The sequence below is a fragment of the Eptesicus fuscus genome, unplaced genomic scaffold (assembly GCF_027574615.1).
Source record: "Eptesicus fuscus isolate TK198812 unplaced genomic scaffold, DD_ASM_mEF_20220401 scaffold_52, whole genome shotgun sequence".
NCBI classification, from domain to species: Eukaryota; Metazoa; Chordata; class Mammalia; order Chiroptera; family Vespertilionidae; genus Eptesicus; species Eptesicus fuscus.
Genome location: NW_026557626.1, coordinates 1 through 71,555, shown reverse-complemented (window position 1 = coordinate 71,555; position 71,555 = coordinate 1). Strand labels below are relative to the sequence as shown.

General features: G+C 44.4%; 3 protein-coding genes and 1 long non-coding RNA gene across 4 annotated transcripts; 3 read left to right on the top strand and 1 right to left on the bottom strand.

Moving 5' to 3' along the window:
- Positions 1-12,587: 12,587 nt before the first annotated feature.
- On the top strand, positions 12,588-14,815 carry LOC129148491 (uncharacterized). Its single transcript, XR_008555474.1, has 2 exons — positions 12,588-12,707; positions 14,216-14,815. It is a non-coding gene; the product is annotated as an uncharacterized LOC129148491 (long non-coding RNA).
- Positions 14,816-14,827: 12 nt separating this feature from the next.
- Positions 14,828-17,220, top strand: LOC129148468 (zinc finger protein ZFP2-like). The gene is made up of 2 exons (XM_054713449.1): positions 14,828-14,844; positions 14,919-17,220. Exons 1-2 carry the CDS (start codon positions 14,828-14,830, stop codon positions 15,781-15,783), a joined length of 882 nt encoding a protein of 293 aa, XP_054569424.1. The 3' UTR covers positions 15,784-17,220.
- Positions 17,221-24,725: 7,505 nt separating this feature from the next.
- On the top strand, positions 24,726-32,457 carry LOC129148489 (zinc finger protein 850-like). Its single transcript, XM_054713472.1, has 5 exons — positions 24,726-24,999; positions 27,683-27,806; positions 28,741-28,769; positions 29,409-30,036; positions 30,121-32,457. The coding sequence occupies exons 1-5, from the start codon at positions 24,997-24,999 to the stop codon at positions 31,836-31,838; spliced, it is 2,502 nt and encodes an 833-aa protein (XP_054569447.1). The 5' UTR covers positions 24,726-24,996; the 3' UTR covers positions 31,839-32,457.
- Positions 32,458-54,334: 21,877 nt separating this feature from the next.
- On the bottom strand, positions 54,335-71,537 carry LOC129148490 (ankyrin repeat domain-containing protein 26-like). Its single transcript, XM_054713474.1, has 3 exons — positions 70,884-71,537; positions 55,384-55,518; positions 54,335-54,684 (listed from the first exon to the last, which is right to left on the bottom strand). The coding sequence occupies exons 1-3, from the start codon at positions 71,535-71,537 to the stop codon at positions 54,511-54,513; spliced, it is 963 nt and encodes a 320-aa protein (XP_054569449.1). The 3' UTR covers positions 54,335-54,510.
- Between the last annotated feature and the right edge of the window lie 18 nt (positions 71,538-71,555).

The window sequence follows — 71,555 nt, the reverse complement described above, 5'->3', positions numbered from 1 at the left end:
AAAATTCAATAAATAATATATACATATAGGGCCCAATTATGACAGAAAATATAAGACAAAAAGACAAAACAAACAGTCCTGATACCAACATGACAAAACACAAAACAAACACCTGTTGGGAGGGAGAGCCTCCAGCCCCTTCCGGGGGGTCCCTCTCTCCTCTCGCAGGAGGGAGAGCCTCCAGCCCCTTCTGGGGGGTCCCTCTCTCCTCTCGCAGAAGATTTCTTGTGAGCTTAAAGCCTGGGTGGCCTCCTGAAAGAAAAGATTTTTAATCCAGTTACAGGTGCTGTTAGAATCAGGATGAGAGAGGAAGGGAAAGTCCAGGTTATGTCCTCTCTGAGGATCCTAATAACTGAAAACAGTAAGTTAAACAAACGGTTAACGGGGTCTATAAAGAGTTAATAGTAACTTCAGCCTTAGTTCCATGTTGGACTATGATGTCACAGGCCTGTAAATCTTTCCGCCCTGTGAAGTTGTTAGCTGGGAGTCTCCGAGCACCAAAAGAGATAAGGAAGCTGTAAATAAAAGTTCCTTTGTTCTTTGAAATGTTATAAATGGATACTTTTAAATCAACCTTAGAACTTTAAAATTCAATTTAATACAGTAAATTCACAAATCAGAGCAAACTGAAACCTTCATTTATACAAACAGAGGAATTTTTATCATCTAAGTGGGCTGATTCCCTCTCTGACGGAGAACAAAGACTCTGAAAAAGGTGTCTCAGCAGCTGCTAAAGACCTTTGTATTCCGCCACAGCAGGTCCGCCCTATCTTTAAATAAATTAAACAGCAGAAAGAGATAACAAATATTTTCACATTTATATTTATATACCAAACAGTCCGAGTTTTTGACTCCTACTAGATATTTACCAGAGTTTAAACAGACACCTGATTAATTTGCCTGAGGAAGCTTTATGGCCTTTCGGGGGCGGGGTGGGGGGGGAGATTAAGCTCCCCTTTCCACTCACTTGGAGTGGACTGAGTCTGTCCCATAATGTCCGTCAAGAGAGTCCACAAAACAAAACAAAAACAAATCAACACACACAAACAGAGGATCCTTAAGAAAATCTTTCCAACGCGAGTCCGTTGGAGCAGAACCAGAAGCGTGGACGACGGCCTCACGCCGACCGGCGGGAGCGACCCACCTCGTCCCAGAAACTGAGGGGCATACACATCCCTCCTGAAAGAGGATCGAGACGTCTCCCGATGCCTCTAGCCCGTGGTCCTCCAGCACGTCTGCCTAGACCGCTTCGGGCACTGCCAGAAATTCAGATTTGAGCTCACACAAGGGACAAAAGACAGACACCTACCGTGGCCAGTCAGGTTCTCCGGGTTTGGGGGTCCCTCGGAGGGCTTGGGGATCCCGGACGAGCCCCCAAATGTAATGCCCAGTGTTCAGAATCCCCAAAAACCCCCCAGGAAGGAGCCAAGACCCGCTGTAACTGCAAGAGAACCTTTATTCGTGCTAGCACGAGCTCTCATCTCCAGCGCTCACCGGGGACCAAGAGAGATTCTCTCGCCAACACAAAGGCTTTAAGGGGGTCTCAAGCAGTGGGCAGGGAGAGTGTTTATGATTGGTCAGGGGTAGGGTGAGGGGTCCAGTTACACAAAGGCACACTGGGTAGCTTGCTTAAGGTGGACTGAGTCCATCTCTCTACATTCCTATTGGCAGATTCATGCAATTGTTACATTCTCGCGGTTTTCTAAGAAAAAGGAGTTATATACATAGTTACACAGGGTGGAGGGTACAGTACATTTTGTGCTGTCCTGCTCTGCCCTTTCAACTCCAGGCTGCATCTGTGAGTGTGGACTGTCAGAGTCTGGGCCGTACTTGATCCTGTTGGAATTTGGCAAGCGTTCTCTGGACCACACATGCTGAGTAATGAGTAAGAGGGTGAGGAGAGGATCACAGGGGGCGGGACTGTCGCAGTGCAGGTGTGAGAGAGGTGCGGCAGGAAGAGTGATGAGCACTTGGAGAGGGAGTGTGACTTCATGGCCAGAGCACAGTGACAGTGACATAAGAGTGAAAGTATGGAGAGTCCATTTCTGGTGGAGTCTGGGCGATAAAATAAGGGTGATTTTTGGATAATGCCTGGAAAGGGTGATGTTTTGGTGCCACCTGCCATGTTCAGGGCTTGGATGACATTTATGTACCCACCTGCCTTTTGTAGTTGGGGGTGACACAGTGATGGTTAAGAATGAGATATTATACATCAGTGTTCCCCAGGCTTGAAATTCTCCATGGGCATGGGTAAGGGAGAAGGGTAAGACAGAAATGGATTATGGAGAAGGTAATCTATGAATTTGGAAAATAAGGTGATTAAGAAACAACCTGTCCTCGCCAATGCAAATTTGTGTTGCCTTTGAAGTTGTGCCTCTGGGAAAGAAGCAGTGTGAGAGAAGTGTTGTTCAAAGAACTCTGTGCAGCAGGTAACACAAAGCTATGGACTCAGCACTCTGGGATTGTGGTTGTAAGGGTGAAGTTTGATGCAATGTACTTGGTGTCTTTGAGGAACAATCTGAGGGACTGCACGGGTATTGCCTGATAAGACCCGTATCAAATCACTCACCCTCCCTGTATGGCCAACATCTCTTCCTACCCTATGTTCTTGACACCCACTCTACTGTCAAGAGGAAGTGTGGCATACATGTGAATTCCAGAGCTCAGTTATCTTCTATCTGCTCAACTGCCTTTATTGTGGGAAGACAAAATATCAGTAGAAATATAACATGACCGTGACCTTCATGGGATGAAGCCCTGTTATCTTCTCTGGTGTGTGGAGTGGAGAGAGCAGATTGATGTGGAGGGTGGCAATATGACAGAGTTGGACCCTTAGGAGTGAATCTGATCATGGGCTGTACTGTCCCCATTATGACGGTATATGAACGTTGAGGATGTGGCCATTTTCTTCTCTCAGGAGGAATGGAGACTTCTTGGTGAGCCTCAGAGACTTCTGTACTGCATTGTGATGCTGGAAGTGTTTGCACTTGTATCATCTGTCGGTAAGACCTTCACATTCTCCCAGTGTCCTGGGGTGATGTTCTCTCTTCCTTTATTCCTCTGATGTAGCTTTCATTCTTCTACAGCCAGACCCTGGGCTCTGCTCATTTCCCCCACTGTCCTGTCAGATGTGCTGTGGCTGCCATGGGTGAGGTCTGTGGAGAGCCCTGAGCGAAGGACTCCACAAACATTGCCTCAGACAGTGCAGGATGTGTCTTACAGACAGCTTAATGGGTCCCACCTGCTATTCCTCTCCCTGTCAGGGTGACTATGTCCAGATCCATGGCTTCTATTTCTACCTGCTTCCTCCAGGCAAAGGTCTTTGGTGACTGCCTGTGCCAGGTTATGGTCTTTACGTCCATGAAGCTTGAGTTGTTCTTAAAAGATCACACTTCCGTTGTTTGTAATATTATCTTCCTTAAATACGACTGCAAGCCGAATGGCTCTAGGCCAGTGCTGGCTGCCCATCCCTGTCATCTTTCATTAACACTTGGAATATTTCTGTTGTACATACTTGTAGAGGGGAATATGCAGGATGAACCCTGATTTATTTTACAGGGTGAACATGCAGGATGGTCTCAGAAGAGGCCTGGGCCTTTTGCGTTACAAATGTGGGCTAAATATGGTATCAGGGTGGTGTTTAGATCATACCAAGCACCTGCTCATTTCCAACGGTGTTTAGGTGCAAGTACCATGGGGAATAGCACATTTCTACCTTTTCTGTGCCATACTTGACACTGTGCTGACTTGTTATTTCACCTGTGACCTCCTGGCCTTTGACTACCTTCACCTGTGTGGCCTTTTTGCATCACCAGTTCCACTGCATTGCTCCGTCTTCGGTATTCTCTAACATTGACCTGTACATGTGTTATGAGATGTACATACGAGCTTAAATAGTTCTTTAACACCAGCTACTAATTTATTGAATACTAGAGGCCTGGCGCATGAAATTTGTTCATGGGGTCCCTAGGCCTGGCCTGTGATCAGAGTCAATCAGATTCCTTGCCTCCCCACCTCTTCCATTCCTCACTGCATGCATACTGCCAGGGCATGGTTCCCCCCACCTGCCCGCCTCCTCCTTCCCTCCCTCCCTCAGCGCCCTGCTGTTGCCATTAGTCACCCTTCATGTTCCGCACCGTCCCCTGGTGGTCAGCGCACGTCATTGCGAGCGAGTGTTCTCCTGGTTGAACCCCCGAGGGGACACTTTGTATATTATCCTTTGTACGTATATATAGATATAAATATAGATATAGAGATAGAGATAGATATACATAGAGAGAGAGAGAGATTACTTGCAATGACAATAATCATATTTCAGCACAGCTTTCCATGTCACCAGCAGACAAACCATGCTGAACACTGTTAGCAGAAGAATGAGCTGACAATCCTGCTTCTCTTCCATGTGGGGCTTGCCATGTGTGTGTCATTTCGTTTGAGGTCTTCCTTGTTTTGTGATCTTCAGTAGCCTGACCTTTATGAAGTGAATTATAAGTGTAACGAATATGGGAAATCTTTCAGAGAAATCTTTAACCTCATTCATCATAGAAGAGTTTACACTGTAGGAAAGCCATAGGAGTGTAGTGATCATGGGATGTCCGTCATCCTGAGGTCCAAACTCATTCCACAACCACGTCCACACTGGAGAAAAGCTGTATGAGTGTCGTGATTGCAGGATGTCCTTCAATCAAAGCAGTACCATCACTCCACACCGGAGAGTTCACACCGGTGAAAACCTTAGGAGTGTAGTGAATGTGGGAAAGCTTTTACCCACAATAATCACCTCCTTATCCACAGGAGAGTTCACACTGGAGAAAAGTCATGAGCATAATGACTGCGGGAAGTCATTTATACACAGGTTTACGCTCATTCAACACCACAGAGTTCACAGTGGAGAGAAGCCCTAAGAGTGTAGTGACTGTGGGAAGTTCTTTAGGCAACACAGTAACTTCACTCAATACCAGAGAGTTCACAGTGGAGAAAAGCCCTGAGAGTGTAGTGACTGTAGGAAGTTCTTTAGGCAATGGAACGCAGTAACTTCACTCATTAGCAGAGAGCTCACAGTGGTGCAAAACCTTATGAGAGTAGTGAATGTGGGAAATCTGTTACCTGCAATAATCACCTCCTTATCCACAAGAGAGTTAACCCTGGAGAAAAGCTATATGCGTGTACTGATTATGGGACGTTTGTAAACTTTATTAATATCCGTGGTGTTAATACTCGCATCCTTGTGAGGTTCAAACAGCCAAAATGGTGATTTTGAATATTTCAATAGTACATCATTATATTTTATTTTCAATATGCTGATTCAGTAGCACCAAATATGTTCAAAACTTTTCACAATAAAACAGTAAAATTATTGGGAAGCATCAAGATTAAACCTTTTCTAAAGATGGATTTAAGTAGAATTTATTTAAAATGGACATTTAAAAAAATACACTTTTGGTGTTTCCCTGCAGCCTGCATTGCTGATAGCAAGTTCCTACTGACCTTATCAGAGCTTCATTCTCGGCCTATAAAATAATAGATGCAGTAATACAGTCTGACAGTGATATAGCTTACTTTAAATATTTCCCTGTAAAAAAGACACTTTTGAAATCCCATGAATGCTATTCTAGCCTTCCACCACTATCTAAGTCATCATGATGGTTTTGGTATCTATCTGTTCTCAGGTACATTATTGGGTTGTTACTTAAAATGTCACATATGTCTGACCGAGGCCAAACAGCTAAGTGGGTCAGCGAATAATTTCAATAATGGAAGGTTGCAAGCTCCAACCCTGGTCACATCAATTACAAGAGTTAATCAAACAATGTACACAAGTAATGGAACAAAAAATAAATTTCTCTCTCTCTCTCTCTCTCTCTCTCTCTCTCTCTCTCTGTCTCCAGACAGTCCTCGGGTTACTTCGGACTCGACATACGTTGTTTTGTGATTACGTCGCCATCTGAAATTTATTTATATAAAAAAGTATTTCTGTCATTCGATGTAAGGCGTTTGCACGCTGTTCGCCCGGGAACCAGTTGTCCAGCGGAGTGGATGAATAAGTCATCACGCGGTGCTATACAAGGAAGACGCTGTCATTCAGTCTCCGTTTATAAGCCATTTGGATTGTGCTTCATTCTCTCTCTTTTGTTTGTATTGTTATTTTGAACACGTTTTGCCCGTCCTTATGGCTCCTAAGCATAAGGCAGATTCTTCTGATGGCAGTGCTACAAAAAGAAGGAAAGTCCTCACAATGGAAGTGAAAGGAGACATAATAAGACGCTCAGAAGAGCGGGAAACACCTACACACATTGGCCGGTTGCTTGGCTTAAGTCATATGACTGTCTCGAAGATCATCAGCGATCAAAAGCGTGTACTTGAACATGTGAAAGGATCTGCTCCTATGAAATCAACTGTGGTTACAGAGCAGCGGAGTGGTCTCATCATTGAGATGGAAAGATTATTAGTGCTTTGGCTGGATGAGCAGCATCAAGGGCGTATCCCAGTTAGCCAGATCGTGATTCAGGAGAAGGCTGAAAGATTTTTTGAGGCCTTGAAAAAAGAAAAGGGGGAAGGGAGTGAAAGTGAAGAGTTTGTGGCTAGCAAAGGTTGGTTTATGCGTTTTATGGCTCGTGCTAATTTGCATAATCTTAAGATGCCAGGGGAAGCTGCTAGTGGTGATGCTAAAGCAGCAGGTGATTTTCCTAGTGCGTTGGCTGAGATCATTAGGGAGGGGGGTTACTGTGATAAACAAGTGTTTCATGTGCATGAGACAGGCTTGTTCTGGAAGCCAATGCCTACACGTACGTACATTGCCAAGGAGGAGAAGACAGAATCAGGCCATAAAGCCAGCAAGGAGAGAGTGAGTGTGCTACTTGGGGCTAATGCTGCTGGTGACTTCAAGCTGAAGCCCTTAGTGTGTCTGGCCGAGAATCCAAAGTCACTCAAGGGCATCTGGAAGGGTCTACTACCTGTCATCTGGAAGTCTAACAAGAAGGCATGGGTGACACTCAGCGTATTTGAGGACTGGTTCGCCAACCATTTTGTGCCAGAAGTCAAGGGACTACTGTGCTTCCAGGGGGCTGCCCTTTAAGGTGTTGCTAGTGCTGGACAGTGCCCCTTGTCACCCTGCCGATTTGAATGACTTTCACCCCAATGTCAAGGTGGTTTACCTTCCACCTAACACCACCTCCCTTTTACAGCCTATGGGCCAAGGTGTCATTGCCTCTTTCAAGGCCTACTACCTCCCAAGGACATTTGCTATGGCTTTTAGGGCAACGCAGAAGGATAAAGAGTTGACTCTCAAGGACTTTTGGAAATCTTACAATGTTCTTGCTGCTGTAAAAAACATTTCTGATTCTTGGGATGAAGTTAAGCAGACGAACTTGAATGGTGTTTGGAAAAAATTGTGTCCCCAGTTTGTGAACGATTTCCATGGCTTTGAGGATTCAGTGGAGGTTGAAATCAAGAATGTTGTTGAGTTGAGTAAGCAGCTTGGTTTGGAGGTGGAGGCTGAGGATGTCACAGAGCTGCTGGCATCTCATGGAGAGGAGCTGTCTGCCGAGGACCTCACTCACCTGAAACAGCAGTTCATTGAAGAGGAAGACACACCAACCCCAGAGCCCAGGAGATTTACAAGCAAGGAATTAGCTGGGGCCTTTGCCATGATAGAGGATGCTTTGGCAAGGTTTGAGGCTCAGGACCCCAACATTGACAGGTACACTAACGTTGCCAGAGGGGTGATGGATAGCCTGCGGTGTTATAAGGAGATTTGGGAGGACAAGAAGAAGGTATCCTTTCAGACTAGCCTCGAACATTATTAAAGATGGTGGAGAGGCCCGCAACAGATCCCGTACCTTCCACCTCATATGCTTCTCCAGACTCACCTGACCCAGTATCTCCAGCACCTTCTGGAGGTTCTACCTCTCCAGACTCACCTGAGCCAGGATCTCCAGCCCCTTCTGCAGGTTCTGCTTCTCCAGACTCACCTGACCTAGGATCTCCAGCACCTTCTGCAGCTTCTGCCTTTCCAGACTCACCTGACCCAGGATCTCCAGCCCCTTCTGCAGTTCCTGCATCTCCGGACTCACCTGACCCAGGATCTCCAGCACCTTCTGTAGGTCCTGCCTCTCCGGACTCCCCTAACCCAGTATCACATGCATCTTCTGCAGGTTCTGCCTCTCAAACCTCCTCCCCGCAGCAGCCTAGTGTAAGCCTGTCTGTCCCCACTTTGCAACATCCAGTGTGCAAGCCAACAACCCTAGTAAAGGTAAGGAAAATCCAGTATTTACCCTTATATGTACGTGTGTGCTTTATGCTTTTTATTATTTATTTACCACAAGTAAGGGTCAGCAATTATTATTTTTCTTTTAAATTTTTTTTACTGTTTCACTTCATTTCTGCTGTGTATGTGTGCCATGTGAGTGACGTAGTTGCCTATGTAAGTGGGTTTTGACTTACAGCGAAAATTACATTATGTCGTGCCATAGGAACAGAGCTCCAACGTAATACAAACTCCAACTATATATATATATGTCAATTACAACAATGTATAAAATTAATGGAACAAAAAATAGATCTCTCTCTCTATAAATATATATATATATATATATATATATATATATATATCCTACCTAATAATAGACAAATATGCAAATTGACCATACCTCTGCTACACCAAGCCCTGCCCACCAGCCCAAGCCACACCCACCAGCCAATCAGGGTGAGTATGCAAATAAACCGAACCAAGATGGCTACAGCCACCGAGAGCAAGGTTTCCCAGGCAACAGAGGGAAACAAGCTTTCCAACTGCCCTTGACAGGCCTAAGCCTCCACTCAAGCTACAAAGTTTCAATTATAGAAGGTAAACAAATTCAAACAGAATGGCGGTAGCCATGGAGCTGGAGAGACCAGGCCAGGGTTGCCCACAGTAACGGAGAAAGCAAAGCTTTCCACACACCCTGGCCGGGCTCAGGCCTCTGTTTAAGGCTACAAAGTTTCAATTGTAGAAGGTAAATTCCAGATACCAGTGCCTCCGATTGGGTTGCCAAGGGACGTGGCTGGCCTGCAAACCACCACAGGCCCCTTGCTCAGGCTGCCCCATGCCCCAAGGGAACCCCCACCCTTATCTGGGACACCTTTCAGGGCAAACCAGCTGGCCCCCACTCCTGCATCAGGCCTCTATCCTATCTAATAAAAGAGTAATATGCAGCTTGACCACCACTCCAACACACAATATGTCTGCCCCCATGTGGTCAAAGATCCTGCCCCCATGTGGACACAATATGGCCACCACAAGATGGCCAGCAGGGGAGGGCAGTTGGGAGGCACCCGGCCTGCAAGGGAGGGAAGTTGGAGGTGATCAACCCTGCAGGGGAGGGCAGTTAGGGGTGACCGGGCTGGCAGAGGAGGGAAGTTGGGGGCAAACAGGCTGGCAGGGGAGCAATTAGGCATCAATCAGGCTGGCAGCGGAGTGCTTAGGGGGTGATCAGGCTGGCAGGCAGAAGCGGTTAGGGGCAATCAGGAAGGCAGGCAGGCAAGCAGTTGGGAGCCAGCAGTCCTGGATTGTGAGAGGGATAACCAACTGCCCATTTAGGCCCGATCCCACTGGGATCGGGCCTAAATGGGCAGTCAGACATCTCTCGAGGGGTCCCAGATTGGAGAGGGTACAGGCTGGGCTGAGGGACACCCCTGCCTCCGTGCACGAATTTCGTGCACCGGGCCTCCAGTATATATATATATATACACACACACACACAAACACACACACATACACACAGTGGACAGATTATCATGATCTCTCTGAACGCATAATAATCTGGCCACTCAGTGTGTGTGTGTGTGTGTATATATATATATATATATATATATATATATATGACCCCTGATGCATGAATTTGTTCATGGCTGGGGTCTGGAAAGCCAGACCAGGGGGAGGGGACATGGGCAGTTGGCCAGCCTGCCTGCTGGTTGAACTCCTGAGATGACAAATTGCATAGTAACCTTTTATTATATAGGATATATACTCAGTGGCAAGATTATCATGCATTCAGAGATCTTAATTACCTGGCCACTCAGTGGATATATATACTAGAGGCCCAGTGCATGAATTTTGTGCATGGGCATGGGGTCAGGGTGGGAATGTCCCTCAGCATGGCCTGCACCCTCTCCAATGTGGGATCCCCTGTGGGATCAGGCCTAAACCCGCAGGAAGATGTCCCTCTTGCTATCCAGGACCGCTGGCTCCTAACCGCTCACCTGCCTTCCTGCCTGATCGCCCCTAAGCACTCTGCTTGCTGACCTGCTCTCTCCCAACTATCCCGCCCCGCTGGCCTTCTGGCCCTCAACTGGCCCTGCCTGCCGATCTGTTCACCCCCAACTGCCCGCCCCCACCAGCTTGCTCACCCCTAACTTCCCCCCTGCTGGCCTCCTTGTCCCCAACTGTCCTCCTGCCAACCTGATTGCCCCCAACTGTCCCCCTGCCGACCTGATTGCCCCCAAATGTCCCCCTGCCAGCCTGCTTGCGCCCAACTGCTCCCAGCCACTGGCCTACTCACCCCCAACTGGCCCCACCTGCTGGCCTGATCACCTGCAAATGCCCTCCCCTCCTGGCCTGATCTCCCCTAACCGCCTCTGCCTTAGCCCCACCACCATGGCTTTGTCTGGAAGGATGTCCGAAATGTCTCCTGGTCTAATTAGCATACTACCTTTTTATTAGTATAGACTAAGGGCCGGCGCATGAAATTCCTGCACTGGGGGTGGGGGGTCCCTCAGCCTAACCTGCCCTCTCTCACATGCTGGGAGCCCTCAGGGGATGTCCTACTGACGGGATAATCCCGCTGCCCACGGGTAGCGGGCCTAAGCTGCAGTCTGGCCTCCGTTTTTGGGAGGAAACCGGGCTGGTCAGGAGAAGGCACCAGCCCCATCACCCCGCTGCTGCAGCCACTGCCAGTCACCACAGCCACCAAGGTGTTTTCATCAACACGACTCCAGTCACTTCACCAAGAAAAAATGACAATTTTCTTTAGGGATTTTCAAGATGTGTCTTTTATAGGATATGCATTTTTTTTTATCCTCGCCTAAGGATATGTTTCCATTGATTTTAGAGAATGTAGAAGAGAAAGGGAAGAAAGAGAGAACGATCAAAGTGAGAGGAACACTTTGATTAGTTGCCTCCTGCATGAGCCCTGATCTGGGCCCAGATCTGGGGGCGTTGCCAGCCTGAGCGAGGGGCTGAGGGCTATTTACAGGCTGGCCACGCCACCATCAGGGTGAGGGGACCTGCTGGGGTGTGTGGCTGGCCTGGGCAAAGGGCTGAGGGTCGTTTGGGGATGGTTACAGGACAGCCAAGCCCGGGGCTTTATCCAGAAGGATATCCGGAAGGTCTCCCAGTTGAATTGGCATATTACTTTTTTATTAGTGTGCACATATATATATATATAAAATATCCCTATTTCTCTCTCTTTGAAATCAGTATATATGTTTTACTCACCTAGTCAATCCACACACATCTGACACCAGCACGGCCTAGGGACCTGTGAGGACAAGCAGCCAAGGTTCTCCTGAGGGCAGAGCATGCAGTGACCCAGAGGACAGGATGGGAGGTGCCCTCTGTCAGTGTGGCAGGTGGGGAACCCGGGCTGAGCGGCACAGTCACACACAGGGGATGATGACATCAGTGTGGTCCCTGGGACTAAAAGCAAAGCGACCGGACACTAACAATGACAAACAAATGAATGAAAAGGGCGTCCATCTCTGATGGTGTCTTTATGGCATGATATGGGGAATTTTAGGATAATTTCTAACAGGATGGGTTGCTGTGGTGCTACATGACAAGTGTAGAGCTTAGAGGCCATATATGTGCCCACCTGCCATTTGTTGTTGAGGGCTGACCCAGTGAACACTAGGAATGAGAGAGCATACATCAGTGTCACCTGCACTTGAAAATCCCCACCGGCATGGGGAAAGGAGAAGAGAGAAGGGTGAGATAGAAATGTATTACAGAGGTGGTGAACTAGAATTTGGGGAAAGAAGCTGATTAGAAAACACCCTGTCCTCGTCATGGCTCATTTGTGTTACCAGTGAAGTTGTGCCTTTGGGAATGAAGCTGTGTGAGACAAGTGTGGATCAAAGAACCATGGGCAGCAGGTAATAAAGAGTGATGGCCTCAGCCAACTGGGATTGGGGTCAGAAGTGCAATCGGCATTACTATGTTGTTTGGTGTCTTGGAGGGACAATTTGGAGGACAACATGGGTATTGCCTGACAAGACCAGAGTCAAATCCATCACATTCCCATTATGTGCAACATCTCCTCCTACCCTATGTTCCTGACACCAACTATTATTGAAAGGGAGCAGTGTGACTCCTATTTGAGGATGAGAGCACAGGGAACTTGTATCTGTTCCTCTGCCTTTATTGTTGTGGGAAGACACAGCATCAGTAAGAATATAAGGAGAGATTGACTTTAATGGGACCAAGGGCTGCTTTCTTCTCTGATGTGGGGAGGAGGGGAGCATATGCATGTGCAGGGTGGGTAGAATGGCAAACTTGGAATCTCAAGAAAGAATCTTATCATGGGATGTGCTGTGCCCATTATGACAGGATATGAACTTTGAGGACGTGGCCATTGCCTTCTCTCAGGAGGAGTGGGAGATCCTTGATGAGGCTCAGAGACGTCTGTACTGTGATGTGATGCTGGAAGTGTTTGCACTTGTATCATTCTTAGGTAAGACCTTCACATCTCTCCTAGTGTCTTGAGGTGATGCCCACTATTTTTTAAAAAAATATATTTTATTGATTTTTTACAGAACGGAAGAGAGAGAGATAGAGTTAGAAACATCGATGAGAAAGATACATCGATCAGGTGCCTCTTGCACACACCCTACTGGTGATGTGCCTGCAACCAAGGTACATGCCTTTGACGGGAATCGAACCTAGGATCTTTTAGTCTGCAGGCCAACACTCTATTCGCTGAGCCAAACCGGTTTCGGCGCCAACACTTTATTTATTCTCCAGACTTTGCACTCTCTCTCTCTCAAAGCCAGACCATGGGCTCAGCTCATTTCCCCCACTGTCTTGTCAAATGAGCTGTGGCTGCCAGTGCTGAGCTGTGCAGAGAGCCCTGAGCAATAGACTCCATGAACCTCCCTGACACCAGTTGCCTCAGAAACTGCAGGAAGTGTCTGGATGTCAGCATTCTTACAGACCGCTTAATGTGTCCCTCCTGCTCTTCCACTCCAGGGAGGGTGACTCTATCCACATCCACGGCTTCCCATTCTGAACCTTTCCTGTAGATAAATACCCTGTGTCAGTTATCTTCTTTACATACATGAATCAGGGGCTGTTCTTGTAAGACCCTCCAATTATTGTTTGTAATATTACCTTCCCTGGATACTATTGCAAGCTGAATGCTATGGGCAAGTGATGGCTGCTCACCACTGTTGTCTTTTCATTGATACTCAGAATATTTAGTTTGTACATACTTCTACTAAAGGAGGTACAGGGAGAACCCTGGGTTTCTCCAGGGTGAACATACAGGATGGTCCTAGAGGATGCTTAGCCCAACTGAGTGGCAACTGAGTGGAAGTATAACATAAGGATGGTGTTCAGATTATACCGGGATCCTGCTCCTGTACTACAGTGTTTGGTGCAGGTTCCAATGGCCACACCTCATTTATTCCTTTCTTTTCCACACTGGACACTGTGCTGATTTGTGATTTCATCGGTGACTTCCTAGCATTGTCTACTTTCGCCTTTGTGTCCTTTTTACATCACCTATTCCTCTGCACATCTCCTTCTGCAGTATACTACAACATGGACCTATGCAAGTGTTATAAGGAGCACATTCATGCTTAAACACCCCTCAAACACCAGCTACTTGTTTATTGAATTTTGCTTGGAATGAGATGTAACCAACCTTCTGCACAGCTTGCCCATGTCACCAGCAGAGAAGATCTACTGAATGCTGTTAGCAGCAGAATGAGCTGGACAGTCCGCTTCTCTTCCATGTGGTGCTTGCCATGATTTTGCTCTATTTCTGTTGAAGTCTCTCTTGTTTTGTGATCTTCAGTGGTCAAGAACTTCACAGTTGCATCTTATTAGTTCATCTTTCAGGTCTTCTATTTTCAGCCAGTTGCATGAGACCAATGTATTATGTGCAACACAGTTTTATAATGGGACTTCCCTCTGTCACCACATTAACCATTAATTTCCACATCATTCCTCTGTTTTCAGGTCCTTGGCATAAAATGGATGATGGGGAGGCCTATTCTGAGCACAGTGTGTCTGTAGGAGACTCTCAGGTCAGGGCTTCCAAGACAGCTGCAGCCACCCAGAGGACCCATCTGTGTAAGCCGTGCTTCTCAGTGTTAAAAGGTATTTTGCACCTGACTGAGTTACAAGTGGCATACTTTGAGAAGAATGTGTTGTTAAGTGATGCATGTGTGAGAGACTTGTGTTTCAGTGCAAACCCTCACCAGCAGCAGAAGGATGCCTGTGGAGAGAATCCCTGGAAAGAAGATATGGAGAGAGCTTCGCTTGTGACAACCTGCTGGTTCTACTTCTCTGGGGTGCCTGAAGCTAGTACTGAGGTTGGGGTAGACTCCCCAGACATCTCAGGGCTTCTCCAGCACCAGGCCACTCTGAACACTGAGGAGCCACACAGTAACAATGAGAGTTCACAGGAATGTCTCAGTGGAAAAAGACATCACCAGTGGGTTGAATGTGAAACAGCTGCCAGCCAGAAACAGAAAGTTGCTTATCAGAAAGGTCTCTGCTCCGGAGATATGATTAATGAGTCTAATAAATGTGGGAAAGTCTTCAGACAAAACTTTACCCACCTACAACATGGGAGAGTTCACACTGTAGAAAAGCCCTGTGAGTGTACTGATTGTGGGAAGGTCTTCAGTGAAAGCCCTGCTCTCATTAAACACAACAGAGTTCACATTAGAGAAAAGCGGTATAAGTGCCGTGACTGTGGGAAGTCCTTCAGTAGAAGGTGTGAGTTCACTAGACACCACAGAGTTCACACTGGAGAAAAGCCATATGAGTGTAGTGAATGTGGGAAGTCCTTCAGTCAAAGGTGTAACCTCACTATACACCACAGAGTTCACACTGGAGAAAAGCCATATGAGTGCAGTGAATGTGGGAAGCATTTCAGTTCATGCTCTACCCTCACTGTACACCACAGAGTTCACACTGAAGAAAAGCCATATGAGTGTAGTGAATGTGGGAAGCATTTCAGTTCAAGCTCTACCCTCACTATACACCACAGAGTTCACACTGGAGAAAAGCCGTATGAGTGCAGTGAATGTGGGAAGCATTTCATGGTAAGGGCTTCCCTCACTATACACCATAGAGATCACACTGGAGAAAAGCCATATGAGTGCAGTGAATGTGGGAAGCATTTCAGGGAAAGGGCTGCCCTCACTAAACACCACAGAGTTCACACTGGAGAAAAACCATATGAGTGCCGTGAATGTGGGAAGTTCTTCAGTCGAAGGTCTCACCTCACTATACACCACAAAGATCACACTGGAGAAAAGCCATATGAGTGCAGTGAATGTGGGAAGTATTTCAGGGAAAGGGCTGCCCTCACTAAACACCACAGAGTTCACACTGGAGAAAAGCCTTATGAGTGTAGTGACTGTGGGAAGTCCTTCAGTCAAAGGTCTCACCTCACTGTACACCACAGAGTTCACACTGGAGAAAAGCCATATGAGTGCAGTGAATGTGGGATGCATTTCAGTCAAAGGGCTCACCTCATTAAACACTGCAGAGTTCACACTGGAGAAAAGCCATAAATGTGCAGGGAATGGTTTATTTTTCTCACTTATTATAAGAACAGTTAAGGGGGTCTATGAGACACTTTTCATGAATGTAAACCCGTTTTATGGGAACATACACTCTGCTAGATGCCTCATAAATCTGAGGTACAGGTGAGACTTGAAGGAGCTGCATTGCACTAGCTAACATGGCCGGACTTACCACCCAAATGAGGTCACTGTCTCTTTGTCGCTGAGGAGATTTCACCTCTAACACCTGACTCACCTGAGGAGTGTGCATCGGTCACCGCCCCTGGGTGCTCAGGGGAATGTATTCTGTGTTCTCACTTCTGCTGGAAGTCATTATGGTTCCTCCACGCTCTTGGCAGTATCTTCATTCATTTCTCTGTGACGAGAAAATGGACCTGACCCAGGATTCATCCTGAGCACCCCTTCTCAGCTAAGAAGTGCCACCTCTTTCAGGGACATAGTGGTACTCACATTATGCTTTGATAAATTTGGGGGGATTCTTATTCACCAACCTGCAAACCTCTTATTCTCCTGTGCTCTAGTTTAGAATCTTTTTAAAGGTATTTTTACATTTGTACCTTTCATTTTGGTTTTATTCATTGCCACAGATGATTTGCAAACACAAATGTGATCTTTCACATTGTAGAGATGAATAGCTATTGTGTTTATCCAAAAGTGTATGTGGTTTGAAAAGACAACATAATGTCCGGAAATCACTTTCTGTCCAATGTTGGCTTATTACTTATTGCGGCCCGTGCCCTGAGAAGAAAGGCCACGTGACTTTGTGCATTTAATTTTCAGTCTAGTGCCTCGATTATTGGTGAGGGCAAAGGTCAGTCTGAAGAGGAGACCTTTGCTCTGCTTCTGTGACTAATATGATCCATGTTCTCTGTTCACAGTATGTACTACATAAGCCTCAGCAATGGTTAGGGAGCCTGCTATCCATGTCCTGCCAAGGAGACATGTGCCAGGAAGTTTGACATTTCATAGGCTGGTGTCATTTGTTGTCAGTCTCTGAGGTGGAACCACAATGAGGACAGAAACACTGTTTCAATAGTGAGTGGGAAAACCTGCAGGAAATTAGGTGATAAGTGCCTCTTCTGAACAGAAGGCCACAGATGTTCTGGGGCCCCTGGCTTGTGTGGCCTTCATGTGCAGACATTCTCAGGACCTCCAAAACTGTTCCGTGTGGCTGATGTCATTGGCAGAATAATCTAATGGTGTTGTGTATTCCCTGGCCCCTGTAGGGTGTTCACATAATGTAGTTGCTCAACAGGCAAGAAGGCAAAGGTAGAAGAAGGATAACCCTGCCATCTGTCCCAGGATGTCTTTTGTATGTAGTCAGCATTCCTATTGAACTTGATGGCAATACTTTGTTGTTTTTTTACATACTTTTATGATTTCAGACAGAGAGAGAGAGAGAGAGAGAGAGAGAGAGAGAGAGAGAGAGAGAGAAAGGAGAAAGGGAGAGAGATCAATGAGAGAGAATCATTGATCAGCTGCCTCCTGCATGCCCAATTCTGGGGATCCAGTCCACAACCTGCGCATGAGCCCTGACCTGGAATCAAACCAGTGGCTTTCCGTTAATGTGATCACACCCAAGAAAATGAGGCACCGTGGCCATGCAGAGTTTATATTTTGTGTTCTTCTCTATTAATTATTGTATTATTTTCAGTAGCAACAACGTTAAACCTACTTTGCCACACCCTGTATTTACCTCCAGTCCTTTAGTAATCTTTCTGCCTCCCAGCCCTCCATGCAGGCATTGATTGACCTTCCTGTACAATAGAGTCATTCATATTTTTCATAATTTTATTGGTACTAAAAGGTGTATTCTCTTTAAGAAACACTGGCTTCCTTCATGCTACGCAGATATTTTGAGATTCGACACTAATGTTTATGTAAATATTTATTTCCAGGAAATATTGTATTCTATGGGTAACCACTTTAACTATTGAGCTGCCTATGGTTTCAGTGATTTCTATGTTTGGGGTTTTATAAATAAAACAGTTGGGAATATTGTGTTGAGTTCTTTCTACAGGTGTATGTGTCACTTACCAAACTGTTCCAGTGTCAGTGAATGTGTTATATTTTAACATCTGGGGAACTGTGATCTAAAATGGTCAATCACTTTGCCTCCCGACCCACCCCCAGTAATGAAAATTCCATTTTTCTGAAACCCTGCCAGCACATGGGAAGGTTAATCTTCTAAATACGAGCCTTATCATCGAGTATTGTTAACTTGCTTCCCTGACAAGAGGCCTCTGCCTGCACACCCCACCCCTCCTTATGCTCTTCTGCCTGTTCCTGGGATGTTCCCACTTCATCTTGGACACGCTCTGTTTTTCCCAGGAGTTGGTAGAGGGGAGCCCCAAGAAAGGTCCTGGGAGGGACTGGGGTTCTGTGTCTGCCTGAGAGGAGCTGGCCAGGGCTCTTCTGTCTCCATCCAGAGGTCTCTCCAGCCTGCTCCTCCCCATCCCCCAGGCACCTGGCCCACTGCAACTTCACCTGCTTCTGTATCTGGGAGAAGCCCCATGATGCTTTGGGCCCACCACCCAGTTCACCTTGGCCAAGTCCTGCCTCTGGCCAGCACACTCACACCCCTGAAGTTCTGGTATTGTGTGAGTCTCTGTTTTTGCATTTTGGGGGTAATTTTCCACTTTGATTTTATTAAAAATAAGTCTGTCTCTCCCTCCCCTCCCCCACCCACACACACAAAGCCAGTCCCAGAGGTAGCATGGATTCTCCAGGAAATGGTGCTGTGTTTTCAGTTATGAGAACATCCTGCTATACATTGGCAGAGAATATAACCCAATGGTTTTGTGGATTGTACTGGCCCCTCTAAGGTGTTCACCTCAAGGTTGATGCTCAACAGGCAAGAACTCAACGGTAGAGGAAGGATAACCCTCTAATCAACCCCAGGTTGTGTCTTTTGTAACCAGTCAGCACTCCTGTTGGTTCTGATGGCAATAGCCTGCACAGCTTGCCAAGATTTTCTGCCAATGAGGCAAGGCTGTTCCTCCCAGGAGATGAGAACTGACATGCAACAAACTGCGCTTTCTAATGTGCACTATTTGTTGAGCGTTGATGTACAGTAACATCTGTGAAACCATCACACATGAAACAGACTTATTCTCCAATACACACAGTGGAGCAGAAATAAATGTACAATATTGAGTCCCCAAAACCCAGAGTTTATACTTTTTAAAATGTATTTTAAACGTTACTTTTATGGATTCTTTTTAGCTCCAATGGAAGGAGAGGGAGAGAAAGAAACGTCTATATTAGAGAAATGTATTAATCTGGTGCCTCCTTCTCTCCCCTACGGAGGTGTGAGAAGGGCATGTGCCCTGACCTGTTCTAGTGACCTTCACATGTGGGAGATGATGCCCAACCGACTAAGTGACACTGTCCAGGGCAGAGTAAATTTTTGTATTATTATTTGTTAACTATTATGTTAATTTCCATACCATCAACTCTAAACCTTCTTTTGGCATCCCCTATATTTACGTCCTGCCCTTTCATAATCTCTCTCTCTCTCTCTCTCTCTCTCTCTCTCTCTCTCTCTCTCCCCCCCGCCTTCCCCAGTCCACCTTGCAGGCATCGATTTTTTTTCCATTACAACACATTAGTTCATATTTTTAAAAAATTTATAGGCACTATCATGTGTGTGCTCTTTAACAAATATTGGTTTTCTCCACGCTGCACAGTGATTTTGAGATTCAACACAAACGCTTAGGTGAATAGTTAATTTTTATTGCTGAGTAGTATTGTGATCTGTGAATTACCACTTTAACTATTGTTCTGTTTATGATTTTGGTCATTTGCAGGTTTCAGATATTATAAATAAACTAGAGGCCCGGTGCATGAAATTCGTGCATGGGGGAGGGTGGGGGGGTGTCCCTCAGGACAGCCTACACCCTCTCCAATCTGGGACCCCTCGAGGGATGTCCGACTGCCTGTTTAGGCCTGATCCCACTGCCTGTTTAGGCCCGATCCTGGTGGGATCGGTCCTAAACAGGCAGTCGGACATCCCTCTCACAATCCAGGACTGCTGGCTCACAACTGCTCACCTGCCTGCCTTCCTCATTGCCCCTAACCGCTTCTGCCTGCCAGCCTGATCATCCCCTAACCACTCCCCTGCCAGCCTGATTGATGCCTACCTTCTTCCCTGCCAGTGTGTTTGCCCCTAACTGCCCTCCCTTTTAGGCCTGGTCTCCCCTAACTGCCCTCCCCTGCAGGCCTGGGTCCCACCCAACTACCCTTCCCTGCAGGCCCAGTCACCCCCAAGTCCCTCCTCTGCTGACCTGGTCACCCCTAACTCCAGTCCCCTGCGGGCTTGATTCCCCCAGCTGCCCTCCCTTGCAGGCCTGGTCCCTCCCAAATGCCCTCCCCTGCTGGCCATCTTGTGTCCACATGGGGGCAGGATCTTTGACCACATGGGGGCAGCCATCTTGTGTGTTGGAGTGCTGGTCAATCTACATATTACTCTTTTATTAGATAGGATAGAGGCCTGGTGCATGGGTGGGGGCCAGCTGGTTTTCCCTAAAGGGTATCCTGGATCAGGGTGCGGGTTCCCTTGGGGTGTGGGGCAGCCTGGGTGAAGGGCCTGTGGTGGTTTGCAGGCCGATCACGCCCTCTGGCAACCCAAGCAGAGGCCCTGGTATCTGGGATTTATGTATCTTCTACAATTGAAACTTAGTTGCCTGGAGCGGAGCCAAGCCTCCTGCTCGCTCCGTGGCCAGCAGCCATTTCTTTTGGGGTTTGTGTATATCTTCTATAATTGAAACTTTGTAGCCTGGAGCGGAGGCTTAGGCCAGCCAAGGCTGCAGACGCTTTGCTTCCTCCATTGCCAGGGGCAACGCTTGCCTCCTGCTCTTTCCAGTCAGAGAAAGATAAGTATCACATGATCTCACTCATGTGTGGAATGTAATGAACAACATAAACTGATGAATAAAAATAGATCAGGAGACAGAGAAGATGCAGGCAGACCTTCAAACCTCAGAGTGAAAGTAAGAGAGGGTGGCTGGGGGGGTGGGAGGTGTAAGAGATCAACCAAAGAAGTTATATGCATATAAGCATAGCCATTGAACACAGACTAGGGGAGTGAAGGCCTGGGCTGGAGGGTGGGGGCAGGTTGGAGAGAAAAAAAAATGGGAATATGCAATGCTTTCCACAATAAAGAATTTTAAAAAATAAAATGAATTTATCAGTTTAAACAACAGGAGGACAGTGTGCAATGTAAGACATGTTTGAAGTTCACTCATTTCTCAGTGACTGCAATGACTTCCTTGCTATATGGAACCAGAGTTTTAAATATTGAAACAGAAGTCCTTTCTCAATTTTTAACCCATGTAGAATTTAAACGCACTTGTACCATACACTTAAAAGTTTTAATCTCCATTGTTAACATTCTCCACAAAAGTTAATAAGTCTGAGCATTCAATAATGCATTCCGTGCGTCTACACTTGTCATCTTTGTCAATATCCCTGGTGTAAATACTCTCATCATCATGAGGTCCAAACTGGCAAAATGATGGCACTGAACATGGACGGACATGATAAGATATTTCAGTAGCACATCATTACATTTTATTTCCAACATGCCGATACAGCAGCACCAAATATGATCAAGAACTTTCATAATAAAACAGTAAAATTACTGGGCTGCATCAAGTTTAAACCTTTCTTAAAGTTTGATTGAAGTAGAATTGATATAAAATGCCAAGTCCCGCCGGCCCTGATCAGAGTCCCCAGACAATGACGCCCTAAGGTGAAGCCAGTGGTGGTCAGTGGGGGCCTCCATGAGAACATCCAGGAAGGGGTGGCAGAGTCCAGTTGGAAGGCCTGCTGGGAGCATGCCTCCCCCCATTTGGGAGATGAAGGGAGGTCACTGTGGCTGCTTTGCACAACTGAAATTAGAAGGGGGGTCCTGGCTGACATGTGGGCGCTGTGGCAGGACTTGACCTTCTCCTCAGGAGGCCTCACAGTTTCCCTCCTGCCCAGGCTGCCTTCAGAAGGGCTGATGGGCAGCCCCTTCAGAAAAATCATTGCCAGCGGGAAATTCACAGCCCTGAATGCACACGAAGAATCCACGGGCTTAAACACGTTTGCTTATTTAGGAGTAAAAGTGCATCTGGAAGGTGCTTTAGTTTACTCACCACAAGGATAGCTCTCCAGAGGAAAAGGACAAACACAGAAATGTACAAGGAGACAGTGATGATGGTCAGCTTCCACAGAATTTGACAAAACTGGCTGGAGGACACAGTAATGGGCAGGATATGCAATAGATGGAATACTGTGTGAGATCCTGAGGAGCCTGAGGCACTTACAATACATCTGTCTCAGGAAGTCATCTTTCCAATCCCAGCACCAGCCTCCATGTAATCCCCGGAGGATTCTCTGCTTTAAGACAGACTGCAAGTTGGCGACCTCCTGCCTCCTGTGTCACTGGCAGTATTTATAGACATTAAAACATGGGTCTCACTGGGGAAAGCACAGTTTCTAGTTCACCATGGGCTCTGCTCACTCCTGTGTCTAAAGTTATGTTGGAATCCCTCAGTAACAGCTTCTCCCGTGGGAAAGTTAATTTTTATCATTCAAAGACTAACCGGTTAAAAACATAAAGAGATGGCTTTAATCAGAAACCATCAGATTTAAGGGCTTAAATAAAAACAAGGTGGGAATCATGACTATGACACTAATAGTGTGTGTTGTGTGTGTGTTTTTTTGTTTGTTTGTTTGTTTTTCTTTTCTTTTCAGAAATCCGTGATATTTATTCTTTTAGCCTCTTACATGAAAGGAGACAGACTTCCACTGAGTTCAGATGATTCTGACAACTGTTCTAGAGATAGAGGTTTAGATTTAACCATACGTACTTAAAACATAAACAGCTTATTTTTTTAAAATTCTGTCCCAGGAAATTGTTTATTAATTTAAGGGATAGAGAGAGAGAGAGAGAGAGAGAGAGAGAGAGAGAGAGAGAGAAAAGAAAAAAGAAGAAGCATCGATAAAAAAGGAAACATGGATCAATTGCCTCCTCCTTGTTTTTGTGAACAGGAATTTAATTTACAAACTAGTTAGTTAAGTTCCCTTAGCATGAATCAAACAAGCCATCAGTTTTTGGGGGTGTGCTTTACGGGAGGATGCTCCAACACACTGAGCCCCCTGAGCAGGGCAGCATCTTAATTCTTAATGTTTCCTTTAAGAGATTAAAGCATCCAGGTAGGCGTGTGCCCTGACCAGGACTGGAACCAGTGAGCTTTCAGGGCAAGCGATGCTGCCCAACCAACTGCAGTGCAATGGCCAATGTAGAGATTATTCTTGGTGTTATTATTTACTAACTATTGTATTAATTTTCATACCTACAACTCGAAACCTACTTTAGTACACCCTAAATTTACCTCCTGCCCTTTTGTAATCTCTCTTTCTGCCTTCCCAGCTCTAAATACAGTCACTCATTTTCCTTTTGTGAAAAGATTAGTTTATATTTTTCATAATATTATAAACACTATAATATGTGTAAACCTTAACAAATATTGAACTCTTTCATGCTACACAGTTATTTTGTGATTGAACACTCATTCTTATATGAAAGGTTTTTATTTTTTATTGCTGAGTAGTACTGTGTTCTCTCAATAACCACTTTGTCTATTGACCTGCCTATGGTTTTTGTTATTTCCAGGTTTGGGGTATTAGAAATAAATTTTCAGGGAATATTGGGTTCAGTTCTTTTTTTTTTTTTTTTAAATATGTATTTTATTGACTTTTTACAGAGAGGAAGGGAGAGGGATAGAGAGTCAGAAACAGCGATGAGAGAGAAACATCGATCAGCTGCCTCCTGCACACCCCCTACTGGGGATGTGCCCGCAACCAAGGTACGTGCCCTTGACCGGAATCGAACCCGGGACCCTTGAGTCCACAGGCCGACGCTCTATCCACTGAGCCACACCGGTCAGGGCGGGTTCAGTTCTTTATGTAAATGTATGTTTTACTTACTAACTTTAGTAGTGTAGGTGAGGGTTTTACTTTTTAAGACATGCATAACTTTTCACTAAAATGGTTATTCCCTTTGCCTTTCCAGACACCCACAATGATGAAAATTCTAGTTTTTCTTTATACCTGTGAGCTCATGCAATACTTAATATTTTTAAATTGCAGGCCTGAAAATCAGTATAGTGTTAACTTGTTTTGTTTTAAACCCATTCCCCTAAGACATTTTTATGGTGAGCATTTCTTGATGCATTTATTTACACTGTCTTTATCTCTTTGATTGTTGCCAATTTTAAAAATGAATCAATGATTTAAACACGAGGCAGATAGTTCAGCAGCTAAGAAATCTACTTTCTTTCATCACCCCCAGCTTTAACAAGCGTACCCCCAAAAGCTTTTGAACTCATGGTGTGAAATCTTTCCTGCATGAAGCCAAGACCTCACACACCTTAGGCGACCCTGAGGCAGAGCTGTTCTAGGCTGGTTATGTCTGGGCACGGTCCTGTTTTCCGATGGTCTTAGGCGACCCTGCTGGCGGTTCTCAACCTACAGGTTGAGCCTAAGACCATCGGAAAACACAGATATTTACATTACGATTCATTAACAGTAGCAAAATGACAGTTACAAAGTAGCAATGAAAATAATTTCACGGTTGGGGGCCACCACAACATGAGGAGCTGTATTAAAGGGTCGCGGCATTAGGAAGGTTGGGAACCACTGCCCTGGGAGATCTGTCCGTCTTTTGCAGTTAGCCAAGCCTGTGGACGCATCTTGTCCCTCCCCAGCCATCACTCTCTCTGCCACAACACTTTTATTCACCTAACTCCATGGCTGGGTTTCTAGCCCCGCTCGGCTGCTGAGAAAACTACATTACCCAGAAAGCACTGCACCAGTGTGGCCGGAGCTAAAGGGACTTTGGTGTCTGCGCATCCGGTTAGGGCGGGACTTCCGCCTTCCTCCTCGCGGTGGCCATTTTAAAGTTTTAGGTCTGTTGTTCACAGAGTCACAGGCTTCAGGGCCCTGGACGTGAGTAGGAGGAGGCCTGGGAGGCCGCTGCCTGCGGTGCAGGGTGTGTCTGAGGCCCCTGCAGCCCCAACAGACCGAGATCGGGGTCCCCCTGCCTCCCGGACGCCTCTCCGCTCACAGCGTTCCCGCAGCCTGACCCCCTGAACCCTCCAGCCTGGGGGCCGGCGCCGCTCAGGTCCCGCCGCCCAGGTCCCAGCGTCCAGAATGGTGAGTCCCTGGTGGTGACACGTGGGTGATGGGGAAGAGGGTGGAAGGCTGCAGTGCCACCTTGTGAGGACGTGATGGTGACACTGAGCTGGGAGGATTCGGGAACCCGGGCCTGTTTGGGATCTAAAGGTAACAAAGAGGTGAGGTGTGGTTTTGCGTGAGGAGTTTTACTTTCATTCTCAGAACGCTGGGACCATAGATGGTTGTGAAAAAAAAAGAGGGACATTTTCTGAGGCAGGATTCTAACTTTTCCTGACATTGCTGAGAGGAAGAACAGACTAGAAGACAGGACAGCATTGTGGACAGGAAGGGGAAGTCCTGTAAATGACAAGGGAACTGGCAGGAGTGAGCACTGAGGGCTGAGCCCGGAGATCACACAGGCATCTGGAGGGCACCTGGCCTCCGGGCTGGGCAAGGGCACTGAGCAGCCTGAGCCCAGAGAGCCTGGTGGTTGCCAGGCTCCCAACAGACCATTATCTTTCCACAAATTCCTGCAAATGCAGAATCGATCAGGTGTACGGGTTTGTGGAGCTTATTTCAGGGCCTCACCCCCTTGTGGCCTCTGAGATAGTAGAGTCCTGGGACTGTCAGCCGCTCTTGTATCCCGGGGACCTGGGGACTTTGAACAGACACTGAGCCCAGACTCCAAAGGCCAGGAGGAGGGCTTCATGGAGTGGGCCTTGTTTTTGGCGACCAGTGTAGTGAGTGTGTGGTCCTCCAGACACAGGTTCCAGAATGTGCAAAGGCTTGGAGTAAAGAGGGAGCTGAATCAGGAACCTGCAGGTATGTTTTTTAAAGTACATCTATATTTTTATTGATTTTAGATGTAGAAAGGATGGGGTGGGGGATGTGAGAGAGACAGAGCAACAGGGATGAGAAAAATAGGGATTGGTTGCCACCTGCACAATCTCTACTCTGGATCCAGCCCACAACCCAGGCATGTGACCTCACACCAGTGCATGGGTCTGTGCTCAACAAAATGAGACACATCATCTAGGACAGTGTATCACTTTAATACAGGGGATCACGGTCACATTGTTAATGGTAGTAGTAGTCAGAAGGGACAGTGTGAGCCTGAGGAATGGCTTTCTTCCTGGGGCCACAGTTTGTGAGAAGGGGGTGTCACAACACAGCTTAGGGACAGAAGTTGTCTTGTAGAGTGTGGGGGAGAGATAATCGTTTAGCATTGGCCAAAGCCTTTAAAAGGTGAGTGGACCTGAGATTAATTGGAGACCAAAGAGTAATTCAAACAAGATGAGACTTGAGTCTGGTACATATCAACTTTTCTAAACTCTCACCAGGATTTTCTTGTGACTCTTGGTGTGGCCTGGCTGTGGGGAGCTGCAGTCAGTCTTGTGGATTATCCAAGAGGCTTGAGTGTTCATCTATTAGACTCACTGGGGATGGTGCAGAGTGTCATTGGGGCTGGGACTTGAGTGAAGGTTAAGTGAGAGTTGTTGGCTGTGACTAGTGAAGGGACACCAAGTGCAGCATCACAGGAGGTGGGCTATGGATATCTGAGATCTGATTGTTGTTCTTGATAGTTGAGGTTGAAGGAAATAAACAGTCATGGAGAGAGGCCTACGTAGCAGGAATCAAGGCTGCCTCTCTGAATGTGGACTATCAGAGTGTGGGTAGTGCTTGATCCTGATTCAATATAGCAACCATCCTCTGACCACACATGCTGAGTAATAAGTAAAAGGCCTGAAGATGAGTATGGGGGCTGGGCCTGTGGCATTGCAGGTGTGAGAGAGGTGTGGTAGAAAGAGTGATGTGCACTCGGAGAGGGAAGGTGAATTAATGGTCACAGCACCATGACATTGACATAGAGTGAATGAAGGAAGAGTCTGTTTCTGGTGGTCCCTGGATGTAGCAATAAGGTGAACTTTAGGGTAATTGCCTGTAAAGAGAGGAGTTTGAGTCCTACATTCTAGGTTAAGAGCTTAGGTGCTATTTAAGTAACCACCTGTCTTTTGTTGTTGGTTGTGACACACTGGTTGAAAAGAATGACATAGCATTAATCAGTGTTATCCAGGCTTGTAAAGCTCCACTGGCATGGGTAAGGAAGAAGGGTAAGAGGTAAATAGATTATGGAGGTGGTGAACTATAATTTTGGAAAAGAGGGTGATTAGGAAATAATTTATCCACACTACGGCATATTTGCATTTCATTTGAAGTTGTACCTCCAGGAATGAAGCTGTGTGAGAGAAGTGTTGTTCAAGGAACTATGTACAGTGGATAGTACAAAGCAATGGCCTCAGCACATTGGGATTGGGATCAAGAGGGTGAAGTGTGATGCCATGTGTTTGGTGTCTTAGAGGAACAATCTGAGGGACTACAATGCTATTTCCTGAGAAAACAGTATCAAATCACTCACACTCTCTTTATGGCCAACATATATCTAAGCTATATATGGACACCCACTGTATTGATAAGAGGCAGTGTGGCGTACATGGGAGGTCCAGAGCTCAGCTATCTTCTATCTGCACAACTGCCTTAATTGTTGTTGGAAGAAAAATATCAGCAGGAAAATAAGAAGACAGTGGGTTTCATGGGATGAAGGGCTGGTATTTTCTCTGATGTGTAGAGTGGAAAGAGCAGATGTGTGGAGGGTGGGTAGTAGGATAGACTTATAATGTTAGGAGTGAATCTGATCATGGTTGTACTGTCCCCATTATGACAGGATGTGAACTTTGAGGACGTGGCCATTGCCTTCTCTCAGGAGGAATGGGGGATCCTTGATGAGGCTCACAGACTTCTCTACTGTGAGGTGATGCTGGAAGTGTTTGCACTTGTGTCATCTGTAGGTAAGACCTTCACATTCTCCCAGTGTCCTGAGGTGATGACCTCTTTTCCTTTATGGCTCAGCCGTAGCTTTCTCTCTCCCACAGGCAGAACATGGTGTCTGCTAATGTCCCTCACTGTACTGTCAAAAGTTCTGTGGCTTCCAGGGATGAGCTGGATGGGGAGCCCTGAGCAAAGGACTCTACAAACAACCCTAACACCTGTAACCTCAAAAAGTACAGGAAGTGTCAGGGAGTCAGGCGTCTTGCAGTGAGCTTAATGGGTCCCAGCTTTCCCTTCCTTTTCATGGGAGGCTGACAGTGTCCACATGCGTGGCTTCAACTTCTGCCCTCTTTCTCTAGGTAAGGGTTCTTTGTGGCAGTCTGTGCCGTGTTATGGTCTGTACCTACATGAACCATGTGCTGTTTTTGTAAGACCCTCATTCAGATGTTTCTAATATTTTCTTCCCTGAATACTATAGCAAGCTGTGTTTCTCTCTTCACCTGTTCCTCTGCACTGGTGCCTACGCAGTATTCTGCAACTTGACTTGCACATATGTTAAGGGAAGCACATATGTGCTAATATTCTTTGAAACCAGCTACTCCTTTATTGAATTTTACTTGGAGTAAGATGCAAGTAACCTCTTGCACAGCTCACACTCATCTTCAGCAGGCAAGTCCTGCTGAATGCTGTTAGTTGAAGGATTAGCTGGAGATTCATATTCTAATCCTTGTGGTGCTTGCCTTGTTTATGTCATATTTCTGGTGACGCCTCTCTGTGTTGTAATCTTCATTAGCCCAAAAAGTCACAAGAGCCTCTTATTAATCCTTGCTGCACATCTCTTATTTTCAGATATTTTCCTGGAACCAATGTGTGATGTGTAATGCACTTTTGCAATGGGATTTCCCACTGTCACCACATTCAACATTCATTTTCTCACCCTTTCTCACTTTTCAGGTTGTTGGCATAAAATGGATGATGAGGTGGTCTGTTCTGATCCAAGTGTATCTATACAAGGAGAGTCACAGGACAGGGCTTCTCAGACAGCTCTAGCCACCCAGAAGACCGTTCTGTGTAAGTGGTGTTTCTCCTTGTTAAAAGATATTTTGCACTTGACTGAGTCACATTCAGCATGCTTTGAGCAGAAAGCCTTCTGTAGTGATGCATGTGTTATAGACTTCTGTTTCAGTGCAAACCCTCACCAGCAACATAAGAATGAATGTGGAGCGGAGCCCTGGAAACAAGCTATGGACAGGGCATCCTATGTGAGCAAGTGCAGCTTCTACTTATCGATGGTGCCTTCAACCCACAGGGAGGTTGGGGAAGATTGGCGATACAACTCAGAGCTTCCACAGCATCAGGCCACTCTAAACACCGAGGAGCTACATTTTGGCAGCGGGATTTCACAGGAATTTCTTGATTGTAAAAGTCATCACCAGTGGCGTGACTGTGAAAATGCTACGAGCCACATCCTGAAAGTTGTTCAGTGTCAGGGTGAATTTTCTGGAGAAGTGATTTATGAGTGTAAGAAATGTAGGAAAGTGTTTAGACGATTCCTTAACCTCAGTGGACATAAGAGAGTTCACCCTGGAGAAGAGATGTATGAGTGTAGTGAATGTGGGAAGCCGTTCAGTGAAAGAAGTACATTAGTTAAACACCAGAGAGTTCACACTGGAGAGAAGCCATATGAGTGTACTGAATGTGGGAAGTCCTTCAGTGAAAGAAGTACATTCATTAAACATCTGAAAGTCCACACTGGAGAGAAGCCATATGAGTGTAGTGAATATGGGAAGTCTTTCAGTGCAAGAAGTACACTCATTAATCACCATAGACTTCACACTGGAGAGAAGCCATATGAGTGTACTGAATGTGGGAAGTCCTTCAGTCAAAGAGGTACATTAATTAAACACCGGAGAGGTCACAGTGGAGAGAAACCCTATGAGTGTACTGAATGTAGGAAATCTTTTAGCCAAAAATCTAACCTTATTATGCATCGCAAAGTACACACTGGAGAGAAGCCATTTGCGTGTAGTGAATGTGGGAAGTTCTTCAGTGAAAGAAGTGCTTTAGTTAAACACCACAGAGTTCACACTGGAGAGAAGCCATATGAGTGTAATGAATGTGGGAAGTCCTTCAGTGCAAGAAGTACATTCACTAATCACCAGAGAGTTCACACTGGAGAGAAGCCATTTGAATGTACTGAATGTGGGAAGTCCTTCAATCAAAGAAGTACATTAATTAAACACCGTAGAGGTCACAGTGGAGAGAAGCCATATGAGTGTACTGAATGTGGGAAGCCTTTTAGCCAAAAATTTAACCTCATTGAACATCTGAAAGTCCACACTGGAGAGAAGCCATATGAGTGCACTGAATGTGGGAAGACTTTTAGCCAAAAATCTAACCTCATTGAACATCTGAAAGTCCACACTGGGGAGAAGCCATATGAGTGTAGTCAATGTGGGAAGTCCTTCAGTGCAAGAAGTACACTCATTAATCACCAGAGACTTCACACTGGAGAGAAGCCATATGAGTGTACTGAATGTGGGAAGTCCTTCATTAAAAGAGGTACATTAATTAAACACCACAGAGGTCACAGTGGAGAGAAGCCATATGAGTGTACTGAATGTGGGAAGTCCTTTAGTGAAAGAAGTACATTCATTCAACATCTGAAAGTCCACACTGGAGAGAAGCCATATGACTGTAGTGAATGTGGGAAGACTTTTAGGCTAAAATCTCACCTTATTAAACACCAGAGAGTACACACTGGAGAGAAGCCATATGAGTGCACTGAATGTGGGAAGCCTTTTAGCCAAAAATATAACCTCATTAAACATCTGAAAGTCCACACTGGAGAGAAGCCATATGACTGTAGTGAATGTGGGAAGTCCTTCAGTGCAAGAAGTACACTCATTAATCACCAGAGAGTTCACACTGGAGAGAAGCCATATGAGTGTACTGAATGTGGGAAGTCTTTTCGCCAAAAATCTAGTCTTATTACACATCTGAGAGTTCACACTGGAGAAAAGCCATATGAGTGCACTGAATGTGGGAAGCCTTTTAGCCAAAAAGTTAACCTCATTGAACATCTGAAAGTCCACACTGGGGAGAAGCCATATGAGTGTAGTGAATGTGGAAAGTCCTTCAGTGCAAGAAGTACACTCATTAATCACCAGAGAGTTCACACTGGAGAGAAGCCATATGAGTGTACTGAATGTGGGAAGTCCTTCATTAAAAGAGGTACATTAATTGAACACCACAGAGGTCACAGTGGAGAGAAGCCTTATGAGTGTACTGAATGTGGGAAGTCCTTCAGTGTAAGAAGTACATTCATTCAACATCTGAAAGTCCACACTGGAGAGAAGCCATATGACTGTAGTGAATGTGGGAAGACTTTTAGGCTAAAATCTCACCTTATTAAACACCAGAGAGTACACACTGGAGAGAAGCCATATGAGTGCACTGAATGTAGGAAGCCTTTTAGACAAAAATCTAGCCTCATTAAACATCTGAAAGTCCACACTGGAGAGAAGCCATATGACTGTAGTGAATGTGGGAAGTCCTTCAGTGCAAGAAGTACACTCATTAATCACCAGAGAGTTCACACTGGAGAGAAGCCATATGAGTGTACTGAATGTGGGAAGTCTTTTTGCCAAAAATCTAGTCTTATTACACATCTGAGAGTTCACACTGGAGAAAAGCCATATGAGTGCACTGAATGTGGGAAGCCTTTTAGCCAAAAAGTTAACCTCATTGAACATCTGAAAGTCCACACTGGGGAGAAGCCATATGACTGTAGTGAATGTGGGAAGTCCTTCAGTGCAAGAAGTACACTCATTAAGCACCAGAGAGTTCACACTGGAGAGAAGCCATATGAGTGTACTGAATGTGGGAAGTCTTTTCGCCAAAAATCTAGTCTTATTACACATCTGAGAGTTCACACTGGTGAGAAGCCATATGAGTGTACTGAATGTGGGAAGCCTTTTAGCCAAAAATCTAACCTTATTAATCATCTGAAAGTCCACACTGGAGAGAAGCCATATGTGTGTAGTGAATGAGGGAAGTCCTTCAGTGCAAGAAGTATACTCATTTATCACCGGAGAGTTCACACTGCAGAGAAGCCATATGAGTGTACTGAATGCGGGAAGTCCTTCAGTGCAAGAGGTACACATTCATTACTAGAGAGTTCACAGTGGAGAGAAGCCATATGAGAGTAGTGAATGTGGGATGTCCTTCAGTGAAAGAAGTACATTAATTGAACACCAGAGAGGTCACACTGGAGAGAAGCCATATGAGTGTACTGAATGTGGGAAATCTTTTCGCGAAAAATCTAGTCTTATACATCTGAGAGTTCACATTGGAGAGAAGTGTTAAATGTGCAGGAAATGTTTTGTTTTATTCACTTAGAGTAACAACACTGAATGTGACTGTTTGGGATCTATTTTTCTGAATTTAAACCCTTTTAATGGGACATACATTGTACTATATTCCTCATGTGTTTCCAGTACAAGTCAGTCTTGAAGGACATGCCCAGATCTACTACCTGATACATTTGTAGTTGAAGAGATTTTTTATTGAATTATGCTGTTATGGACTGTTTTACTTTCTAACTCACCAGCCTGCAAATTGCTTACTGTACTCTGTTATGGTTTATGATTTTTTTAGTAAAGACATTTTTCTTTAGTACCTTAACTGTTTTGGTTATTTTCACTTCCAGGTATGATTGTCAAGCACAATTATGATCTATCATCATAGAATTAACAGATATTGTTTGAATCCCAATCTTTCTATGCTTTAGGAGGGAAAGCATAATACTAGAAAATTGCTCTTTGGCCAATATTGGCTTATAGTGCGTTGCTAGCCAAGGCCTTGAAAGAAAGGCTGCTTGACTTTGTGGTTCCAGTTCGCATGTTTGATCCCAGCACATATGGGGATGTGGGAGCCATCAAAATTTTTTTCTCTCTCGTATTGATGTCTTTCCCAATATCTCTCTTCTTCTCCCGCTTCCCCAGTACTTCTCTCTCAAAATATCCTCAGATGAGGATTACCAAAAAATCCAAACATTCACTCTGGTGCCCTGAGATGGGGCCTCTGCCTGCACAGCCTACCTTTCCTCACTCTTCCCTGCCTTTGCCTGGGATGTTCCCACTGTAGCTGGGCACACTGTGTCCTTCCCAGGGTTTGGAAGAGAGGAGGCCCAGTCAAGGCCCTGGGAGGGATTTGGGTTCTGTGTCTGCCTGAGATGTGCTGGCCAGGGCTCTTCTATCTCCATCCAGAGGTCTATCCAGACTGCTTCTCCCCACCCGCTAAGCACCTGCCTGCTGCAAATGAACCTACTTCTGTATCTGGGGGAAGCCCCTTGATACTTTGGACCCCCAAATCAGTTCACCTTTAGAGAGTCCTGCCTCCAGCCAACTCACACCCCTGAGACCCACTGGTGTTTAAGTCTCTTTTTTCCATTTTAGGGATTATTTTGCACTTTAATTTTATCAACAATAAAGCACTGCTCTCCCCACCTCCTTACCTAGACAGTCCTGTAGGTAGCATGGATGCTACAGGAAATGGTGCTGTATATTTTCAATGGTGAGAACATTCTTCAGTATATGGGAGAAGCATTTCCAGAAGGAGAGGCTTGGTCTCAGTATAATTCCACGTTGGGAGGATGAGTTGTGGGTGCTGTGCCCCATCCCTAAGTTTTTCCTGTGCTTAGAAGACCTGAAATGAGGGGATAGTTCCTGGATTTTGGGGAATAGTGTGTTGCTGGGGTGTATGGTTGAGGGGCAGAGAGTTCGGATGCCTGTGAAGGTGTTCCTGCCAGCTCATGGGCCAGGTTCCTGCAGTGGGTGGGCTGAGGGAAGGCTGTTTAGGCCTAGGCAAGGGGCCCCCAGCTTCCTCTGATTGCTGGCTCTGCCCCTCCCCACTAGGCTCTGATAGCAGGCTTGCCCAGGAGCCCCGTGGCTCAGGCCCTTCTCAGGCTGCTCAGGGCCTACGCGGGGCCTACCTCATTGTGACCTGGGTGCCAGGATATTCCAGGGACCCAGTCGCTGGGAGCCTATGTATGCAAATTAGCCACCCTTTTTTTTGGGTTAATTTGCATACTTGTTCTGATTGGTTATGGGCGTAGCAGAGGTACGGTCCATTTACATGTTTTTCTCCTATTAGGTAAGATTTTTATTGATTTTAGAGATTGGAAGGGAGAGAGAGAGAGATAAAAGCATCAATGATGAGAGAGAATCACTGATCAGCTGCTCCTGCACCATCCCACCCCCACACTGGGAATTGCGCCTAAAACTCATGTCTGCCCCTGATTAAGAAAAGAACCCGTGTTACATGAGTTCATCATTTCTGGATATAATGACCAGAATACACTGATGAAGAAAAGTTGATTCAGAGACATAGAAGCATCGAACAGACAGTCAAACTTCAGAGTGAAGGCACGGGAGGGAGAGGGCTGGTAAGAGATCAACCAGTCCTGGGTCCGGGTGAGGCCGTGCGCCCATGGATCCAGGTGAGGCCACGCGACCCTGGGTCTGGGTGAAGCTGGATCCCGGGTCCGGGTGAGGCCGTGTGCCCCTGTATCCGGGTGAGGCTGGGTCCCAGATCCGGGTGAGGCCACGCGCACCTGGGCCCGGGTGAGGCCATGGGCCCCTGGATCCGGGTGAGGCTGGGTCCCGGGTCCGGGTGAGGCTGGATCCCGGGTCCAGGTGAGGTCGCGCGCACCTAGGTCCGGGTGAGGCTATGCGCCCCTGGGTCTGGGTGAGGCTATGCGCCCCTTGGTCCGGGTGAGGCCACGCGCCCCTGGGTCTGGGAGAGGCCACGCGCCCCTGGGTCTGGGAGAGGCCACGCGCCTCTGGGTCCGGGTGAGGCCACGCGCCCCTGGGTCTGGGTGAAGCTGAATCCCGGGTCTGGGTGAGGCCGTGTGCCCCTGGATCCAGGTGTGGCTGGGTCCCGGGCCCCGGGCGAGGCCATGTGCCCCTGGGTCCTGGTGAGGCCACGCACCCCTGGGTCTGGGAGAGTCCACACGCCCCTGGGTCCGGGTGAGGCCTCGTGCCCCTGGGTCCGGGTGAAGCTGGATCCCGGGTCCGGGTGAGGCCATGTGCCCCTGGATCCGGGTGAGGCTGGGTCCTGGGTCTGGGTGAGGCCACGTGCACCTGGGTCCGGGTGAGGCCACGTGTCCCTGAGTCCGGGTGAAGCCGTGCCCCTGGGTCCCGCCGAGACCAAACCCGAGGGAGTCGGACCTGCATTACCAGCATTTGTCCACCATCCAGAGCTGAGGGGTCAGTGCCGACATGTACACATAAGGAAATGGTGGACATTGAAATTGGGTCTCTAAAGAACTGTTGGTCCAGAAAGAAACTCACTACAGACCGATTCATTTGCCTGCCAGCATAATTATTATTGCTCGTCTCACATTCAGTTCTTATATCTCTAGTGACACATGATCTCGCTCATCTAGGGGAAATGATGAACAACATAGACTGATGAACAAGAACAGAACCAGAAACAAGGAGGCATCGATCGGACAATCAGGCCTCAGAGCGAGAATAGGGGAGTGTCGGGGGAGAGGGGAGAGATCAACCAAAGGATTTGTGTGCATGCATATGAGCCTAACCAATGGTTAAGTTCAACAGGAGGTTGGGGTACCCGTGGGGAGGGGTGTGGGATGGGATTGGGGGGATGAGGACAAAAATGTGACACCTTAATCAATAAAGATATTTAAAATAAATAAATAAATAAATTGTATTAAAACTGAAAAAAAAAGGGATCAACCAAAAGACTTGTATGCATGCATATAAGCTTAAGCAATGGACAGAGACATTAGGGGGCTGAGTGCATGTGCTGAAGGGTGGGGGGGCGTGGCTGGCGAGAGGTCAATGAAGGAGAAAGGAGACATATGTAATATATGTAATGCTTTAAACAAATAATTTTTAAAATTTAAAATTAAACAAACAAACATATAAATAAATAAAAGAACCATGACCTCCTGGATCATAGGTCAAGGATAACCCACTTAAGAACACCAGCTGAGCAACATTATTTTAAAATAAATAAAACAATACATGTACTTTTTAATGTTGATGGTATTACAGATGTCTCCCCTTTCCCCCCGTGTAGATATGGGTTGGTGGATCTCTTGCGTTCTTTCCCATCCTCTTCACCTTGGAGATGCCTCAGTCTGTTCCAGTTAGCCAGGCCCTTGGTCGCATCGTCTCCTTCCCCAGGCCTCGCTTGCTGGGCCACAACACCTTCATTCACCTGAGTCAGTGGTTGGCAAACTGCAGCTCATGAGCCCCATGCGGCTTTTTGGCCCCTTGAGTTTTTAGCAAAGGCCAGTTTAGGAGTCCCCTAATTACGTTAATAACAATGTATATAGTTTAAGTTTAAAAAAATGTGGCTCTCCAAAGAAATTTCCATCGTGGTACTGTTGCTATTTGGCTCTGTTGACTAATGCTGTTGTGGACCACTGACCTAAGTCATTGGCTGGGATGCTCGTACTCATCCTGGGCGGTGAGAAAACTACATTACCCAGAAGGAAATGCGCTGACATGGGCGGGGCTAAAGGGCATTTTGGTGCCTTTGCATCCGGTTAGGGCAGGATTTCGGCCTTCCTCCATGTGGTGGACATTTTAACCTTTTAGGCTGGCGTCCTCAAACTAGGGCCCGCGGGCCACTTGCGGGTGTTTTTGCCATTTTGTTTTTTTTTTACTTCAAAATGAGATATGTGCAGTGTGCATAGGAATTTGTTCATAGTTTTTTTTAAACTATTGTCCGGCCCTCCAATGGTCTGAAGGACTGGGAACTGGCCCCCTGTTTAAAAAGTTTGAGGACCCCTGCATCTTAGGCCCTGGACGTGAGTAGGAGGAGGCCTGGGAGGCCGCTGCCGGCGGTGCGGGGTGTGTCTGAGGCTCCTGGAGCCCCAACAGACCGAGATCGGGGTCCCCCTGCCTCCTGGACGCCTCTCTGCTCACAGCGTTCCCGCAGTCCGACCCCCCTGAACCCTCCAGCCTGGGGGCCGGTGCCGCTCAGGTCCTGTCCCCCAGGTCCCAGCGTCCACAATGGTGAGTCCCTGGTGGGTGACACATGGGTGATGGGGAAGAGGGTGGAAGGCTGCAGTGCCACCTTGTGAGGACGTGATGGTGACACTGAGCTGGGAGGATTCGGAAACCCCGGGCCTGTTTGGGGTCTTTATAAATGCAACAAAGAGATGAGATGTGGTTTTGCGTGAGGAGTTTTACTTTCATTCTCAGAACGCTGGGGCCATGGAGGTTAGGGTCGCGGAAGGAGGAACACAGGTCCAAAACAGTGAAGAATTAAGAAGTCATTAGCCCACCTGGAAGGCTCGGAAACGGTCCCGTTGAGGGACTTGGGAGGCGGAAGCTGGTCCTGAGGCTGTCACAGCGTCACTTGTCTGCTTTTCTGGGCCTGGAGCTGAAATACAACTGAGGCCTAGATGTGATCTTTAGGGGGGAAAAGATAGGGGGTCTCGTTTGCCTGCCTCGTTATTGGCTGGGGGAGGGGAGGTCACCCTGGGGGCGAGGTTCTTGTTTTCCCAGTTGTGCCCCTTGCTAGCATCCTGCGCTTTCTTGTAGGTCCTGAGACAGGATTTCCAAAGGGGATAGAGCAGTGGTTAGGCCCCCTGTGCCAGGTCCAACCTCTGCTGTGATGCCATGAGTTATAAGGAGAGGGATTATCTGAACCGCCCTTTTGTGTTGGATATGGTGGGTTACAGGGACAGGTAAAGACTGATTATTTCGGGCTACATCTACATTGGGTGAGCGATAGATGAGGGTAACGTGGGGTTTGGTGGGCCCAATCTGGTGGCTGTAACAGGCGACTCCAGGTCACGTGTTGGAGGTTGTTGGGGGGGGGGGTGTTAGGGTTTAATCTGGAAAGGTGGGACCACGGGGTTTGCTCTGATAGTTAGCTGCAGTGGGGTGGTTAGCAGTACCTGGTCAGGGCCTTGCCATCGGGGCTGTAAATTATTCGACGGGTGGGTTTCCTTTAGGAGGACCCAGTCCCCGGGCTGTAGAGGAGCAGGGGGGATGGCTCCCGATGAAGGTGGAGGGAGGACTTGATCAGCATGCTCTCTCAGTAATGGTTGGGTGAGATTTAAAATGGGGACATAGTCTCCGAGAGGGGTCTCTGTGGAAGGGAAGTTTCCTAATAAGGAGGGTCTTCCATACATGAGTTCACAGGGACTAAGACAGGAGGGTGCATGGGGGGATTGCCCTGATGTGCATAAAGGCGAGCATTAGGAGAGTAGTTTAAGGTTCTTCAGTGTTGAGTTACTTAGTGAGGTGGGACTTAATGAAGGAATTTCACTTTTCTACTTTGCCTGAAGGTTGGGGCTGGTGGGGGGTGTACGTTCCACAGCATGTTCAGAGTGGAGGAGACCCGTTGAGTCATTTGAGCCATGAAAGCAGGTCCATTATCTGCTTGTAATGAGGTGGGGAGGCCGGATCTGGGAAGGATATGCGGAATGGGAGCTGTGTGACCTCGGAGGACTTTTCAGACGCAGTGGGAATGCTTCTACCCAGTCTGAGATGATATCTGCGGGGGTTAAGATAGGAGGAATGTGAGTGAAGTCAATTTCCAAGTCTTGTCTAGGGATTTGATCTCTAACCTGATGATTGGGGAAAGAAGGAGGTCTAACTTCTCCTTGGGGAGATCCTGAGTAGCACGTTGAACAGGTTTGGGAGGTATCTTGCAGAAGGAAGGCTAGGTTAGGACACATGATGAGGGGTTTTCGGAGTTGTAAATGTATCCTATACATAGAGAATTGTGAATAGCCTGTAAGATATCACAGGCCTGTCCCTGGGGAAGGATATATTTTCCCTGAAATTTTAACCATGGCTACTAGGGACTGAAGTTCCTCTGAAGTGTATTAGGGTGTTATATGGGGTGTAATAAGAGTTGGGGAGATAGAGGCTTCCTCTGAGCCACTGTCTTGGCCTTCTGTCTGCTCTGTTATATCCCTGTATTATGGAATCTTTCCCTACATAGTGTCCTTTGCGGTGTGTGTGTTTTTTAATAGGAGGAATGTGAGTGAAGTCAATTTGCCAGTCTTGTCCAGGGATTTGACGTTTAAGAAGCTTAGAAAATTGGGAGAGAGGTTCCCAAATATCAAGCAGGAAGACCTGTGAGGCTTTCAATGATAGGGTCAAGAACTGGGGATGAGCGCTGGAAATAAAGAAAGTGCAGGCTTCAACTTAAGGATGTAAGCAACAGGAGAGGGTCTGGGCGGGGCTGCTTTAGCTTACTAGGAGAGAAGGGGTTTCTTTGGGACATCAGGGGTGATCAGGTCCTGACTCACTGGTCGACACAATCCTTCTACCCATTCACAAATAACCAGCTTTAGCCAAAAAGTAAACAGCATTTACATTTATTTATTTTTTATTTTATTTTTTAATATATTTTATTGATTTTTTTAAATATATCTTTATTGATTTTTTACAGAGAGAAAGAGAGAGGGATAGAGAGCCAGAAACATCGATGAGAGAGAAACATCGGTCAGCTGCCTCCTGCACACCCCCTACTGGGGATGCGCCCGCAACCAAGTTACATGCCCTTGACCGGAATCGAACCCGGGACCTTTGAGTCCGCAGGCCGACGCTCTATCCACTGAGCCAAACCGGTTTCGGCATATTTTATTGATTTTTTACAGAGAGGAAGGGAGAAAGAGAGAGAGTTAGAAACATCGATGAGAGAGAAACATCAATCCGCTGCCTCCTGCACACCCCCTACTGGGGATGTGCCCGCAACCAAGGTACATGCCCTTGACCGGAATCGAGCCTGGGACCCTTGAGTCCACAGGCCAATGCTCTATCCACTGAGCCAAACTGGTCAGGGCAGCATTTACATTTATGAATGTAAACACACTTTAAACACACTATTACTTTAATATGCCTTTCTCAAAGTACAAGAGACCCTGGGTAATGAAAACCAAGAGTAGGCAAATTAAAATATGTCTAACAATCAATGTTTCAGTATTTTATTCTGTTTTAAGTATTTCGATGTTTATCATTTAACCCAGCAATGCTCCAAAGCCTTTAAGTTACCAAAGACTCTGGAAAATTATGTGTAGGCATAGGAGGTCTGGAGAAAAGCCGGAGGGGTGGGGTGGGAGTGGGGAGCAGGCCCTGCAGTCTGTCCCCAGATGTCTAGGCGCTTGGATTTAAAACTGCCACATTTTTCCTTAGTGATAACATGCTCAGTAAGGTTGGGGTGATAATGAGTTCAGCTTCTGATAGTAGCCAGACTTTTAAGTAAGCATTCCTAGTTTTGCAGCAAAGAAAGTTGTTCTTTGGGAAGGAGGTGAGGGAAAGTCAGAAGGCGCCGAGGTGAGAGCAGTTTTCAGAGCATTAAAGGATCTAAAGGCTCAGTGAGGCAGGGGTCCTATCATAGAGGAGCTTTGTGAGAAGACTGAAGCTGGGAACTCAGAGGCGAGAGTACCCAGCAAGCCTGAGAAAGAGTATTTCTTGTTCAGAAGAAAGGAGTCATGGAGGAGATAAGGCATTTACAGTCTAAACCCTTTGCACTCGCTTGCTTTTTTGTTGATTCCTTTATTCTAATGCTAACCATGTCGAGTCACACTCGACATGCGAGTGCAAAAGGTTAAGGAATGGCATGGATTTGTGGGGTGAGAGTGAAACTGAGGTAGGTGACTGTTGTTGGGGACAACCAGGTTTTATGAGGGGATGCGCTGTAGCCCTGGTCGGGCACTGAGGTAGAAAGAGGAACGAGTTGATGGGGGTATTTAATAAGATACAGTGTAGAGATGAGGTGGCTAATGACTGTGAAACTAATCCGTCAACCCCCATAATAGAGACGGAGGAGGGGACAAGGGTCCCAGTGAATTCAGGGAGGGCAGAATAAGTAGCCCCATTGTCAATTAAAAAGGAGATCGACCTACCTGCCACCATATTGTCACCCGAGGCTCTGACCTGCTGATGTAAGTCTGGGGGGCCCTGTCAGGGTCTGGGCAGCTTCAGTCTTTGGTGGCCATTCCCAGGAGGCCTGGGAGCTCCAAAGTGGATCCAGAGGGCGGCCTTGCTGGGCTGGTTGATGTCTGACCTGGAGGAGCCAGATTGCCGTCTGATTTCCATTGCCTTCCCTTCTTCACTGTGAGCAGGGCACAACCGGGGGGTCTCGGGTTTGAGCAGGTCTTAGTCCTTCCTTGTTGCATCTGAAGCATGGGCCCAGAAGAGGCTTAGCCCCTGACTTACCGTTGGTTGGAGCACCTGCACTTCATTTGGGGTTCTTGAGAGCAGCGGCTAGGAGCTGATAGGCCTTGGCCTGGGCTTCCGTCTTGGCCTGATCTCACCTTTGTTTTTGAATTGGGGTCTCCTCATCTCTATTATTAAAAATCTCAGCAATCAGGTTAATTAGTTCTTTTTGAGGCGCTTGTGGACCTGAGTGTACTTTTTGAAGTTTATGGTGTATGTAGGAAGATGATTGAAATATAAAATGGGGGTTCACAAGAAGGACTCCCTCTGGGGAGGTGGATCCTAAGGTGGTAAATTTGTGTAAGGCCTCTGTGAGGCCAGAGAGGAGGAGAGCTTGGTTTTCGTCAGGGCCTTGGGTGATTTCATTAAGTTTGTCATAATTGACCACCTTATGGGCAGCCTTTTGAGTCTGACAATGAGATAGACTACAGAGCCAGCACCCTGGAGAATTGACCTGATAGTTCCATCTTGGGTCAGTTCAGGGGACCCTGTTAGCACCAACTGAGTTGGCCACCGAGTCCTGTCTATGGAAGGCACGGTATGGTCCTGAGCTGCTAGTCAGACATGCTCCTTCTCCTGTGGGGTGAGAGAGGATGACAGGATGACTCAGATGCCATGCCGGGTCAGGTCATAGCACTGGGTCAAGTACTTAAATTCCTTAGTAAAGGTGGTCGGGTCGGTGGAAATAGACCTGAGATGCCTCTCAATCTGTGTGAGGTCTGACATGGAAAATGGAATGTGTACCCAGACGATACCCTGCTCCCTCCCTCAGGGGTAGAATGGGTGCAGGAATGGAAGCAGCTGTTGAGGATGGCAGTCTTAGGATGGCCCTAGAGCAAGTGTTAGGTGGGAAAAGGCTGTATTGGAGCTCAAGTTCTTGGGATTTCAGCTTTCAGGGGCTGGGGGAGAAGGCGGTTGCTGGTTAGGAGGGTCTGGCTTTTGGGAATCTACTGCAGGTGAGGGAAGGGTTGTGTAAGAAGATGGAGGTTGATGGTCTGCTGGGTCAAAAGTACATTCAGCATCAGAAATGTTAGGGGTATGATGATATATGTCAAGGAGAAAGATCTGATGGGTAGAGCAGAACTGAGAGGAAGGATTGGGACTGAAGAGTGAAAAAGGCCTGGATATAGGGAATCTCTGACCATTTTCCATTGTCATGACAGAAGTTATCTAACTTTTGCAGTGTGTTAAAATTAAAAGTGCTATTCTTAGGCCATTGAGACTTATTATCTAGTTTATATTGTGGCCAAACAGTGTTACAAATAAAATGAGGTGGTTGGGCCTGATCTCCTTCGTGAGTGGGCAGAGGGAGTGTGGTGTGGCCCACGAGAGAGGAAGGGTGAGTGACAGACCACAAACCCAAAGGTGACTGTTTAGGGTAGGCATCCCCGCAGCTAAACAAATCACCTGGGGAAATGAGAGATGACCCTCTGAACTTTGCACCTCCACTCCAGAAGGACCCACAGCCAAATGGCTGAGGAGTCTTCCTTCTGGCCTAGCGCTAGGACTTAGATGAGAGACTTTCGAGAAGTCAGTTTGAGAGAGTGGGCAGAAGACTCGAGATGACTGAAATTGTGGACCGTCACTCACCTAGAGAAGATTGGCGGGTGTGGGATGGAGGGTCAGCAAAGAAGAAGGAGAGGATCCCGATGTGGCATAGTCATCGGCTGGCTCAGGATGGTTGATAAAGGAGGGAGGTCTAATTGAGGCCTGTAATCGAGTCACCCCAATAGAATTTGGAGGTAAGCCCAGGTGTGAGCTGCCACTGCCTACTGCTCTCAGAGTAGCAAACTTTGGGTGACCGAAGCTAGTGCGATGGTTCCCCATCCCCATAGAACCCTCCCATGTTTTGGTATCAAATGGTCGGGGCACCGAAGGAGGAACACACAAGGCCAGAAAGGGTGAAGAATTATGAATTTATTAGGTCATCTGGATATCAGATGGGCTGAGCCCCAAAATGGCACCAGCACCCAAAGACGGAGGGTGAGATTTTTAAAGGACTCTAGGGTGGGCTATTGATGGTCAGAGAATTCTCTGTTTAGGTCTGCATTCTGGGAAATGCTGGAGGGGTGAGATAATAGTCTTAGCAAGTGGGATGTGGTCCAAGCAAGTAGAATGTCCATTGTGAAATCGCATAAATGGAAGTTCCCAGGGGAGGGGATATCTATTCAATTATTTGATCAGACTTAACAATAGATGGTTGTGAAAAAAAGGTGGGAACATTTTCTGAATTAGGGTTCTAACTTTAACTAACATTGCTTAGGGGAAGAATTGCCTAGAAGACAGAGGACAGCAGTTGTGGACAGGAAGGAGAAGTCCTATAAATGATAAGGTAAGTGGAACTGAGTGTGCACTGAGGACTGAGCCCTGAGATAATACAGGCATCTGAAGGTCACCTGGCCTATGGGCTGGGCAAGGGTACTGAGAAACCTTAACCCCTAGATCCTGGCGGTGTTTTCCAGGCTCCCAACAGACCATTTCCTTTCCACAAATTCCTGCAAATGCAGAATTTATTAGGGTTTTCTATGTACAATATCATGTCATCTATGAATAAGGACAGTTTTACATCTTCTTTTCCAATTTGGATGCCTTTTATTTCTTTTCTTATCTGATTGCAATGGCTAGTACTTCCAGTTCGACGTGAAGCAGGAGTGGTGAGCGTAGGCATCTGTGTCTTGTTCCTGTTCTTAGGGGACATGGTTTATTTTTTCCCATTGACTATGATGTTGGCTTTGGGTTTGTCATATATGGCTCTTATTATGTTGAGGTAAGATCCTTCTATTTCCACCTTGCTGAGAGTTTTTATCAAGAAGCGGTGTTGGATTTTGTCAAATGCTTTTTCTGTATCAATTGTTAAGAATATGTGATTTTTATCTCTCAATTTGTTTATGTGATGTATCATGTTTATTGATTTGCGGATATTATACCATATTTGCATCCCCGGGATAAATCCTACTAGGTCATGGTGTATGATCTTTCTGATGTACTGCTGAATCCGATTTGCTAGAATTTTCTTGAGGATTTTTGCATCTAAGTTCATGAGGAATTTGGCCTATAATTCTCTTTCATTGTGTTGTCTTTATCGGGTTTTGGTATTAGGGTGATGCTGGCTGCATAGAATTATCTTGGAAGTGTTTCTTCCTCTTGGATTTTTTGGAATAGTCTGAGGAGGATAGGTTTTAGTTCTTCATTAAGTGTTTGGTATAACTCCTCCGTGAAGCCATCTGGCCCCGGGCTTTTTTTGCTGGGAGTTTTTTATGACTGCTTCGATTTCTTCCATAGTTATCACACTATTGAGATCTTTAGAATCTTCCTGGTTGAGTTTTGGAAGGTTGTATTTTTCTAGGAATATGTCCATTGCCTCCAGGTTGTCTAGTTTGTTGGAGTAGCGTTCTTCATATTATTTTTTACCAATACTTTTTATTTCAGTGGGGTCTGTTTTTATTTTGCCTCTCTCATTTCTGATTTTGTTTATTTGAGTCCTCTCTTTTTGATTCTTGGTGAGGCTGGCTACAGATTCATTAATCTTGTTTATCCTTTCAAAGAACCAGCTCTTGGTTTCATTGATCGTTTGTATTGTTTTTTTTTTTTTTTTGTCTCTATGTCATTTATTTCTGCTCTGATTTTTATTATCTCCTTCCTTCTGTTCACTCTGGGCCTTTCTTGTTGCTCTCTTTCTAATTCTTTGAGTTGTACAGTTAGATGATTTACTACCATTTTTTCTTTTCTCTCCTCCTCCTCCTCCTCCTCCTCCACCTCCTCCTCCTCCTCCCCCCCTTTCCCTCCCCCTCTCCCTCCTCCTCTTCCTTCTTCTTCTCCTTCTCCTTCTCCTTCTCCTTCAGGTAGGCCTGTAGAGCTATAAACTTCCCCCTCAGGGCTGCTTTCATTGTGTCCCATAGGTTTTGGATTGTTTGTGTTTTTATTGTCATTAGTTTCCAGGATGTTTTTAATTTCTTCTTTGATCTCATTGGTAACCCAGTCATTATTTAATAGCATGCTATTCAGCTTCCAAGTGTTTGAGATTTTTGGATTGTTTTTATTGTAGTTTATTTCTTATTTATTTATTTATTTATTTATTTATTTGCCATTGTGGTCTGAGAAGATGCTTGGTATAATTTCAATCTTATTGAATTTGGGGAGACTTTGCTTGTGACCCAATATGTGGTCTATTTTGAAAATGTCCCATGTGCACTTGAGAAGAACGTATATTCTGTGGCTTTGGGGTGAAATGTTCTAAAGATGTCAGGTAAGTCCATCTGATCTAGTGAGTCATTTAGGATTTCTGTATCTGCTGATTTTTTTTCTAGATGATTTACCCAGTGATGTCAGTGGGGTATTAAAGTCCCCTTCTATGATTGTATTGTTGTCGATCTCTCCCTTGATATCTTCCAGGAGTTTTGTTATGTATTTGGGTGCTCCTGCATTTGGTGCATATATGTTTATCAGGGTAATATCCTGTTGTTGTATAGATCCCTTTAGTGTTATGAAGTGGTCTTCCTTATCTCTTGTATGGCCTTCACTTTGAGGTCTATTTTGTCAAATATAAGTATTGCTAACCCAGCTTTTTTTTTTTTTTTCATTTCCATTTGCCTGAATGATATTTTTCCATCCCTTCACTTTCAGTCTGTGTCAGTCCCTTGTTCTGAGGTGGGTCTCTTGTAGACAGCATATATATGGGTCGTGTTTTTCTTATCCACTCAGCCACTCAATGGCTTTTGATTGGAGCATTTAGTCTGCTTATGTTTAAAGTTATTACTGAAAGGTACTTGTTTAGAGTAATTTCTATTTTTGTGCCAGTGTTCCTTCTTACCTTTTTATTTCTTCTTTTTACAGCATTCTCTTTAGCATTTCTTGCATTGCTGGTTTGGTGGTGATAAACTACCTTAGCCTTTTATTGTCTGCAAAGCTCCTATGTCCCTTTCAATTTTGATTGATAGTCTTGCTGGATAGAGTATTCTTCGATTCAGTCCTTTGCTTTGCAACACTTTGTATACCTTCTTCCATTCCCTTCTAGCTTGATGTGTTTCTGTTGAGAAATCATTTGATAATCTGATGGGGTATCCTTTGTAGGTAACCATCTGTGTCTCTTTTGCAGCCTTTAAGAGTCTCGTTTTGTTGTTAATACTTGCCATTGAAATTATGACTTGTCTTGGTGTGGATCTTTTGGGATTGATCTCGCTTGGGATTCTCTGTACTTGTGTAACTTTTTTCTTCCCCATATCCGGGGTGTGTTCTGTCATTATTTCTTCCAATAGATTTTCTAAACCTTGCTGCTCTTCTTGTCCTTCTGGCAGGCCTATTATACGTATGTTACTTCATTTCATGTTGTCCCAAAGCTCCCTTGGGCTCTCCTCCTGCTTTTTAATTTTTTTTCTCCAATTGCTGTTCAGATTGAGCTTGTTTCTCTGCCTTATCTTCTAACTCACTAATTCGGTCCTCTGCTTCTTCTAGTCTACTATTGAAACTTTCCATGGTGTTTTTGATTGTAGCTATATCACTTTTCATTTCTTCCTGATTCTTGCATAGGTTGTTGATTTTCTCATCCATCCGATGTTTGAATTGCATGACCATTACTCTGAATTCTTTTTTGGTCTATCCACGTTCAGTGTGGTCTTGTGTGCGCACCTAGAATTAGGGACCCTGCCTGCATTGTGCTGTTAGTGTGTGCCAAAAATCAGAGTCCCCTAGCAGAGTGGTCAGCAAACTGCGGCTCGCGAGCCACATGCGGCTCTTTGGTCCCTTGAGTGTGGCTCTTCCACAAAATACCACAGCCTGGCAAGACTATTTCGAATAAGTGGTGTTAGAAGAAGTTTAACCTTTTGCACTCGGATGTCAAGTGTGACTCGACACGGTTAGCAGTAGAATAAAGGAATTGAGAAAAAAACAAGCGAGTGTAAAGGGTTAAGTTTTAAAAATTTGGCTCTCAAAAGAAATTTCAATCGTTGTACTGTTGATATTTGGCTCTGTTGACTAATGAGTTTGCCGACCAATGCCCTAGCACATGCCAGGAGTCACAGTGCCCCTGTGTCTGCACCAAGAATCAAGTATCAGAGTCTCTGTTGCTTTATCCTGCTTCTCCCTGTGGAATCAGGGCCCGTTTGTGCGCACGCACCAAGAGTTGGAGTCACTGGCTCTTAGTGTGACTGCGCTGCATGTCAGGGATCCAAGGCGTATGCAATAAGAAAGAGTCAAGTCAGTGGTGTTCAGTGCTGCCTCCCGCTCAGAGAATAGGGGTCCCAATCACCTTGGGGTACTAGGTTTCACAGTAGCACTGTGTCGGCCGGAGGTGTGCTCCTGCGCTGCGGAAAACAGACTTCCGTGTGTGCTTGCCCAGAATCGAAGTCAGGTGGCACTGCTGCCCTGCATGGGCTTTGAGTTTGGTCGCCTGATTGCATCATGGGGAGCAGATTCCCAGTCTCTGTGCATGTACAGGGTCAAATTCCCGTAGTGGCACTGCGGCCCATGCAAGTGGTAAGTCTATCAGTTACTATGGCACTGCCCGCGAGCCTGCAGGGAGGGGGATAGGATTCTTGACTCACAGAAATCTGCAGCCGGGATTTCAGGATTCTTGTTGTCTGTTGGTCTGCAGCTGTGGTCGCAGGTCTCTGTCCCCAGTGGCTGCAGGGTCCTGGTTTGCGTCTGAGACCAAACTGGGTGGTGCTGAGGCAAGGATCCTAGTCTCAAGCAGCTCTGTATCTCAAGATGGCGTGGTCTCTGTGCCTGCAGTGGCCGCCCAGAAGTGTCCGTGTTGTGCGCGGGACTCCGCAGTCTGATTGCCCAGTTTGGCAGCCCCTTGGAAGACCTGCAGAATCTAACTGTCCCTAGCTTGCTTGCTTGCTTCCTTCCTTGCTTGCTTGCTTCCTTCCTTCCTTCCTTCCTTCCTTCCTTCCTTCCTTCCTTCCTTCCTTCCTTCCTTGTTTATTGCTATCATTCTTTTTTTTAATCTTCTTTGTGAGTTTATTAAAGTTGCCTTATGATACACATTCTTTTTTTTCCATTTTTTTATTAAGGTATTATATGTGTTCATATCTTACCATTGCCCCCCCCCCACCCCACTCACATACATGCCCTCACCCCCCAGAGTTTTGTGTCCATTGGTTATGCTTATATGCACGCATACAAGTCCTTTGGTTGATCTCATCTCCCCCATTTCTCCCTAACCTTCCTGCTGTAATTTGACAGTCTGTTTGATGCTTTACTGTCTCTGTATCTATCTTTTTGTTCAACAGTTTATAATTTTTTTTATTATCCATAAATGAGTGAGATCATGTGGTATTTTCCTTTCATTGACTGGCTTATTTCACTTAGCATAATGTTCTCCAATTCCATCCAGGTTGCTGCAAATAGTAAGAATTCCTTCTTTTTTATGGCAGCATAGTATTGCATTGTGTAGATGTACCACAACTTCTTCAATTTGTGTGGGTCCCCCCCCCCCCCCGTATCAGGAAAGTTTTCTGTGATTGTTTCTTCAAACAAGTTTTCTATTCCTTGCTCAGTTTCCTTTCCTTCTGGAATCCCTATTATGCGTATGTTGTTTTATTTTTGTCCCCCAAGTTCCCTTAGGGCTCTCCTGCTTTTTAATTTTTTTTTCTAGAAGGTGCTCTACTTGGGTATTTTTTCCCATCTTGTCTTCTAGCTCAGTGATGCGGTCCTCTGCTTCTTCTAGTCTACTCTTGATACTTTCTATTGAGTTCTTTACAGCAGCAATGTCATTTTTAATTTCTTCTTGGTTCCTCTTCATTTCCTCTTGGTTCTTACTCATTGTCGAGTTTGTCTTCCATTCTTTTCAGCCACCCTATGACCATTTCTCTGCATTCTTGCTCTGATAGGTGGCTTGCCACTAATTCATTTACTTCCTTTTCTGGTGATGCCTGCTTTTCTTTCATATGCGAGCTGTTTCTTTGTCTCCCCATTCTCTCTCTTCTCCAGATGTCTGGCTATGTAGTTCTCTCTCTCCTTATCCAAGGTGAAATCTGACCTTTCCATGGTGGAGTGAAGAGCTCCCTTGAATCCTTGTGTTTGCGCCAATTGGGGACAGTTTTTCTGGGGCTTCCAGCTGTTCGTTGGTTGCTGCGGTTGTGGATTTTCAGGCTTCCGATGAGATCCACTTTCCCTTTCAGGATGGTGCGATTTCCCTCAAGTTAAAATCTTAAGAATCATAACTGTTTTAACTTTCATGTATTTGTATACAGAGTGGCTAAACTATTGAATACACATTTGAGAAATGGAAAAACTTAAAATATTTATAATTCTAATATTTTATGAAAGTGTCAAAAATGGAACAAAAGTCTAAAATCAATCAATGTAAAATTGAGTCTCCCTATTTAACAGATTTGAAGAGCAATGATTCAGGAAGTGTCATGCCATGAATTGTGTTAGAAACACAAATACTGAGAAACACTTGAACATAAAATATTTTGAAACCAAATAAATTTCATCTCTTAAAAAAATTTCCTGAAATAAATTTTCCAGTTTTCAGTTATAAGTAAAATATTTTATGTGCAAGAAAATATAACTAGTCCCTGGCAGGTGGCTCAGTTGCTTAGAGTGTCAGCCCACACACCAAAAGGCTTTAGTTTCCATTACTAGCAGGGCACACATCTAGGTAGCTGATTCAATCAATTGTTGGGAATCAACTGATCCATGTTCTTCTCACTCTCCCAAAAACAATTAAAAAACATATTTTTGGTTGAGGATTAAAGAAAAAAATAAAGAAAATCTAGTGATATATCTGTCCTAATTTTACCTTTTGTATTTTATAATACCATTATATAACACTGAAATTATTTCTGATGTATAGAATAAACATCCCAGAATTAAACTAGAATGTAAGTATTAAAGGTAAAAATCATCAAAACAGATACGCAATAATCTATACCACTAAATGAGATCAATTGGGCAAGGCTAACCTTCGTGTTATGGTGAGAAAAGCAACACATCTAAATATTCTGAAAGTGGAGAAAACTGAAAGCACAGATTAGTGGTAGTTTATTATAATTATTGTGCTTAAAGTTGGAAAATGAGGTAGGGACAGTCCAAAATGTCAAAACCTTGCAAATAAAGGGGATTGAAATACAAATTCAATATTAAGGCATTTTTAACATTTTACTCTCCAGAATCACAGCTTAAAAATCTGTAGAAATCTGTTGTTTCATAATGGCCCATCCCAGAACCCATCCCATTCTTCCAATTTAGCATGTTGCCACCTCTCAGAGTATCCTATGTAATAAAAGCCTAATATGCTAAGTGTCTGGTTGACTGTTCAACCAACCCAAGTGTAATATGCTAATTATATGTGTTATGCTGACTCAACTGCTTGCTATGATATGCACTGACCACCAGGAGGAAGACACTCTTACCGGCAGATTAGCTTGCTGCTGGGGTTCGGCTGATCCCAACTGAGTGACATGGGCTGGACATGGCCTGGAGCTTTCCCAGGGTCTCTCTCTGGCCCTGATCATGCACTGGTGGAGTCCCTTGGCCTGGCCTGTGCCCTCTGGCAATCTGGGGTAGTCAGGGGATGTCTGTTTCAGCTCGATCACAAAGGCCAGGCCCAGGGACCCAACTGGTGCACGAATTCGTGCACTGGGCCTCTAGTTACTTTATGTTGTCCTAGCAGCAATGATTATATTCCCAGCAGCTCCAAAGGCACCTTCTGCCTTAGATATAAGGACTCTGTAAACAACAGCTGTATAACAAGTATTTCCAGGCATTCTTCAGGGAAGTGTGACTAATCTCTGTATCTGGATAAAGAGGCACTTTTTTTACTCTCCATTAACCCTTTGCACTCACTTGCTTTTTTCTCGATTCCTTTATTCTACTTGGGATTTAATTTTTTAAATACCCCAGATTTTACAAAGTGCATCAGTAGAATAAAAAACCTCTTGTATGGCTTCTGCAGCTGCACACTCTTTCATCTTCATCTTCTAAAATGAGACATTATCTGATTTTCCTGGTGAGAACTAACAAGGTTATTTTAGGTTTGCCTCATGCTTACCAATTTATAGAAGAATTTGCCCTTCATTTTCTTTTGTACCCAGTAGTCCAGTTTCACAACTTTGAAGCACTTAGACCATATTTTCCCAAAAGTTGGTCTAAAAATCCCCAGCTTTGCTCTTCGATGATGTGTTCCGATGAAGCCAAATGGAGAAACAAGGTTGAAGCCTCATTTAGCACAGGGCTATGCTGTTTTTCTCTGCATTAAGACCATAAAAGCCAACATGCACTGATTGAAATGGGTATTTTAGTGAGTGACAACATCATGGTGAAGTGAGACCTCCTTAGTATGTCCCCTGAAATTGACAACTAGTCGGACATCCAGAACCCAACACTGGTTCCTGTGTGCCCCATGCTAAAAGGTCCATGGGCCAGTACTTCTGAAGGTGGGCGTATTGGAATGTGTAGGAGAGGCAGGATGAGACGCAGGTAGAGGGGACAACAGGGACAGACACATCACTGCAGCAAGGCTCAACCTACAGGCCCAGCAAACACAGAAGCAGTGGTTGAGTCGGGGTGCAGCTCCCACACGACAAACCAGTGCCGGGCAACTGCCAGCAGCATTCCTAACTCTCCCAACCCCCAACTCCAGATCCCTCCCCAGTTGCAGCCTTGCTCACGCCCTCACAGCCAGCAACAGCAGCAGCAGCAAAGCAAAGTCTCCAGCCACAGTACCTTGCTGCCAGTGGCCATAAGGAATGAGGTAGCAGCTCAGTGGGCTCATAAACTGTCTGCCCTCAACTGTTCACATCCCCTAGCCCGGGTGGGGGGGGGTGGTTTCCCTGAGACCCAGTCAACCCAGATCCAGCACCAGGACCCACTAGCCTGGTCACCCCACCTCCACTCCCAAGTCGAAGGCATAGCCTCCTACACCTTTACTCACAAGCATCCTCCTCGCAAGCTTAAGTAGTACAGGTAAGAGAAAACAAAACTGTGCTATTCTGCCGAAACCGGTTTGGCTCAGTGGATAGAGCATCGGCCTGCAGACTGAAAGGTCCCGGGTTCGATTCCGGTCAAGGGCATGTGCCTTGGTTGCAGGCACATCCTCAGTAGGGGTTGTGCAAGAGGCAGCAGATTGATGTTTCTCTATCATCGATGTTTCTCTCTGTCCCTCTCTCTTCCTCTCTGTAAAAAATCAATAAAATATATTTTTAAAAAAACTGTGGTATTCTACCATCTACTGGACAACGAAAGTAAGACCTCAAATTATCACCCTGCTGAATTGTGGAAAGGAAAATGTTCCCAAATAAGAAAAGTGCTCACCGCTTCAAATGTGCCAGCAGAGTAAAAAACCCTCAAGCAGCATGGACCACAAGATAACAATTACACAGGAAGACAATGACAGTTCTCCAGAAAGGAACTCAAAATAATGGATGATCGTGATATAAGGAGAGAGAAATCAAAACAGCAGTCATGAAGAAACTCAATGAGATACAAGAAGGCAGCTCAATGAAATCAGGAATACAATTAATGAACAAAAGTAGTACTTTACCAAAGAGATGAAAACTATACGAAGAACCAAACGAATTATGGAACTTAAAAGCTCCATGAATGAGATAACGAGTGGATGTATTAGTAACTGATACACAATGAAAGCTAGTTGCTATGTCAAGATAGCCTGACATTGCCATCTTAGTCATCAGTCATTCAAGGGCTGGCAAGATACAAACATAAGTAAACCTCATTTAAAAATGCAAAGATATAAAATAAAAATTAAAGTATTTCCTTAATTTCACTATTTAGAAAATGTACAACTGCTCAGCAAGACAATTTATAAAAACTGAAATAAAAATGCCGTAAGGAAAGCAGCAATTAAGAATGTTCTCCAAATAAGAAGATGACAAAAATTTTCACTTAAAAACAGAAATTAATCAGTTTAGTATTACAAGTTTATTTAATTCATAAGAAAAGATTCTCAGAGTAGGAATCCCCTAGTTTTCTGTTGGCTGCAAAACTATTATCAGGATTCCCACCACAAGGTGTCTCCAGGACTGGCCTCATATTAGTAGTGCTCAGTCATCTGTTTTGTTGTTCCTACAAGAAGGAGCACTTCGGTGCTGACCTCTGCTAGCTGCTTCTGAGCCCTGAGAAGACTGCAAACAGCAGATGCTTAGTATTTTATTTTTCCCTGAGTGACTGGCATTTTTTCAAGTAGCCACAATAGCAAATGGGATTTCCCATTAAATAGCATTTTAACCAAGAAAATGTGTCCGAGCAAAGCTACTCTGTGCAAGTATAGGTTCTAAACTGTTCTGAAAAGTATTTATGTTTCTAGGGAGTGGGGAGAGGAGGTCTGAGCTAAGTAATCCAAAGTAGGGAGGGCTGTCAGTGATGCAGTCGGCTTATCAGGTAATACTTGCTGCCTCTAGAAGGGCTGTACTTGCAAGATCCTTGCAGATGCCCTTGGACATATTTAGTAGTCACTTTAGAGATTTAAAATAAATCCCTCAAAGACATTGTCAAGCATTGGCCTTCAGCACCCTTGTACAATCCATTCATTACCTTAGGGATTTAATCATTTGACACCAAGGCATCATTTAGAGCAACAACCTCTGAGAGAGAACAAGATGGCCTGGCTGGTGATCAAATGACCGAAAACAGCTCCAGAGGCCATTGCTTATAACATTGTTACCACGGCGATGGAGGTGCGATCTGCCTTTTCTGTATCCCCACACCTTCCTCCTGCAGATCACAATATTTTTAGCCACTTTGTCAATTACACTGCCCCTCACCCCCCCTTTGTTAATCTTTCCCTATTTAACATGTATGTCTTTATATAGAGTAGAAAACTATAAAGGATAGTTTGTGTAAAGGTGCCCTCTAGTGATAACAACAAAGGTCACAATCAAGAAAGTAAATTTACCAAGTATCAGGTTGTATTGGAGTAACTTAACCCATTGTGTTTAAGTTGTTATCACAAATGTTTTTATTTACAGGAATTCTAACGAGCGATTTTATAATAATACTAGAGGCCCGGTGCACGAAATTCATGCACTCAGAGGGGGGTCCGGCAGCTGAGCCTGTGCCCTCTCGTAGTCTGGGAGCTTTCGGGGAATGTCCGACTGCTGGACACACTGAACTGACCACCAGAGGTCAGCTTCTGCATTGAGCATCTGCCGCCTAGTGGTCAGTGCACGTCATAGTGACCAGTTGTTCCGCCATTCAGTCTATTTGCATATTAGCCTTTTATTATATAGGATTGCTAAATTTTGGAGCTTCAAGACATTCAGCTTGAAGATTGGCAGATCAAGTTAACCGCATGAAAATATTAAGGGGAACAAATTACAGGCACGTAAAACCAAAAAAGGAGGGAGATGCAACTGTCCTGGAAGAACATTTGAATGGTAAATTTATTTACTCACATCATTTGACAAAGTTATACTATTTAGTGAGCTTTCACGCCCCACTAAGCTCATGAACCTGGCACAACAGTAATTATGTTTTAAGTTTAGAGGCTAATTACTGAGTTAAATATGTCTTCTCTGATTCTCCATTTGACTTATAAAGTTCATTTCCTTTCCAATAAGTTCCAGCATTTCAATTCTTCTTGTATATTTCTAATACACTTTCTGATATCATCTTGAGTAGTTTGCGAAAGAGGAGTTCTGAGTTCCAAATGACTTCCTATTGTAGCATTACGAGTACATGTTAACGCTCCAGGATTTCTTGAGATGCTTTGTGTCTAAAGCAAATAAAAAGGATACATTTTTAAAGTAAGTATAATCTGAACAGTTATAATTGTTTTCTTTAGTTTTGAGTCAACGACTCAGAGATCAGCTTTAGGTGTGAAAAAAAGCTGACATGTAAAATATTTATCATCAATGTCCACTGAATTAAATCTGAGTTCTAAAGTTAATCATTCTTCAATTAGTACTCGTGTAATCTGATAATTCAAAGAATAACAGAATCAGTTTAAAATTTTTAAAGTAGAAGGATATAACTTAATTCAAGAGTATGGAACAATTTTTAAATCTCATCCCCCCTTTTCTCTCAAATAGTCTAGTTTAACATTAACTGGTCTTGAAAATAAAATGATTTTACTACTAAGAATCTATTGGAAAGATCAATTCAGTGATAATAGTGATGGAAACTGAAATAATAAAAAGCAAAAACAAATGCCACCTTTCTTCCAGAAATCTATAAAATAAATTGCTCTTAAAGGAAGTAAAGGAAAGGCAAAAACACTGTATTTATCCAAAATGTAATTTGCAGTGAAGTGAATTATAGCACATTAAATCGATAAATTAACCTGTAAATATAAGTCAAGTAGTTTGACTTTGTCTGCGACATCCTTTGCAGTTGCTTCAAACTTCAATTTATACTTTTCCATTTCAGACTCTTCTGCCATATGCATTATCTTGTAGGCTCTGAGTTTTACTACCTTTTGTTTCCACTTGTCTTTTTCAGCCTTTAGTTCTTCACATTCCTTTAGAAGTGCGTTCACTGTGAACTCCTGTTGAGGTGTCTTTTCTTTATTTGAAGATGCCGGTGGCAGTTTTGCTATAAGATCATCATCCTGCATGAATAAAAGAATGTAGTTTGGTTATGGAGGTGTGTTCAACAGTATGGCATTTTGAAAGGAGTTCAGTTGCAATAAAACGTTATCTGTATGGTGGTAGAGTCTTGGAATGTGGAAGCTTGAATTAGTCAGAATCAAAACCAAAGTTAAAATGACCAGGAGTCACAAACATACATTTATTGTTGTCATCTTTGCCACACAATGCCTGCACTTGACTTTATGCTCCTTTTTCTATGACTGTTTCATGTCTTTCCCCCACAAAAATGACTACACATTGCCCCTTACTAGAAAGGCTCTTACCTCTTCTCCCATCTCAACTCTTCACAATCTTTAAAAAAGTTTTAGAGATATCATATTATGGTTTTCAGAACTGTCATCAAATGCTTCCCAAGGTAAGACTTCCAAAATGAGACTAATTAATGAATCTTATAAATACCGATTCTAATGCCATAGGTCTTCTACTGAACAGAAACATTTGATGCTAATTTGAATTGCATTCCAAGAAGAAATGATTCCCTGATTTATGGAGAAATTAAAACTCTCACTGTTCAAGTTTAGCGACATAGCCCTACATTTTTTAGAACCAAAAAAAGTGGGCGTGGGAGGCTTAATCCAATAATGCTATCTTGAAATTCTTGGTTACTTCCCACAAAATAAGGGAACATAGTAAAGAAAACAACATCATCACCACCATAAACAACAGACTTTCAGGAAGGTTTGTGATAATGGTGACTACTGTGTGACTGCTATGTCTGCTGCCATCTGACTCTCTCCCCAGGAAAGCTCACTCTGGGAACCCAGCCACCATGTTGTGAAGAACGAAGCAGCCCAGGCCACATGGTCAGTCCTCATACAGGTGCACCGCTGAGACTGCCCCTGAGGCTCTGGATAGCCTCAGGGAGCCCTTGGGAACTGGGTTAAGGTGATGTTCTGTCCCAGAAACCAATACAGCAGCAACCTCACCTAAAGGCCGTGTCAGAAATAGACACTGGTGTAAGTAAGAATGAAAGCAGGTAGACAGAGTGGGCAGATTGGCCCCATCTGCCTGCAACCAAGACTGTGGAGACAGACGCAGAGGAGTCGTGGATCACTTGGAACTTTTGCATGGTACTGACTACCTAACAAGAAACTGAGAAGTGGCAGACAGAACAGTAGAGAGGGGTCTTAAACCAGCGGCCACGGGACATTAAAACTGGGCTGAAATGAATGACATTTCACTTTTTCATATTTATCTTTTACTTAATTTTTTATTTACTATTATTTAATCTTTTATTTTTTGTATTATTTTTCTTCATCCCATGTTTATCTTATTTTTTCCACCCTTTTCTTCCTCACTTCTCCCTTTGACATCCTGTTTTTCTTCTCCTATCCCTGCTATAATTTTTCTCTCTCCTTTCTTCTTACCTCTTGTTAAAAATTGATCTTCTTTATCTGCTTTATTTACATGTTGTTATTACCGTAGTCTCTGTTGGCTTACTCATGTATCTAACTTCCTCTCCCCTGCTTCAAGTCCAAGCACCCTTCTCTTTTCTCTTTCTTCTCTGGTCAATTTTTTATGCTTTTGTTTTTTCTCTCCTCTCTCGGTCTCTTCTTCTCCTAATGGCTTAATTAGTTCCACTCACTAAACTCAAGTCTATCTGTTCTCTCCTCTATTCTTCTTTTCCAAAAATAGATGAATATATAGATAGATACATTTTTAAAAATTGTTTTTTGTCATTTTCTTATCTTTTAATTTGTTTTTTACTTTTCCTTTTATCCACTCATTCTCTTTCTACCTCCTCTACAGTGAACCATGGCCATTGCTCTATTCATTCAATTCATTTACCTTTCTGGATGAAGAGAGCCTCTACAGATTCTGCCCCCCACCCCACCCTTGTTTTTGGGTGTTTGTTTTTTGTATTTTTTGGTTTATTTGTTTGTTTTGTGGTGTTTTCTCCCCATATATGGGATATTTTTTCTTCTTCATTTTGCTTCTTTTCCTTTTCTCTTACCTTTTTTCTGTTTCTCAATACCATTTTTGCTCTGTTTTCTCTCTTCTATTTATCTTTCCTCTGATGGTCACTTTTATTGGGGTTAATGACCTTGTGAGTACATTTTTGTTTTGGTCCCTTTGTATCATGTATTGTCGAGCTGTATTTTATGCTATTCTGTTAATATGGTATACAGTGAACCACATAACCAGACACCTGGGGAGGAGACTTCATCCTTGAATGGGACAATAACACTCAAGACCCAACTATACCAGGAGAACCCCAATATCCCAAGTAGGGAGCATCCTTAGAATTTCCAGCCAGAAGATCTGAGAGTTGCACCACTGGGTCCCACAAAACATCCACTCTATAAGACAAACTCAAAAAAATCTGGGTGACATAGAAGTTTGATCTAATATATAGAAAAACACACACAAAGGAACAGCAAAAATGTGGAGAAAAAGAAACAGCCAACATACAAAAGAAAAGGAGGAATCGCCGGAAAAGGAACTAAATGAAATGGAGGCAAGCAATTTGTAAGAGAAACAATTCAGAGCAATGATTACAAGGACACTGAAAAGGATGGAAGAAAAATTCAACATGTGTAAGAATCAAGGGGAAATAAAGAAGAACCAAGTGGAAATGAAGAAGGACATAACTGCAATAAAGAACACAATGGAAAGTATCAACAGTAGAGTAGAATAAGCTGAGACTGCATCAGTGAACTAGAATACAATGTAAAAAACAAACACCCAAGCAGAGCAGCAACTGGAAAAAAAACACCTTAAAAGCAGGAGGAGAGCCTAAGGCAGCTATGGGACTACAGGAAATGAATAACATCCGCATAATTGGGGTGCCAGAAGAGAGGAAACTGAGCAAGGAATAAAAAACCTGTTTGAAGAAATAATGACAGAAAACTTCCCTGATATTGGGAAGAAAAAACTCACACAAGTCCAAGAAGCACACAGAGTCCCAAAAAAGATGAACTCAAAAAGACCACCACCAAAGTACCATACATCATAATTAAATTGGCAAACACCAATGACAGAGTAATAATCTTAAAGGCTGACAGAGGGAGACAGAAAGTTACTATAAGGGATCTCCAATTAGACAACTGATTTCTCAACAGACACACATGAGGCCGGAAGGGAATCAAATGACATATACAAAGTGATGCAAAGCAAGGGACTGAATTCAAGAATACTCTATGCAGTAAGGCTATCATTTCAAATTGAAGGGACATCAGGAGCTTCACAGACAATAAAGGACTATGTGAGTTTATTATCATCAAGCCAGCAATGCAAGAAATGCTAAATTGACTGCTATAAAAGGAAAAAAAATAAGAACAGAAGAAGGAACACAGGCACAAAAAATAAAAATAAGTACCAATGAGTACCAATCAATAATAAGTTTAAACGTAAGTGGACTAAATGCTCCAAACAAAAGACATCGAGTGGCTGAATGGATAAAAAATCATGACCCATATACATGCTGTCTACAAGAGACCCACCTCAGAATAAGGGAGTCACACAGACTGAAAGTGAAGGGATGGAAAAATAACTTCCAGGCAAATGGAAATGAAAAATAAAGCTGGGTTTAGAAATACATATATATGATAAAATAGACCTGAAAATGAAGGCCACTTCACAATACTAAAGGGATCGGTACAACAAGAGAATATAACTAGCATGCACCCAATGCAGGAGCACCAAAACACATAAAAAGAATCTGGAAGATATCAAGGGAGTGATTGAAAACATTACAATCATAGTAGGGGAGAAACCAAGATGGCAGCATAGGTAAACACCTGAATTGCTGCCACGCACAACAATTTCAAAACTACAACGAAAACACAAAATGGACATCATCCAGAACCACCGGAAGGCTGGCTGAGTGGAAATTCTACAACTAGAAGGAAAGAGAAAAGCACACTGAGACTCAGAGGATCTGCGGAAGTGGAGAAGTACGGAGGCGTGCGCATGGAGAGGACTGGCAGCTGAGTATGCGGCTGTCTTTTTCAAGCGGGAGGGAGACAAAAGCTCCCTACTGCTCTGAACTCCAGTTCCAGGTGAGACTCTGGGGACCCAGACTCCTATGGGGAGAAACTGGACTGGCTGGCAGCGAGCGAAACTCGAGGGAGAGTTTCTATCAGAGGTGCTTGCAGTGATTACTGTGGGACACTGAGACCCGGGGGCCTCTTAGGGCAATGCTGATGGGAAGCCATCGCTGGTTGCTCCGCCCTGAGACTTTGCCCAGTCCAAGCTGAGAGCAGAGGCTTTTGCATATGAATGGCCTGGTCCTTTGAAATCTAAACTTACCTAATAAACTGCATGTCAGTCAGTTAGACCCAGAACATCCAAAAGAAGGCCCAAGTTCCCGCAGCAGCTTGCATTGCTTCACAGCTGGGCCTCATCTGGGCACCTCCAAAACCCAAACATAGAGGAGGAATCTGAAGATCTCTCCGTAGCTCCTGCTGGGTGGCTTCTGGCAGAGGCTATATTAGCATCTCCTGGGAGATCCAAGAGCTGGTGTACCCAGGGGTCAGAGTAGAACCATCCAGATTACAACTCCTTAGATCCATAAGGGACACACTCAGGGGGCAGACTCAATGAGCGCCAAAGCCACACTGAAGCACGTCTTGTCTCATAACGGTGTCTCCAGCACAGAGGTTCTCCCATCATAGACACACCTGATCCTTACAGCCAATTGGCCTGGAGGTCAATTCCTCCCAGTGATACCAACAACAATCCAGGCTTAACTACAAGAATGTGCACAAAAAGTGTCCACCTCAGGTAACTGGGGAGGCTGAGCCACTGGGCCCTATAGAAACAGGTCACAAATGAAAGAATTGGAGGAAAGCAAAGTGCTGGATATAGAGTTCAAAACCACGGTTATAAGGTTTTCCAAGAATTTTCTAGAAAAGGCCGATAAATTTAGTGAGACCCTCGAGGAAATGAAAAAGGACCAACTAGAAATTAAGCATACACTGACTGAAATAAAGAATAATACACAGAGATCCAACAGCAGACTAGAGGATCGTGAGAATGAAGTCTAAAAATACAAAGAAGCAAAAAACACCCAACCAGAAAATGAAAAAGAAAAAAAGAGTCCAAAAATATGAGATAGTGTAAGGAGCCTCTGGGACAACATCAAGCATTCCAATATACGAATTTTGAGGGTGCCAGAAGAAAAGAGAGAGTGGTACTGAAAAACCTATTTGAATAAATAATGACAGGAAACTTCCCCCACCTCGTGAGAGAAATAGATTTACAAGTCCAGGAAGTGCAGAGAACCAGAAACAAAAGGAATCCAAAGAGGACCACACCAAGACATCATAATTAAAATGCCAAGAGCAAAAGACAATGAGAATATTAAAAGCAGCAAGAGACAAACAGTTACCTACAAGGGAGCACCCACACGATTGTTAGCTGATTTCTCAACAGAAACTATGCAGACCAGACGGGAGTGGCAATAAATATTCAAAGTGATGAATACTAAGAACCTACAACAAAGATTACTCTACTCAGCAATGCTATCATTCAGAATTGAAGGGCAGATAAAGAGCTTCACAGATAACAAAAAGCTAAAGGATTTCATCACCACCAAACCAGTATTATATGAAATGCTGAAAGGTATTCTCTAAGAAGAGGAAAAAGATAAAAATTATGAACAACAAATACATATCTATCAACAAATGAATCTAAAAATCAAGTGAATAAAAAATCTGATGAACAGAATAAACTGGTGAATATAATAGAATCGGGCACAGAAAAGGAGTCGACTGACAATTCATGGGAGGGAGGGGTGTAGGGGTGCAGGAAAACTGGACAAAAGTTGTACACCTATGGATGAGGACAGTGTGTGGGATAAAGGTTAGAGGGTGGAGTGGGAACCAGGTGGAGGGCAGCTATGGGGGGAAAAGAGAGGAACATTTGTAATTATCTGAACAATAAAGGTTTATCAATAAAAACACAATACGATCATAGTAGGGGACTTTAATACCCCAGCAACATCACTGGATAAATCCTCTAGACAAAAAAATCAGCAAAGAAACAGCAATCCTAAATAACTGACTAGCTCAGATGGACTTAATTGACATCTTCAGAACATTTCACCCCCAAATCCTCAGAGTGTACATTCTTCTTAAGTGCACACGGGATATTTTCAAACATAGATGACATATTGGGTCATAGGCAAAGCCTCTCCAAATTCAGGAAGATTGAAATCATATTTAGCATCATCTCAGACCACAATGGCATAATATTAGTAATAAACTACAAGAAGAACAAAAAAAAAATCCAAACACTTGGAAACTGAATAGCATGCTATTAAGCAATGATTGGGTTACCAAAGAGATCAAAGAATAAATTAAAAATATCCTGGAAATTAATGACAGTTAAACACAACAATCCAAAACCTTTGGGACGCAGTGAAAGCAATCCTGACAGGTAAGTTTATAGCTCTACAGGCCTACCGCCAAAAAAAAAAAAAAAAAAAAAAAAAACACATAAGAAAAAATGGTAATAAATCATCTAACTGTAAAACTTAACCCTTTGCACTCGCTTGCTTTTTTCTCCATTCCTGCTACTGATGCTAACCGGATTGAGTCACACTCAACATCCAAGTGCAAAAGGTTAAAGAATTAGAAAGAAAGCAATAGGAAAAGACCAGAGTAAGCAGAAGTAAGGAGATGATAAAGATCAGAGCATAAATAAATGACATAGAGAAAAAAAATACAAAAAAATCAAGAAGACCAAGAGCTGGTTCTTTGAAAGGATACACAAGATTGGTCAACCTCCTAGCCAGGCTCACCAAGAAACAAAGAAGACCCAAATAAAATCCAAAATGAAAGAGGCAAAATAATAACACACCCAATAGAAACACAAAGGATTGTTAAAATATATTATGAACAACTATTCCAACAAACTAGAGGAAGTGGACATATTACTAGAAAAAAATACAACCTTCCAAAACTAAATCAGGATGATTCTAAAAATCTCAATGGGCTGATAACTATGGCAGAAATTGAAGCAGTCATCAAAAATCTTCCAGCAAACTAAAGCCTGAGGCCAGACAGCTTCACAGGGGAGTTTTACCAAACATTCAAGAAAGAAGTAAAACCTATCTTCCTCAGGCTATTCCAAGAAATTCTAGAGGGAGGGCCTTTCAAGCTCATTCTGCAAAGCCAGCATCACCCTAATACCAAAAGCAGATAAAGACAACGCAATGAAAGAGAATTACAGGCCAATATCCCTCATGAACATAGATGCCCAAATTCTCAACAAAATTCTAGCAAATCAGATCCACCATTACATCAGAAAGGTTATACACCATGACCAAGTAGGATTTATCCTGGGGATTCAAGGATGGTACAATGTCTACAAATCAATAAACATGATGCATCACAGAATCAGACTGAGAGATAAAAATCACATAGTCATATCAATGAAGAAAAAGCATTTGACGAAAATCTAACACCGTTTCTTTATAAAAACCCTCAGCAAGATGGGAATAGAGGGATCATACGTCCACATAATAAAAGCCTTATATGACAATCCTACAGCCAATTTCATACTTGATGGGCAAAAATTAAAACCATTTCACCTAAAACAGGAACAAGACAGGAATCCCAGCTTTCACCACTCCTGTTCAACATAGTTCTGGAAGTACTAGCCATAGCAATTACACAACAAGAAGAATCAAAGGTATCCAAATTGAAAAGAAAGCGTAAAACTCATTCTTTGTAGATGACATGATACTGTACATAGAAAACACTAAAGAATCTAACAAAAAATTATTAGACCAACTAAATGAATTCAGCAATGTAGCAGGATACAAAATTAAGGCCAAGAGTTCTATACCATTTTTATACATTAATAGTGAACTTACATAAATAGAGATTTCACCTTTTGCACTCGGATGTCGAGTGTGACTTGACACGGTTAGCATCGGTAGAAGCTTGAGAAAAAAGCAAGTGAGTGCAAAGGGTTGAAAAGCAATCCCTTTTACCATCTCACCAAAAAAAATTAAGATGCCTAGGAATACACTCAATTAAGGAGGTAAAAGACCTGTACTCAGAAAACTACAGGACACTGAAAAACAAGATAAAGGAATACATAAACAGATAGAAGAACATACCATGTTAATGAATTGGTAGAATCAACATCATTAAAATGTCCATACTACCCAAAGCCATCTATACATTCAATGCACTCCCCATTAAAATAAAAATGGCATATTTTACAGACTTAGAATAAACTCTCAAAAAATACATCTAGAGTAAAAAAAGACCCCAAATAGCTACAGCAATCCTGAGAAAGAAGAACAAAGTAGGAGGAATCTTAATACCAGATATCATACTGTATTACAAAGCCACTATTCTCTGGTAAGAGTTTAATCTCCAAAATTTAACTCATACAATTTAAAATTTTTAAGATATCAGGAACAAGACAGGGATGCCCATTCTCACCACTCCTGTTCGACATAGTACTGGAAATTGTAGCCATTGCAATTAGACAAGAAGTAATAAAAGGCATCCAAATTGGAAAAGAAGTAAAGCTGTCCTTATTTGCAGATGACATGATATTGTACATAAAAAACCCCGAAAGACTCCATAAAAGAAACTATTAGACTTCATAAATGAATTCAGCAATGTAGCAGGATACAAAATTAACACCAAGAAATCTATGGCATTTCTATACACCAATAGTGAACCTACAGAAATAGAGACTAAAAGAGCAATCCCATTTACCATTGCACCAAAAAAATTAAGATACCTAGGAACAAACTTAACGAAGGAGGTAAAAGACCCATCTGCGGAAAACTATAGGACACTGAAAAAAAGGGATAGAGGAAGACATAAACAGACGGAAGCACATACCATGTTCATGGATTGGTAGAATCAACATCAGTAAAATGTCCATACTATCCAAAGCAGTCTATAGATTCAATGTACTCCACATTAAAATACCAATGGGATATTATACAGACCTAGAAAGAACTCTTCAAAAATTTACCTGTAATAAAAAAAGACCCCAAATAGCCACAGCAATTCTGAGAAAGAAGAACAAAGTAGGTGGGATCTCAATACCAGATTTCCAACTATATTACAAAGGCACTGTTCTCAAAACAGCCTGGTACTGGCACAAGAACAGACATATAGATCAATGAAATAGAATAGAGAACTCAGATATCGACCCAAACCACTATGCTCAATTAATATTTGACAAAGGAGGTATGAACACACAATGGAGTCAAGACAATCTCTTCAATAAATGGTGTTGGGAAAATTAGACAGATACATGCAAAAAAATGAAACTAGATCACCAACTTACACCATACACAAAAATAAACTCAAAATGGATAAAGGACTGAAACATAAGACAAGAAACCATAAAAATACTAGAGGAATCCACAGGCAGAGAAATCTCAGACATATGCTGAAGCAATTTCTTCATTGATGCCACTCCTAGGGCAATGGAAACTAAAGAGAAAATAAACAAATGGGACTACATCAAAATAAAAGGCTATTACTCAGCAAAAGAAACCAACAAAACAACTAGAAATCCCACTGTATGGGAGAACATATTTGCAAATGTTATCACTGATAAAGGTTCAATCTCCAACATCTACAGGCAACTGTTACAACTTAAGAGGAAGATAAACGATCCAATAAAAAATGGGCAACAGAGATAAATAGAATATTTTCAAAAGAAGAAAGAAGGTAGGCCCAGAGACATATGAAAACATGCTCAAAATCACTAATTATCCAAGAGATGCAAATCTAAATGACAATGCGGTACCATCTCACCCCTGTCAAAATGGCAATCATCAACAAATGAGAAGTTCTTGCGAGGATGTGGAGAAAAAGGAACCCTGTTGCAGTGCCGGTGGGAATGCAGACTGGTGCAGACTCTATGGAGAACAGTATGGAGTTTCCTCAAAAAAGTGAAAATGGAACTCCCATTTGACCCAGTGATCCCACTCCTGGGAATATATCCCAAGAAACTAGAAACACCCATCAGAAAGGATATATGCACCCCTATGTTCATAGCAGCACCATTCACCATAGCTAAGATTTGGAAACAGCCTAGGTGCCCATCAGCAGATGACTGGATCAGAAAAGTGTGGTACATCTACACAATGGAATACTATGCTGCTATAAAAAAGAAGGAATTCTTTATGTTAAGTGAAATAAGCCAAGCAATGAATGAAAAATACGACCTGATCTCACTCATTTATGGAAAATAAAGAACATTATAACCTGATGAACAAAAAGATAGATACAGAGGCAGTAAAGCATGGAACAGACTGTCAAATTACAGCGGGAAGGCTGTGGAGTGTTGGGGAATGGGGGAAGAGATCAACTAAAGGACTTGTATGCATTCATATAAGCACAACCAATGGACGCAAGACACTGGGTTGGGGTAGGGGAGGAGACGAAGGCATGTGACAGGGGCTAGGGGATGCTGGGGGGAAGTCAATGGGGAAAAAAGGAGATATATGTACTACTATATGTAATACTTTAAACAATAAAAAAAATAAAAAAACTAAAACAAAAATTTAAGATAAACAATCCAATTTAAAAATGGCCAAAAGACATATAGAAACCTATCAAAAGAGGACATACAGAAGGCCAAGAAACATGAAAACACGCTCAAAGTCAGCAATCCTCTGAAATATGCAAATCAAAATAATTATGTTCCATGTCACACATGTCAGAATGGCTATCATCAAGAAATCAACAAACAGCAAGTGCTGGTGATGATGTGGAGAAAAAGGAACCCTCGTGCACTTTTGGTGGGAATGTAGGCTATTTCCAGTCACTGTGGAAAACAGTATGGCGTTTCCTCAAAAGTTAAAAACAGGATTTAAGGAATGCCCATTTGATCCCGTAATCCCACTTGAAAGAGTATATCCCAAGAAATCAGAAAGGAATATGCACCCCTATGTTCATAGCAGCACAATTTACAATAGGTAAGATTTGGAAACAGCCTAAGTGCCCATCAGCAGATGAGTGGGTTAAAAAACTGTGGTACATCTACACAATGGAATACTACGCTGCTGTAAAAAAGAAGGAACTTTTACCATTTACAACAGCATGGATGAACCTGGAGAGCATTATGCTAAGCTACATAACCCAGTCGGAGAACGATAAATATGACATGATGTCACTCATTTGTGTAATATAGTGAACAACATAAACTGATGACATAAATAGGTCTAGAGAGAGAGAAACAGTGAACAGACCATGAGACCTCAGAGGAAATGTAGGGAGGGTAGGGGTGTGTGGGGCAAGAGATCAACCAAAGGACTTGTATGCATGGATGTTAGCATCATCAGTGGAAACGGACATTGGGGCAGTGGGGAATTGTCCTGGGGGTGGGAGTGCCTGGGGAGGGGTCGATGCATGAAAAAGAAGACATATGTAATACTTTCAACAAGATAAAATAAAATAAAAACAGATTGCTGACACTGAAAAAGAAACACACACATGGTGGGAGAGCCTTTGATCGCGAGGTGGATTGAACCTGACGAATGTAGAGACGCATGAAAACAAAACCCACAAGGGCCTCTAAGAAATGGTGAGTGAAAGCCTGATGGCCCCTGAGGCGGCTGACAGCAAGTCTTCTGGACAAGTGAACACAATGGCACTGTAACGAGGATGACGGGGATTCTTGCTAGGAAGCAGGTGTAAGTGAAATCGATAAGTAAAGAAAGACAATCCTATATAATAAAAGCCTAATATGCAAAATGACTCAATAGCAGAATGGTTGGGGGGGAAGAACTGGCAAGTGGGCGGTGCCAGGCCAACCAAGGTGGGTTCCAGAGGGCAGAGGGAGCGGGCCGTGGTGGCACCCAACAGCGGTGGAGGGGTGATTGGGGGGCAGGCCTGGCCGCTCGCCTGCCAGCACTGTCCTCCCATTGGCCCGCTGGTCGCTTCCTGCAGAGGTTGGCCAGACTGTGGCTTAGGCCCCTGAGAGCTCCTGGACTGTGAGAGTGTGCAGGCCAGGCTGAGGGACCCCCCCCCCCCCGCGAAGTGCATGAATTCCCATGCACTGGGACTCTAATTAAATACAAAAGAAATAGGACTTACGGATTTCAAATATCCATTTCCGATTTATAGCTTCTCCCACATGTCCAATTGTTGTATAATACTATACTAGAGGCTTGGTGCATAGAATTCATGCACGGTGGGGGGGGGTCCCCTCAGCCCAGCCTACACCTGGTCCAATCTGGGACCCCTCGGGGGATGTTCTACTACCAGTATAGGCCCGATCCCCGCAGTTGGACATCCCTCTTACAATTTGGGACCACTGGCTCCTAACTGCTCGCCTGCCTGCCTGGTTACCCTGTACTGTGCCCCCACCCCCGCCAGCCTGGTCATGCCTTACTGCCCCCCCCCTCCATGCTGGTCTGGTCGCTCCCAATTGCCCCCCTCCGCCAGTCTGGTTGCCTCTCACTGCTCCCCCCTACCGACCTGGTTGCCCCAACTGCCCCCCCCCCTTTGGGCCTGGTTGCCCCATGCAACCTGCTGTTGGGTCGTTTGGTTGTCCCTCACTAACTCCCCTGCTGGCCTGGTCGCCTGCTGCACGCCGCCTGCTGCTCAGTCATTGGTCGCCCCTCACTAACTCCCTTGCTGGCCTGGTCGCCCCACGCAGCCTGTTTTGTCATCGGCTTGGTTACAATGGTTGCTTAGACTTTTATTATTATAGATAATAAAACCCTAATATGCAAATTGTTCCATTGGGCAGTCATTCGCCTGGGAGTTTGATGGGAAGACCAGGATTTTGACGGCTCACTATGACATGGGGCTGCAACCTCTCACCAGCTACCTGGGGCTAGGAGTGATGGGGACTGAGGTGCGGTGAGAATGCAGGGTTCCACCAAGCTCGCTCTCACTCCCCCTGCTACCCTCCCCCGGGACACCAGGGCTCACACACTGGGGAAGTCCCCATGCTCAGGTGCCGGGTGCCTGCCAGGAGCACACCCCACATCCACGTGGTGTCTTCCGAGTGAGCCAGCCACAGCGCCTGGACCACAGGGGCTGGTCAGGCTCCCAATGGGTTAATGCAGGAGCTGGTCTGCAAGGCCAGCTGAGAGTGCACACTCTGCTCGCCCGGCTTTTGTGTGGCTCCACTGGGCAGCCCTGAGGTCTATGCTGTGCCCTGGCCTGTGGGGTCCGGCCATGCTCACTGCATCTTCGTGTGGGGACTTGGGTGCTGTGACTCAGGCGGAGGGGGACATGCAGGGACCTGAGGCCTCGGTATTTCTCAGAGCCCGGAGGTCAGCTGGCACCTGCCTTTCCATGCCAGACACTTGCACTTTTATACAACCACAAAATTGCTGGCCACACCCATGCACAGTTTTGTGCACCAGGCCTCTAGTGCTAAAATAAAGAAATGGCTTCTGGGCTAACATCAAATCCAGGCTGTCCAGGAAGATATGGTCTAAGGATAAAGCCAAGAATTATAAAACCCTTAAGACTTCAGAAACCTTTAGCTGATGCCTCAAAGGATTTTTAGAATGTAAGAATTTTAAAGGCACAGTCCTACAACACCTCAAAAAAACCCAAGGTGAAGAGCTTATCTGAAAACAATTTGTGAGGTGGCTTTTCTAATGGCATGAACTGCAGTGTTATTTAGTAGAAAACAAAGCTTCTTGACTTCTATAAAGAATGATGCATAATTCTCAACTTTCCTAAGGGTAAATATTTTTTAAAAAATATACAAATTGCAGAATAAAAGCCAGGGTTTAAGATATAAGTGCACTATTGCCGAAACCGGTTTGGCTCAGTGGATAGAGCGTCGGTCTGTGGAATGAAAGGTCCCAGGTTCGATTCCGGTCAAGAGCATGTACCGTGGTTGCGGGCACATCACCAGTAGGGGGTGTGCATGAGGCAGATGATCGATGTTTCTATCTCTCTCCCTTCCTCTCTGTGAAAAATCAATAAAATATATATTTTTTAAAAAAGATATAAGTGCACTATAAAGATAATCCGATATAGTAAAAGTAATATGCACATTAACCAATACTCCTCTACACCCATAAGTCACGCCCACCAGCCAATCTGGAGCGAGTATATAGATTAACCCAACCAAGATGACTACAGCGAGGGAGAGAGTAGGAGGGTCTAAACGGGCAATTGGACATCCCTCGAGGGGTCCCACATTGGAGAGGGTGCACGCTGGGCTGAGGGACACCCGCCCATGCACAGATTTCGTGCACCGGGCCTCTGGTACAATTATAATAAACGAGAAGCCCAGCACATCATTAAATTGTGTGGGTAGGGTCCCTAGGCCTAACCTCCTGCGATCGGGGCCATCTCCTACCCGTTTGCCAGTTCCCAGGCTGAACGGTGCCTGCGCCGCCAGGCGTCAGGCTGTTGGGATCACCAGCTCATCTCCAGCTACTCCGGGGCTCAGGCCTGCGGGAAAGTGGGCACTGGAGGCTTCAGGAGCACATTATTTGTAAAAGTATGCAAAGAACAATTTAAATAGTAGTGGAAAGTTTAAATCAGATATCCAAATTTTGATTTAACGAAAAGCAGATGCCTTTAAAAGAGCTGAGAGGTCATGTGAATAGATTACTTGAGACTGAAATACTTCCAAATGTAATTCAAATGGGCAGGAATAAAAATAACATCATGCCAACTAAAATGTCTAAGATGCTGCTGAAGGAAAGGTACTCTATGATAGAGCATCTACATTTCAGTTCATCTGGGAAACCTGGATTTAGCTGTTAAATTCATCCATTTGATTGACTCTTAATGTCAAAATACTCATTTTAGGTAGAGCATTTCCATTTACCTACTTCCTAACTGTTTTAAACTTGGTGACAGAAAGATTAAAATGATCATTCTATCAATATAAGACTAAGTTATTAATATAAATCTCTATCTATTAGTAATCTATAACGTCACCTCTTAAAATTTCATGGGCAGGACAATGCCTTTACTCAAAACAAAGCACCTCTCAGATCTAATGTTCACCTACTGGACACAATGTTGCTTTAAAGCTGATAGAGAAAACACATTTATAAACTATACTATATATATATATATATATATATATATATATATATATATTTCAGAGGAGAAGGGAGAGGGAGATAGAAACATCAATGACGAGAGAGAATTATTGATCGACTGTCCCTTGCACACCCCTACTGGGGACTGAGCCTGCACCTGGGCATGTGCCCTTGACCGGAATTGATTGAACCCGGGACCATTCAGTCCTCAGGCCAATGCTCTGTCCACTGAGCCAAACCAGCCAGGGCTATAATCTTTACATTTGTAATATTCAACTAGATTCAACATTTAGCCATCATCAAATGTTACTCGGAATTTTCTCTTAGAAATTTTGAAAAATTCTTATCTGTCTGGATACTTACATCTCCTTCTCCCTTATCCTTTTCAGTCTGAAGTCTTCTTTCTTTGAAATGTTCCCATTCGTTGATTATCTCCTTAATCATCTGAAGCAGCTTAAGCACATAATTTTCATTTTCCTGATCAAATATTTTCCTGGTATCTGGAATCTGATGTTGGGTGTTAATCACTGTCTTGTCTTCTCCGTGAGTGTTATTGGGAGCCTGATTCTGTTGCTTTCTAATCAGCACAATTTCATTTTGTATGAGAGATAGCTTCTCCACTAAGGATTCCTGCTCTCCCCTATCTTGATCCACTTCCCCTTGTTCCCTTTGCTTCACGTGTTCCACGTCCTCCTTTTCACACTGGTTTTGACTGTGGTCTCTTCCTCCCCCTGAAACCAATGTCCTTTCCTGGACAGAATCTCTTACGTGGCGGAGCTCAGTTTCTAAGGTGTTGCTTTTACTTTCTACTCCGGCAAGTCGTTGAAAAAGGTTCTCATTGTTCTGTCTCACGTTAGACATATTCAAATTCATTTTCTCCAATAAAGAAAACCATTCATCTATTGATCTCTGGAAAGCAAACGGTACGTCTCTTTCGGATGCCTGACAAGGGTCATGATCCTCTACAGCAGTAGCCAGTCTACACCGGTAGGATTCAACTTCTGCTTCAAGTCTCATTCTGTTATATTGTTCATT

Excerpts from the sequence above, each read along its gene's own strand:
- LOC129148490 (XM_054713474.1), bottom strand. The coding sequence starts at position 71,537 with ATGAGACTTGAAGCAGAAGTTGAATCCTACCGGTGTAGACTGGCTACT. Across the intron at positions 55,519-70,883 it reads AGGATAAGGGAGAAGGAGAT|GATGATGATCTTATAGCAAA; the intron begins GTAAGTATCCAG and ends TTATTCATGCAG. Across the intron at positions 54,685-55,383 it reads AAGACAAGTGGAAACAAAAG|ACACAAAGCATCTCAAGAAA; the intron begins GTAGTAAAACTC and ends TATTTGCTTTAG.
- LOC129148489 (XM_054713472.1), top strand. Across the intron at positions 27,807-28,740 it reads TGCACTTGTGTCATCTGTAG|GTTGTTGGCATAAAATGGAT; the intron begins GTAAGACCTTCA and ends CTCACTTTTCAG. Across the intron at positions 28,770-29,408 it reads ATAAAATGGATGATGAGGTG|CCGTTCAGTGAAAGAAGTAC; the intron begins GTCTGTTCTGAT and ends GAATGTGGGAAG.